Raw genomic sequence first — 72,089 nt, forward strand, 5'->3', positions numbered from 1 at the left:
AAAAATTATAGCTTCTGCATTTACTCAACCCACGTTTAGGTTGTTGCTTGTTATTATTGGTTTTTCCATAATTTTTTTTAAATAAATGCTAAAAATATTAAAATAATTATTCTAATTTTTATGCACTGTTTACTATTTTAATTTTTTATAATATGTATTATTGCTCCTATTAAAAATGATAAATTAAATAAAAAATTAATTATAAATAATAATAAAAATCTAACTTTTAAAAAATTAGAACCTAAAATAATAATAAAAATAAAATTATTAAGAGTACTTAAAAAGAGTAATAAAATATGTTATTTTATATATTATTTTTAATTTAATAAATAAATATTACTTTTTACTATAAAAAAATACTTAAAAAGTTGTCCATTTTTATATGTTATTTTTAATTTTATCAATAAATATTAATTTTTATTATAACAATAAAAAATTATAATATACTAAAATAGAGTACTATAAAAAAATACTATATAAAAGATACTAAAAATATAAAAAAATTTAATATATTTAAAAAAATAATATTATAATTTAATATTATATTTTTTTAGTAATTAATTAATTATTTATCTAGAAGTGATTTTAACTAATATTATTCAAACAATATTTATTTTATCAAAATCAATTTTAGTAAAATTTGCCAAACATAAATCATGTTGGCATAAACTCACTTTACCCAAAATCAATTCTACAAAATCACTTCCATTCAAACTCCAGTTTCCCCAACGTGAATCCAAACACACACTTAAAAGTTACTGTTGATCGAAAAATATTTTTGATGAAAGTAAATTGATTCGGAGTAAGTCAGAAACAAATTTTAATGCATTTTGAAAATATTTTTAATACAAACGTGGATTGAGTAAATGCAGATGTTAAACGTGGGTTGAGTAAATGCAGAAGCTATAATTATTTTAATTATTTTAATATTCTTAGCATTTATTTAGAAAAAATTATGGAAAAACTAATAATAACAAGCAACAACCTAAACGTGGGTTGAGTAAATGCAGAAACTATAATTTTTTTGCTTCTAATGAACGAGCTTTTGGGATGCAAAATCAAGTTGGCGTTCAAAAAAAAAAGTTGTCAAACATCAAAGAACATCGTTCAAAGTACTGAAACACACTTTTATCCTCTTCAACGTGTTTCACAAAAGTTACTCTTATATTGTGGATTCAGACGTAAATTAATCGTCTTATTAATATAATTAAAAATGTATTTATATTATATTTTAAAAATATATGTAAAATCTTCCATGACTCCACCACTCAAATCTGAGCAAATCTTTCCACCCTCTCTCTCAAACTCTCTCAACTATGAAGGTTTCAAAAATTTTTATTGCTTCCAAATGATTTGTGTTGAACATCAACGGATTATGTATATATATACATATAAACGTAAACCGTGGGAGTCTAGGAGGTTTTACGTTTAACGCAAAATTTCTCATAAACCGTGGTAACCACCCACGGTTTATGCCTAACACTTTTCCTTCCTAATCCGTGGTTGGTGGCCACGGTTAGGGGTGGAAATAGGCCAGGCGGCCTGTCAGGGCCTACAGCCTGGCCTGTGTTCCATGGTTGGTGGCCACGGTTAGGGGTGGAAATAGGCCAGGCGGCCTGTCAGGAGCCTACAGCCTGGCCTGTGTTTGGCCTGACCTAGCCTGGCCTGATAAGAAATAGACCCAGGCTCAGGCTATTAAAAAAAGCCTATATTGCTTCCAAATGATTTGTGTTGAACATCAACGGATTATGTATATATATACATATAAACGTAAACCGTGGGAGTCTAGGAGGTTTTACGTTTAACGCAAAATTTCTCATAAACCGTGGTAACCACCCACGGTTTATGCCTAACACTTTTCCTTCCTAATCCGTGGTTGGTGGCCACGGTTAGGGGTGGAAATAGGCCAGGCGGCCTGTCAGGGCCTACAGCCTGGCCTGTGTTCTATGGTTGGTGGCCACGGTTAGGGGTGGAAATAGGCCAGGAGCCTACAGCCTGGCCTGTGTTTGGCCTGACCTAGCCTGGCCTGATAAGAAATAGACCCAGGCTCAGGCTATTAAAAAAGCCTATATTCTTTAAAAGGCCAGGCCTAGACTTTTAAAATAGCCTGTTGGGCCTGTCAGGCCGGCCTGAGCTGCAAATATATATAGAGAATTTTATTATACTAGTAAAAATGCTATTAGAAGGATTTGAACTTGGGTCTTCTATGTTATAATAATATCTTTATCCACTCAGCCATTTGTCTTTTTAATTATATATGTATATTTTGTATCAATATTATTCATAAATTTATTATTTTATATTTTATAATTTTAAAAATTAAATTATATCTTAAATTTAATTATTATTAAAAAAAATAGGCCTATTGACAGACTTCAAGCCAGGCCAGATTTAACAACAGGCCAGGCTCAGTACTCATTAAAAAGCCTATACCAGGCTACAGGCCAGGCTAAGGCCAATATATTCTATTACAGGCCTGGCTTGTTAAGAGTAAAGTCTGGCCTGACCTGGCCTGTTTCCACCCCTAGCCACGGTTTATAGCCAAACTTTTCCTTCTATAAAACTTCTCTGCCAGCCACGGTTTATGTACAAATTAAAAACCGTGATGGCTCCCACGGTTTACATAATAATGCATTTTGCACAAATACGTAACAACTTTCTGATTTGTGTATTTAGGTAAAGGTTTTTCTAGTTTTATTTAAATATGTAAATTGTCCTATTTTTATCTACAATTTTAAAATTGTTGTCTTCTTATTTAATCCGATTACTAATTCTAACTTTAACCCAAACTCATGAGAGTAATTTTGGTCAATCACTTTTCTTTACCACTTACCCCAACTTTCACCATCTTTTTTTTTCCATTCAAACACCTTAAAAAAAGATAAGAATAATTAAAAAATTGAAAAAAAATTGATTATTGGCTTTAAAAAATATTAATATTAATGATAAAATTAAAATGTATTTTAAATATTGAGTATAAAATCAAATCAAACTAAATATTAGATTAATGTAAAAAAATTAAAAATATTAAAAAACCCATATTTTATCATTATTTTTTTGTTTTGTTTAAGAGCAACACTTGAATTTGAATAATCATCAGATTGGATGATTAAAGTGAGTGAGTGGAAATGTGGAATACAATCAATATACATAAACCTTATCATTTTGAAAATAAATTTGGGATTAATAACAAGTTGGTGTGATGATAAGAGTAATTTCCAAAACAAAAGTAGAAATTAAAGAATTTGGAAGAGCTGTCCATTCATGTTGTCTCTCTCCAAAAATAGCAACACAAACACCCACTCTTACTATTTGGGACCCTTTCAAAACAAGTACACTCTTCTCTCTCTCTCTCTCTCTCTCTCATCATTCAGGTAAGTAGCTGTTTCCCCTTTCCCTCACTTACTCAAATGCTTTTTTCCTCTTTCTGTATAATTCCATGGACTCACTCTGTTTTTGCCTCCTTCAGACTCCTCTATCTTCTGCTTAACCTTGCATACTTCTTGCTACCCTTTACCTTGTTCCTCTATTTGACTTTTCTTGACTTGGTTTTTCACTTCTTTGTGGTTTTTTTTTTTATTTCTAAAAGTTTTTATTTTTGTTTTCAATGAATCAAAGAGCTCAAAGAAAGGTTTTTTAGCTTCAGGTAGAGTAATTTTGTGAACTTTTTCTGTCTTTCTTTAGTGGGCACTTGTTACTTTTTTGCAAGACTCTTCAGTGGTTCCTCCCTCAAAGCTGCTTTTTCAGCTTCTAAGGGTTATTATTGCAGCAACGAAAATCAAGCTGAGTTTTCCATTTTCTTTTTTCTCTACACGACACACTGTAGCAGTAGCAGTAGCACACTGTTTCTGTTTCCATTGAAGGTGGATTGTTTGCTGTGGTGTGGTGTTTGTTCTCTTTTATACTCTTGATTGATTCTGTCGCATGCAATGGAATCTTCTTGGGATTATGTTACTGAAGAAGAAAAGGGGTATGTCTCCAACGATGCACTTTCTGCTGCACCTCCTCCTCCTCCTCCTAGTACCCTTTTGAGAAGCAAAAGTTCCTTCCTTGGATGGGAACTGAAAACCCCATGTTCTAGCTTTGACAATCAATGTTTTGAAGAACTTGGTTTCCCTGAACTGTTGGGAAAACCATTGTTTAATGATCTAATTGGAGGTAGTGGACATGGTGGAAGAATCACAAGTAGTAGTAATAGTACTATTACAACTACTACTACTGTTGTGGACTCCAGTAGTGGCCGTGATTCCCTCATTGATTTGAAGCTTGGAAGATTTGCTGATCATGCTGATGTTAATGTTGCATCACTTTCCAAAGGAGCACCTGTTTTGTGTTCTTCTGTGTCGTCCACGGCCCCGAAGAGACCGCGAGGCTCTTTGGGTTTGCACTCGCAGACTTCTTACTGCCAAGTCTATGGCTGTAACAAGGATCTCAGCTCCTCTAAAGATTACCACAAGAGACACAAAGTTTGTGAGGTTCATTCCAAGACTGCCGTAGTTATAGTCAATGGCATTGAGCAAAGGTTTTGTCAGCAATGTAGTAGGTTGGTCAATTTTTCGAGCTTTAATCTTTCGAAATATAGCTCTTTAATTCTTTATTTGTATGTCTGATGGGTTTGAACAGCTTGATCTGCTTTTGCTTTCATGACTATGCTTATTAACTTAGATAAGAAGCTTAGTTGTGTTGTATATGCCTATGTTTAATGTTTAGCTTGTTAACCAGGTTTCATTTGCTGGCTGAATTCGATGATGGTAAGCGCAGCTGTCGCAAACGCCTTGCAGGACATAACGAACGGCGAAGAAAACCACAAGCAGGTATTCACTCTGGAAAGGCTGCGACGTTGCTTCATCCATGTGGTAGTGGTAACAGTATATATTCGGAAACTAGATAGTGATATAGCTTTGTTGGATTCTTCATGTGATTGAGTGCTGAACTCTAACACTATTTTGCGCTTAAAGATATAGAATCTTTTGTTTGAAAATCCGGTTCCCTTTCTTTGTTGGCGTCCGCCTTTTCAAAAGCTTCCTTTAATAAGCTTATACAGCCTCATTAAAAATGAGTGAAATGTTTGTTGTCCTTTTTAGTCAAAAGGTGTCCTGCTTCTAAACCACAAAAAGAAGATGCTGATTTTTTAATGCCAATTCTCTCAATTGGAACTTGGAAGTACATCCACAGCACATGAACTTGTCTTTTTAATTAGGATTATGTGGTGTTTTTGTGATGGATGTGAACCATATCTGAATTTTTCAACAAAAATATTGGTGCTGAGGGGAATGTTTTTCTGTCTCCACACACCTTTGAATGGTATTTCATCTTAAAAACTATTTATTTTTTCCCTGTTTAATCACAAAATGAATCCTAATTATTAGTAAACAATTTCTAGATTTTACGTCGTTTGATTGTATCACTAATGATGATACTCACACACTTGCATGTGCACACATACACATAATATACTTTTTGCAATCCATTTTCTCAATTCTATTATAAAGGAGGTAAAAGAAAATAAACTGAAGCTATTTGAGTTTCCACACATAGATGTGTTACTAGCTCTTAAAGTTTCAAGTTGTTTTAATATTCATAAACTTATGGATTATTGAGCAGATTGATTTACTTATAGATTCTGAAATGTGAGCAATTTTGTCTACTTCTGTTGTCAAGTGATATTACTGGAAAATTGTTTGATTTGAAGTTTTATGAGGTTCTTGTGGTTCTTGTAGATAGCAGATTCCAGGGAACCATGCTATCGTCGGCATCTTTTATCTCCTCGGATTCAGATAAATACGGAATGAGTAGCTTCTGGAAACCCGGTAAAGCAGAACACGGGGCCGATTTTTGGCATCCTGAGTCAAGATCTCTTTTCCCTTCATACAATGGAAAACAATTTCCCTTTCTTCATGAGAGTGGTGCTACATCCACTACTACTGAAAGCATCTTCTATGAAAACAATAACCAATATAAGCATGTCATTGCGGCCCAACATCCAGGGTCAAGACCACTATTTCAGAACAGCTCCTTAGGAAGTGACGACTTCAATCTTTTCGATACATCATCAACTGTTCAAGGATTGTCGGGAATTTCGGACTCGTGTTGTGCTCTCTCTCTTCTGTCATCTCAATCCCAGAACTCTTCAAGCCAATCGTCCGGAATTCCCTTTGTTCCCCCCATGGTTAGTCCAAGCAGCCACAGCCATCCTTGCAGCATAAGTCAAGTCTCTGAAAAGATAGGAATGAGCTCGCAAACTTCTTCGTGCCGAGTGTACGATAGGTTTCCATCGGCGCTGAATCCTGCAAGTGGAAGCCAGCTTAGTCCTATACTTATATCAGACAATAACAATATTGTCAACTTCGAAATGGCAGACCGGATTTTCCAAGGTTCAGACTTTGCTAATGCTAGAGATCGTCTTTCATGTGAAGATGTTGCAACAATGGACTTGCTACAGCTGTCGTCGCAGCTTCAACGAGTCGAGCATCAAAGGCAGTCCTTGCAGGTTAAGCAAGAAAATGATTCTTCCTGCACTCTCCGGATTACTTAAGAGGTACGTTACGCTATTTCATGGAAACTATATTATCTTTTGCTTTGCCACGACACACGGCAATATTTCGTTTTATTCGGAGGAAAATGGAAAAATAAAATCTTTGTCGCATTCTTGATCAGTGGCAAATCAATATATCCAAACTGCAGGGGCTAGTGATAGATTAAATCTTTTAATCAATTCATATCTTTCTTAAACATACCATGTTCTATATTGTTGACTGTTGAGTATATATGTAGACATAACATGTCACAGTTCAGAGGATTAAATGATTTCATTTTCCGATTGATGCAGGAATTCAATTCAACAGACAACTCTGCCGTTAACCTCATTCTCATCTGGTGCTAGCTACTTGTAACAATTTGGTTCCGTTGATTTGGGTCAAGAAGCTGTTTATCATTGCATTTGTAACCTGACCAAACAAAACACGTTATTTGTCTTTATAAATGTTACTATTAAAATCCTTCAGCTTCAATACATAAAACGTTCTCATCTCTTTATAAATACTTCAACCATCAAGTACAACTATTTATTACTAACAAGTAACAACTACATATCACATTAAGCAAAATTCAGTTTTTATAAATAATGATTGTTTATTATTTTTTTTGCATGTTTAGTTAAAGGATTAATATAGTTTATGAGATTACTTAATCAACAAAGTCGTTGTAGTATAGTGGTGAGTATTTCCGCCTGTCACGCGGACGACGCGGGTTCGATCCCCAGCAACGGCGTTTTATTTTTCCGAACGTTATTTTATAGTTAACGTTGAAGTCAAAACAATGTCTGGGTCACGAAATTTGAATGAAAACTGTCTCATGGAATCTGGTAGTTCACCAAACCCTGCCAGCTTAGAGGGCCCAAAAGTTATGGCTTTTCTTTCCCTTAGGTTCCGACAAATTTACTTATCATTGGTTGGCCCAAAACCTTTTTGTTAATGACAATAACAGTTTTATTTCTCCAACAATTCGGATTTTACAGTTAAAAAATAAACATAAACATATTGCTTTAAAATAAATTGTCTTCTTGGCGTTTTGTTTTTCATTTATAAATATATTAAGGAGAGAACACTGTACATTATTATGGTTTGGAAAAATAATAAAGAAATAAACCGTCGGTGCACATTGTTTCCGTTCCAATTATTGATGAGCTATCCCAATAAAAGAAAAAGTTATTGGTCACCGATTTTACATATATGTCCGTAATTAAAGGTGAATTTCCGATCAGCATTTTATTCTCCCAAAAGTTTAGAGAATAATTCTACCTACAAGATTTGTCAATGAAAAAATAACAATTTGTACTTATGAATTTTGTAAATATTGATAAAAATATTCATTAAAAAAAATTAATATTGTATCCATCAAAAATAGATTCTATACGATAAAAATATTTAAATCTAAAATTTATGTTGATTCTTTAATAAAATTCCAGAATTACCCTATCATTATCTTTAACCTCTTCTCTCTTATTTTTCAAACCTCAAACACCTCTATTGCTACTATCTTAACCACCTTCTATTCTCTACTATTCCACTAACCACCACTACCGTCATCTTTTCACGCTGATGATGACAAAGATGACAATAAGGCAACCGGACAATCCATCTGTTTCCACCCAACGCTGCCACCTTCAATTGCAGCCACCCAAACTCCACAGTGGCTAGCGCCGCCTTAAGTCCATGCACAGATTACCTATACCTCCGGCCAAGACCCCGTCTAATGCTGCCACAAGATGGAGAAGCTCCGAAAGCGAGACTGAACTGAGATCCAGCGCGCAAGTCCCTTCTTGTGATGCGATTCAACTCCTCCTAGGTTCACTTCAAGCTCATGGACTCTATGAAAAAAGGTTCTATATTTACAACAGTTTAAATTGCAAATTTATTATATAATTAACGAAGTTGAACAAATCTCCTATAACTAATAATTTATTTGTTTTTATCTATATCCAAATTGAACCAATTGAATGTATTCATTGTTCAAATTCTCTCAGAAATCTTCAATCATATCTATGTTAGGATACTTGTCAAGTAAGAGAATGACTACGATAACCACAACAGCAATGGAGGTGCGTGACATTGACCGTGATGAAGATGACACGGGATTTGGAGAAGAAGGAGAGAAAAAGGGGGAGAGGGATTCGGTTAGAAAAATTGTGTCGATGATCAAGTTTTTTGGAGATGGGTTCATAAAAATGGAAATACCGTCATGATAGCGGTGGTGGAGTAGCAGAGAAAAAAAGTGGTGATTAAGATGGTGATAACGGAAGGATATGAACATGTGAGTAGAAAAGAAGACATGGTTAGAAATTAATGTTAAAGATAATGGTGGGATAATTTTAAAATTTGATTAAAAAATTAACATAAATTTAGAATTTGGATACTTTTGTCGTATTTGATAGATACAAAATTAATTTCCTTCTTTAATAAATATTTTTATCGATATTTATAAAATTTATGGGTACAAATAATTATTTTTCCTTAATTATTTTTCCTTTGTCAATTTATACGCTTGCCTCTTATCTTGTGATTAAATTTAAAATTAGATGAATGGTCTATGTTTTGTACGTCTTGTTTCACTATTTATATTTTATAGAGTTCGTTTGAATGGACTTCTCAGAATAATTTGTTTTTTTTTTTTTACTTTTTTAAGTGATTTTATTTTATTTTTTTACTAAAAACTTGTTAATAATTTAATAAATTCCAAACGATTCAGAAAAAACATCATTAAAAAAAAACAATTATAAATAACCATAATTCATTTGGCATAAATAAATCAACTGTGACAAGAAATTCCAAGGACCAGAATCTCACTATCAATTAAAAGAGCTAACATACTCTAATAATAAGACAAAACCCAACCGGTAGAATCTCTATATGTAATAAATTAAAAGGGCATGAAAATTGAAATCGCTTATTGTTCTAGACTCTGGTCCCCTCAGAAAATAGTAAAATGAAAATACCTATGGCCATATCATTATCCTCTGCCCTGCCTAAAAACTTAAACTAAGCCGCAGAAATCCTAGGCAAAAAGGCTTCAGAACTATAACACTGAACAAATCTGAGTGATACATTTTACTTTGCAGGACCATTGGGCAAAGCAGCAGCAGATGGGTTAAGTTCATCCCAAGCCTCAATCCATGTGACCATTGCATCTCCAAGCTTGTTGAAGTAATCATCAACCTTTCCAAACTTCTCCTTAAATTGTTTGGAGAGTTCAATGTAGCACTTCTGAACAGTGGTGCAATCCTTTGAAAGAGAGACAGCTTGGAAGAATGGGATAAGATCTTCTTGCCAGAAGATCCCTTTGTACTCCTTCTTGAGGTTCACAAATGGGTTGCTGGCTTTGCTGTGCCAAATGTAGGGTAACCCTGTCTTCACCCCCAATCCCAAATGGTCACATATAACCTGCATCATCAACATAGACACTCTAATTACCCCAAAATTTGACATCACAATGCTAACATTCATGAATTTCAAAGCTACACACAGAATCGGCCAATAAATAAATCATAAGGGTATACCTTTGTGCACCAACCAGCCCACATATCATCGTAGCGTCCAATGGGTTGTCCATCACCCATAAGACCAAAGTACATTGCCGGACCAATCAGCTCGCGATCGAATGCCAAATTCATACCACACATGGGAAACAGGGTTCCCTTTGGAATTGTCAAAACTGCATCCACATACCTAGTGTTCCTTTCCATAGGCTTCACAAGCTGAGTTGGAGCGTCGTAATCAGGAATGTTGAGCCAGAGCCCATGAGACACCGCCGTGGGGGCACCCTCCCGGAGGCTAAAGGGATATCCGCGAACGAAATCAGCGCCTTCTGCATACGGATCATACAGAGTGTTGAAGAAGTATGGTGTTGAAGGACTCAGAAGATTCTTAATGTGCTGCTGCAGAGCATTGATTTCCTTCCCAGATGGATCCTTCGCAACCTGAATCAACAACACACGTTAGTAAAAAACAGATCTCAACGAAAGTCAAAGTATCTTGACAGATCGTTGACCAAATATTCCAGATCTAGAGAATTGAGAAGAGAAGAGAGAAGTTACGAAGCAATCATCGTCGATGGTGTAGATGTACTTCTTCTTGGAAACCATGAAACCGAAGCAGCGACAAGCGGAGTCCTTGAAGGAGATGCAGGAGGCCTTAGGGCCTAAGATGCGGTTGATGTCGTTGCGGTTGTAAAGCTCGTAATCGAAACCTTCAGGGACGTTGATCTTCTTGGAAGGATCACCGTCTTGGATGATGATGAGGTGGTAGGGCTGGAAGAAGGGGCGCCACATCTCAAGGAAGTCCAGGTTCCTGATGGTTGGGATCACGATGTCAAGTTCGTCCTTCAGGAGTGGTGTCGGTAACACTGACGACGCCATTCTCAAATTTCTGAGAGATCAGATCGGAGACACAGAGGGAGAGAGAAGAGAAGAGGGGGTGTGTGTGTGAGGAACACAGGGAGGGGTTTGAGGGGTTTTTGTATTTGAAAAACCAGCTGCGCTTGTGGACACGTGCCTCTACGCGGATTCATGTGTCACTGTGTTACAGATCTCGTTCACTTTTTCTTTCTTTTTTTTTTTAAATTATTTAATGAATGCATTTAATTTATATTTATATAAAATAATTTTAGAATAATTATCTAAATCAGTTCTCAAATATTTTAAAAGCAGACATCTTAGTCTCCAAAAAAATTTAACGGATCAATTCCTACGACTTTATTCCATACACAAATCAGTTCCCAGTTCATTTTCTGGCAGAATAATTATCCAGATTAGTCCCCAAAGATTTTAAAAACTGACATTTTAGTCCCAAAAAAATTAATGTACAAATCAATCTCCAACGTTTCTCTTTGTTAGACATAACAGTCCTCCGTTCAAAAATAAAATAAAATAAAATAAAATAATAATATTATTATTAATTGCATAATAATATTGTATTATAATTTTTTATATTTTTTGAACAAAATAATAATAAATTTATTTATTAAATTTTTATGTATGTATTTATATGAAATTTAAAATTAAAACCATTTAATATTTTTGTATTTAATATAATTAAGAGATGTTCTATTTTAAAAAATATGTTTGTATTAAAAAATATGTATTTAATATAAATATGGTTTTAATATTAATTTTTTTTAGAATAATTTCTAATAATTTTATTGATTATTATTATTATTATTATTGAGTGACTATATATATATATATATATATATATATATATATATATATAAAGAATCTAATGAATAAATTTATTATTATTTTTGTCTAAAAAATATAAAAAAAAATTATAATACAATATTATTATGCAATTAATAATTTTATTAATTATTATTATTATTATTATTATTATTATTATTATTATTGAGTATATATATATATATAAAAGAATTTAGTGAATAAATTTATTATTATTTTTGTCTAAAAAATACAACAAAATTATAGTACAATATTATTGTGCAATTAATAATAATAATAATAATAATAATAATAATAATAATAATAATAATAATAATAATAATAATAAATTTATTTTATTTTATTTTTGGATGGAGGATTATTATGTCTAACAGAGAGAAACGTTAGGAATTGATTTATACATTAATTTTTTTGGGGACTAAAATGTTTGTTTTTAAAATTCTTGGGGACTGATTCAGGTAATTACTCTGCCAGAAAATATACCAGGGACTGATTTGTCTGTCGGAGTACAATTTTGGGGATTGATCTGTGTGTTAATTTTTTTGGGGATTAAAATGTCCGCTTTTAAAATTCTTGGGAACTAATTTGGTAATTACTCATAATTTTATATTTATTATTTATATAAATATCAAACAATAGTGTAAAATTAGTGTTTTCCGGAATATAAATCTTTTAAATGTACTGATATTATAGATTATAGCAAAAAAAAATCATAGGACATAAAAGTTTTTGTCGACCAAAAAGATCATGGTCATTTTATATTAAAAAAAATTAGATAATCGACTTTTTAATTATATATAAAGTGAAAAATTTAGAGAGAAATAAAGAAGGGAAGAGAGGTAGACAAAAAAAGAGAAAAAAATTATTAATTTTATAAGAAATATTTTATCTCAATTTTAATAAAACAGTGTCATGTGACATATTTTAGTTGTTAAATAGTAATATAATATAGTTATATTTTAATTTTAATTTTAATATTTTAATTTTAATTTTAATTGTAATTAAAAAATATCATATTGCATATTTTATTAAATTGGTAATTAGTCATTGATAATAATATATAAGAGAGATAGAGTAGGTTGAGAAATAACAAAGATAGAGAGAGAAATTAAAGAGAGAAAGAGGAGAAAAAACTCATTAATTTTGGAGAAAAGGATTTGATTTCAATCGTAATAAGAGAGTGATATGTGACACATTTTGGTTATAAAATTAGTATTATATAATAAATAAATAAATAATAATACATTAATTACACCTTTAATAAATCAGTATCATGTGACATATTTTAGTTGTTAAATAGTAATATAATATAGTTATATTTTAATTTTAATTTCAATATTTAAATTTTAATTTTAATTATAATTTAAAAATGTCATATTGCATATTTTGATTGTTAAATTTATAATTAGCCATTGATAATGATATATAAGATAGATAGAGTAGGTAGAGAAATAATAAAAATAGAGAGAGAAATTAAAGAGAGAAATATCAATATATAAGAGAGATAGAGTAGGTATGTAGAGAAATAATAAAGATAGAGAGAGAAATTAAAGAGAGAAAGAGGAGAAAAGAACTCATTAATTTTGGAAAAAAAGATTTGATTTCAATTGTAATAAGAGAGTAACATGTGATATATTTTGGTTATAAAATTAGTAATATATACTAAATAAATAAATAACAATACATTAATGACACCTTTAATAAAACAGTGTCACGTGACATATTTTAGTTATTAAATAGTAATATAATATAGTTATGTTTTAATTTTAATTTCAATATTTTAATTTCAATTTTAATTGTAATTAAAAAATGTTATATTGTATATTTTGATTGTTAAATTTGTAATTAGCCATTGGTAATAATATATAAGAGAGATAGAGTAGGTGGAGAAATAATAAAAATAGAGAGAGAAATTAAAGAGAGAAAGAGGAGAAAAGAACTCATTAATTTTGAAAAAAAAAATGATTTCAATTGCAATAAAAAAGTGATATATAATACATTTTGGTTATAAAATTAGTAATATATAATAATAATAATAATTAAATAAATAATAATACTTTAATTACACCTTTAATGTCTTATATGAGTTACAAAAATTTATCCTATTTATAGCAATTCAACTAATATTTGTTTTATTCTTTATTCTATTTTCTTTCGTTATTTATAGCCATAATGTGAAAGTATTTTATTTGCGATTTTATATAAAATAAAATTTAAAAATATTTAATATTATTAAAAATAATTTTTATAATAGTTGTACCCTTTTAAAATATTATGTGTAGGTGAAAAAAAATAAAGAGGATCAAAATAAAATCACACTCAATAAGTTAATAAACAAAATTACAAATAATTATCTAAAAATAAACTAATCATGAGATTAATATATTTATCTTTTAAGGTGAGTTTATGTATTTAATTATAATACTTTTAATATTAAAAAAATTATTAATTAATAATATAATAATCTAATTTTTTAATTTAATAACAAATAATTACTTTTGATTGTAGTATAATTTATATTTAGTGAAATTAGTAATAAATTAGGATAATATGTTTCTCCTAATAATATAATCAAACACATTTTTATTATTAATTAATTTAAAACATTATTATACGCATTCTAGCTTTAATAATATATAAATATTTTTATAAGTGTAATGCTTTTAAGATTAGGAAAGAAAGTATTAATTAATGGTATAATAAATAGCATCAAAATAAAAGCATACACAATATATGAAAAAATAAAATCTCAAAATAACTACATTAAATAATTACAAAATTTTTAACAATAAAAAATTTAAATTATTTTATTCTCAGCAAAAACCATTTTTAATAGACTAATATATTTACCTTTTAATCAGAGTCAATTCATTTAATTATAATACTTTTAAAATTAAAAAATAAATTATTAATTAATAATATGCTAATTTAATTCTCTAATTTAAAAACAAATAATTTTGTATAATTAGTATAATTTGTATAATTTACGTTTAGTATAATTAGTAATAAATTAGAATATTTTCTTTCTTCTAATAATATAATTATATAGATTACTACCATTAATTGATTTAAAATATTAATACACGAATTTTAAATTTAATAATATATAAATATTATTTTTATTATGATCATATATTAATATTTACGTTTTTTCCATAAGTATATATAGTACTTTAAAGATTGGGAAAGAAATTATTAATTTATAATATAATAAATAACATCAAAATCATACCCAATACATTAAAAAATAAAATCTCAAAATAACTACATAAATCATAAAATAAACTAATTACAGGATTTTTAATAATAAAAATAAATTTAAATATTATTTTATTATCAAAATTAATTTAAAAATTATATTTAATAGACTAATCTCCTTAGTTAGAGTATATGCATTTAACTATAATGCTTTTAAGGTTAAAAAATAAAATTTTAATTAATAATATAATCATTTGATTCTCTAGTTTAAGAACAAATAATTATGTATAATTATAGTATAATTAATATTAATTAAAATATTATTCTTCCCCTAATAATATATATAATCATATATATTCCTACTATTAATTGATTAAAAAATTCATACATATATTTTGATTTTAATAATATATAAATATTGTGTTTTTATAACAATATATTAATATATTAATATCTACATTCATTAAATAATATTAGTTATTAATATTATATAATATATTAATATACATAAAGTATTATGTAAAACACATATTTAAAAATATTATTTTTCTTATATACGTTTATTACTATTGATAAAGAAATGCTATTATTATTTTAAATAATTTAATTTTCAATTATTGATAGATTAAAAGTATATTAAAATTATATGATATATTATCATATTAATAGTATTTTTTTATTAAATTATTTGGATATTACTAATAAAATAAATTTATAAATAATAAAAAATAAAATTAAAAATTAATAAGTTAAATATTACATATTTAAATTAAATAGACTTAACTAATAACGTGGGATCAATTTTTAAATTTTTTGAAACTAAACTAATCAAATCCTAATATTAGAATTAAGTTATTTAAATAGTATTTATAGTATTCAATTCTAAATTTTAAATGCATATACATTAGAATTATTTTTGTAACAACAACTAATAAAAATAGTTTGACCAAATTAAATATGTAGACTTCATGCAATTTTAGACCATTCTCTTTTTAAATAAGCGTCATCATTTATTATCCATATAATGCGGTAAGGCATGAATAACCATATTTAACTCAATAATAAATTCAACTTTCCTATGAAAGATAACTTCATCCACATTCTAATAGCTTTTGGTTATAATATATAAGAATATCAACCATCCTTTAGTAAAATGAAATTTACTGCCTCTAATGTGTTGAATTTTTATATTTATATAATTAACACTTGAATCAACGAAACAATTCGAGATGAAACATGATGGATGTGATTCATAGTAAATAATTGTGGTAAAAGACAATTCTATTGCAAGGATAAAAGAAAACAAATTAAGTGAAAACATTCATTATATAATTAAAAGAAGAAAATTAAGGTTGAATTTATAAAAGAATGAAAAAATTTTAATTTATACCTTAAGAAAGATCAATTTCGATAAAAAAATGCATTATTATTGTATGAAATAGTTAAGAAAAGAAGATTAAAAAATAAAACAAAAAAATTTGGCTCTAGAACTTACCCAATATAAACGGTAAATAAAACACTTTACATATAGTACTCGTGGGGATATATGAAAGAATCATTATAAATATTAAAAAAATATAATATAAAATATTATGATTATTGAAAAATCTTATCATAATTAATTATTAAACGCTAATAAATATAATTATTTAAAATTGATACTTTCTATAAATAAGAAATAGAAGAAAAAGACAAACATACTCACATCAGAATGCACTATCTTAACATGTTTGATGCCAACGTAAAAATCATTAATCATATAAAGACTAATTATGTATGATTGACAATTAGTATAATTAGAATGATTGATAATTAGTATAATTATTCATTAATTGTTGATTTTATATAATTATAAAGAAAATACTTTCTTAAAATAAGTTGAGAAAAGAGAAGTATATATACTGGTATTAGAATACGCCACATCAGGCGTCAGCATTCTTAGCGCTAGAATACAACTCATTGTAGAATAATATAATGATAATGATGATAATGATATTACTAAATTGCTTCATATATAAATAGAAAGGTTAAGTATAATTTTTGTCCCTAAGGTATAGGCCAAAAATTTTATTCGTCCCAACCTTTTTTTTGAATATAAAATTGTTCCTAAAGTTCTGTTTGGTTTTAAAATCGTCCTTTTGGACAAAAATACCCTTCTTCCCCAATTTATCCTAATCCCTCATCTTCCACATTTGCTGCAACGAAAGGAGAGTAGAAAGGTAGAGACACTTGCGATAGCGACATGGGCAAGCAGACCTGCAGGCGGCAGCGATGCGGGCGGACAGAGACGCAGGCGGTACCAACGCGGGTGGATAGGTGCGGGCTGGTAGAGACGTTGGCGGCAGTGACTTAGACAGGCAGAGACGCGCGCGTCAGCGATTCGGGCAGATATAGACGCCTGCGGTAGTCTGAGTCGTGCTCTTCTCATCGCGGTGGTTGCCCCCCATTCGTGCTCCCTCAAACTTTGTTCTTCAGCCTCTCGTCACATAATATTTTGAGTATCTGGTGATGATTTTTGTTGTTATGTATGCTAATTCTTCTTCTTCAACTTCTGTTAGTTTTTTGTTCTTGTTGTTGTTGATTCATTTCGTTCATCCCTCTTTCTTTCTAGTTCGGTCTCTGAAAAATTGTAAAATTTATGTGAGAAATTAATTTTACTAATTCTTGAATTCTTAGAGTATATGTGAAAAATTGTGAAAATTGGTGTTGCTGTGTGTGAGAACTTGGTGATTCTTAAACAATGGTGGATATGAGAGAGTGAGAGTCAGTGTGTAAATTAGGAAAGGATAATTTTGTTCGAAAATTAGAGAAAGGACGATATAAAAATCAAGTTGGACCTTAGAAACGATTTTGTATGTGAAAAAATGTTGGAGACGAATAAAATTTTCAGCCTAAACCTTAGGGACCAAAATCATACTTAATTGTAAATAGAACATTACATGTATATTTTTATCAATCAAATATAAATTTTAGGGAGAGTTGTAAAAATCAAGTTGTATATTTTTATCAATCAAATATAAATTCTAGGGAGAGTTGTAAAAATTAAGTTGGGTTGGTCTAGTGGTTAGCTCACTAGTCTGCTTAAACAAATGTCGAGGGACCTTGTGCATACAACAATCCATCGGCCAGCGACAAACCCTTAAATGGAAGCATGGAGCTCAGTACTGCAGCAGATTAGTCCTTGACCTGCTGGGTTGAGAAATACTGTGAGAAACAAAAAAAATATAAATTCTAAGTTCAATTGAAAATAATTTCGTTCTGCACAATTTTATTTTTTTTAGTTTGGCAGAGACGTAGGCGGCAGCGACTCGGGCGGGCAAAGACGCGTGCGGTAGTTTGAGTTGTCCTCTTCTCATCGCAGTGGTTGCCCCCGGTTCTTGCTCCCTCAAACTTTGTTCTTCAGCCTCTCGTCGCATAATTTTTTGAGTATCTGGTGATGATTTTTGTTGTTATTTGTGCTAATTCTTCTTTTTCAACTTCGGTTAGTTTTTTTGTTTTTGTTGTTGATTCACTTCGTTCTCCCTCTTTCTTTCTAGTTCGGTCTTTGAGAAATTGTAAAATTTGTGTGAAAAATTAGTATTGCTGATTCTTGAATTATTCTTGGAGTATATGTGAGAAATTGTGAAAATTGGTGTTGCTGTGTGTGAGAACTTGGTGATCCTTCAACATTCAACAATAATGGATATGATAGAGTGAGAGTCACCGTGTAAATTGGGGAGAATAATTTTGTCCGAAAATTAGAGAAGGGACAATTTAAAAATGAGTTGGACTTTAGGGACGATTTTGTATGTAAAAAAAGATTGGAGACGAATAAAATTTTCAATCTAAACTTTAGGGATCAAAATCATACTTAACTGTAAATAGAACATTACATGTATAATTTTATCGGTCAAATATAAATTCTGGGGAGAATCATAAAAACCAAGTTGGGTTGGTTCAGTGGTTAGCTCACTAGTCTGCTTAAACAAGTGTCGGGAGTTCGAATCCCGTCTTGTGCATGCAGCAACCTGTACTGCAGCGGATTAGTCATTAACCTGCCGGGGTGAGAAAGAAATAAAAAAATAAATCTAAGTTCAATTGAAAATAATTTTGTTCTGCATAATTTTATTTTTTCAGTTTTATATTTGTTTTATTTTATTAATTTTAAAAATTTGAACTAAAAATAATAATGAACATATAATATTAATTTAAAAGACAATTAATTAAACTAAAATTTTGTTTATTAAAAACTTTATTAGTTTTTAATGAAAACAGATTTTTTTATTTTAATGTGTTCGACATTGTAATAATAAACGTAAAAATACTAAAAAAGTAAAAATCTGTTTTAGTAGCTATAATTTATATTTCTAAAATATTTTAAAAAAATATTTTACCATAATAAATAAATAAAAAAATATATTATTATATTCAAATATAATTAATAAATAAAAAAATATTTTTATATAAATATCTAAACATCAAATTATTTTTATTTTTTAAATAATTTTACAAAAATCACTTAAGAAAATATGTTTCACCCAAACATGCTCTGAATACTGAATCAAATTAAAAAAAAAAATAGTTTGTTAGCCAATGAGTCAACGACTCTGCCTAACCGATACGTTACGTCCATTGGGAACTTTTCATAACCAAAACTAAAAAACAAAACAATCCAAGAGGAGGAGTTGGCAGAAACACAGTATTCAATTAGCAATACAGAATAGAAGCAACGGAAAAGATCTATTCTTTAGTTAAAATTCCACTAATATTTTTCGACAGTGTTGGTTGGTTCAAATCTCGTTAATTGATATAAGATTTTGTCAGCAATATAATATCATAATCATAATATGGAATTTCGCCAAAAAAAAATTCTTTCCTTTTAAGTTATAATTCCTTAATAGGTATATTTAAAAAGAGGATTTTGTCATGGCACCTATTCTTGTAATAAAAGTATATATAAAAAATATTTTTTAATAAATATCTCTAAAATATTCGTTAATAAAATTCTTAAATAAATTGAATAAAAAAAATAAAAAAGCAATGTAATAAAAGAACGAGATGGACGTGTTTGGCAGTTAGGAGGTGCCTTAGATCTAATTATTGTGAGTGCGTAATGAACGGTATGAACTCATGAAGAGAGTTAGGCGACCCTTTCAAAACCGTAGAATTTTAGTAACAAACAATTCAATATTCAAAGTCTCCGGTGGATCTTTCTCTCTCTCTCTCTAAGCAAACAAAACTATAAGTGTTTGCGGTCTCCAAGAAATTCCACAAAAATAAAAACAATGATGATTATGATTAGGTTACTAACGTGAGTCCTACATTTGTCTAGGGTGTGGCACTTCTTAATTGCCCCCGTTGATGGTGCTTATTGTTTTAATTTGTGATTTGTCCTTTCCTCATTGGATCCACAATCTCCTTTTAACAATTGAAAGCTTGCATATTTTTTTTTATGATTATTAAAATCGAATCGGTACTCAACTTAGTCATATGATTAAATTATTGGGTTATTAGTTTAATTGATAAGTTAGTAATTTATTCGGTTAATCTGATCGTAACTAAAAAAATAAAATTATATAAATAAAATTAAAATAATATCTTAAAATTTAAAATATAAGTCTTTATAAATATTAATAATTTAATATTAATTTTTAAACATAACTAATAATCTAAAAAATATAATAAATTAGTCTTTAGTATAAAATATTTTTTCAATTTAAATTAACAAAGGCCAGTAAAAAATAACACAATCAGTAAATCAAGTCCAATGAGTGATCTCAAAGTCGACATCAATATCTTGGTAGGATAAATTTGAAATTTGATCAACATTTCTTTTATTTTGATTTGCATCCATATCTCCCATAATATTATTACTCAATCCATCATTATTTTGATCATCTTCCAAATTTAATTGATTTACATAGTGTATTTTTCACAAATCAATATCAAGAATAATTCATAATAGCAACTCACAATTAAAATATTCAAGCAACTGAAAAAATATACCAAAATCTTCTAAAGTTGGTTAAATATTTTAATGATGATAAAATTTTCTAATATCCAATTCAAATGGTCATCAAATACATCAAGACAAATTGGATCATAGTTCTACTTTCTCATTTGATTTTTATGTTATCAATTTATATAGTTACTAAACTAAAGATTAAATTTTAATGAACAATAATTTTTAAAAGTAGGTAAATATTTAAAGAAAATACCTTTGTTGTAGTCTCAAGTTATAATGAACGAAAACAAGATCATTAAACTTTTGATATTCTAACCACTTTCTTTTCTTTGTATGGATGTGTTCAAAAATACTCTAATTTCGCTCATAACCCGAAGAACTACAAGTTCAAAAATATTTTTGCTGATAATGCTTGTTCTTGAGATGGTGGCGTGTTTGATGATGTTTGAGATGAAGACATTTTTAAAATTCTAGCAAAAAGAAAGAAAAAAAAGATTTTCAACCACAAAAGATTTATCTAAATGAGTTTTTAAGCAACACAGCAATAACCACCAAAGTTCACTAATGATAATCAACAACAAATTTAACTATTCAACTAAAGTTTACTAAAATTTTGTCATGTTCAACAACAACTTTAAAAAACCAAATACAACAGCAGTAACTACCAGATTCAACAACAATTATAACTAAAATTTGCTCAGATTCACCAACAACAACTCTAAAAAGACGACATTCAACAAATAAAAAGAACAGCAATAACTCTAAAATTTGCTCAGGTTCACCGAAATTAAGATTGAACCAGAAAAAGAACAGCAACAACAACTCTAAAAACTAAATGAAACAGCAACAACCACCAAATTCATCGAAATCAATATTGAACTAGAAAGAATAGGGTCGAGAACTGTAGTTCACCTGGTTGAAAAGACGATGACCACCACCACTCGAGAGAACAGATGCTGTTTCACTGGTTCTGACGAAGCAAACGCCGAGACACAGTGAAAGACCGAGAGAATGACGAGGTGAGAAATCCAAAAACTGAAAGTGACAAATTGATAATTGACAAAGTGAGGGGAGAGATGAGAGAGTGACGAGGTGAAGGTGAGGAACTGCCGATGCTAAACTTAAAAGAGCAGAGAGACGAGACTGGCTGGGATTGCTGGGATTACGCAGGGGGAGGGGGTTTTCACACTTTCACTCATATTAGTGGCTTAGAATTCATTCAAAAAGGGAAATAAAGAATGGCTTGACACGACATCGTTTCAAAAAAAATTTTAAAAATTAATAAATACGACTCGAATCGAATTGGATTAACCGGTCATATTATCGAATTCATATAAAATCCATCAAATTAAACCAAATTTCATCAGATTTATTGCATAGACAATTTAATGAAAAATTCAATCTAACTAAATAATTAAGTGACCAAATTTTTAATCGAACCCACCAAATCAAATCAAATTTAATAACTATGCTTTAATAACTTCACGTTTACATTATGGTGCTAATATTTATTGTTTATGTGTGTCAATTCACTCAATTGTCGGTTTCCAAATATAAGTTCTCACGTAAAATAAACGTACCCTTGTATGTAGGTCACACTTTACTATATGAGAACGAGGGAGAATACTATACACCCGAAACTCTCTATGTAGTATAGCATGCTATAAACTTTAATCCTACAAACTAATTTGGATTCACTTATTTATCTACTTAAACAAATAAATATAAAAAATTTAAATTTTTGTGTTTTGATTATTTATAAATAATATATATATTAATTATAATCATAAATTAAATTATTTTATATTAAATAATTTATATAATAGTAACCTTATTTATTATCATAAATATAGATTTAAATAAGTTATTATTATTTTTAATTTAAAATTAAATAAAAATAAATCAAACATATTATTTTATTTAAATTTTAAGATTTAACTAGTGTATGTACCTGACACAAAAATATTTATTTTTTTGTATTTATCTTTTAAAATGGATAAATGTATAATTTTTTAAAAGATTAGAAATAATTTTTTTTATTTTTTAAATCACGTTAACGGTGGCTTTAATCCTAAATTCTTCTTTTTCTTGTTCTCTCACAATATCACTCAACAACTCTTCCTCACCCGTCAGCCTCTCCTAAAATCTTGAACGGCCGAACTCCAAAGTCCAGAAGTCATGATCGCCAACTCCTCTGATTCGTCTCGTGTAGCTCCGGTGCGTCTCTCCACAACTAGAAAATGGATTAAAACAGACAGATTTACAGACAGATTTAGTCTTTATTACAGACGAATTTTTTGTTACTAACGGATTTTGTCCTTCTGTAAAAGCCCCGTCAGAAATTATTTACCGACGGATTTTTTTCCGTCGGAAAATTACCGACGGATTTTTACCAATTACCGACGAATTTTTCCTCTTTAAATTCTCCATCCATTTTCCGAAGGCGACGAACTTTCCGACGGATTTTCCGTCTGTAATTATAGACGGATTTTCTGACGAATTTTCCGTCTGTAATTACAGACAAATTTTCAGATGGATTTTTCGTCTGTAATTATAGACGAATTTTTTATCTGTAATTACAGACGGATTTTCTGACAGATTTTCTGTCTGTAATTTAAACTTTGAAAAATCATGTCACACTCTGATTACAGATAGAAAATTCATCTGTAAATCCGTCAGTAAGGTAAAATAGAATTTTTTAAAATTTTTTCATTGCAAAATAAATCTGTTTTTATACAAAATAAATATAAATTTAATAAATACAAAATTTTATCTAATTTGTATTCGAATATTTATGATATTTCAAAAAATAAACAAATTCATCGTATTATCAAACTAAAAAAAGTACTTTAAACAATTATATAATTCAAAATAAACAAAGTATATTGATACATCAACTATAATAACAAGTAACAACCATACATCAACAAAGTGTATTGATACATCAACTATAATTCAAAATAAATACCACTGAAAGAAAAAAAACTGTAAAATCTGTATTGTAGCATACCCTAAAGGTGTATAAAACAATCTGCTCTTGTACCTAACCACTATCAAAATTAGCCTAAATATAAACATAAACCTAATCTAGAATTAAACTAAATATAGAGTATAATCCCCAAGCAACATTGGTGAACGAATCAGCATACCAACTGCCAAAATGTCCATTAAGATTCAATTGCTGGAGTAACATACTTGAACTCCGGCACATCATTAGTTCGAAGTCTATGTTCAAATTCGACCGGCATTCCTATAATTTTTATTTTCTTGAGAGAAGTGAGAGTCTTGAGTCCTTCTGGAATCGTTCTCAGCTTCTCTTCTTGTCTTGGGAAATACTTTCCTGCAGGAAGTCATTCAAATCTCATTCGTACATAAAAAAAAGAATATCTTACAGTGAATTTTGGATCATTAAGTCATGAAAAAATTTATACCATTTCAGAAAGCATTGCTACTTCAGCTTGAACTTGTTGGTTCATCTTAGATGAGTTATACGAATTTACAAGAATCTGGATTACTGCACTTGAGCACCTTCATTTCCCCACACACCAAGCCTGAAAAAAGTACATTACTGCATATAAAAATCATGTAAATATTTTAAAGCTCATACCTTCCAAAAAGAACATCTGAATTTACAGCACCCAGAACAAGCTGAAACAAAGAACACAGTTTATTAACATCAACTAATATTTGTCAAAGTAATCCAAAAGCCACGATTGAGTAAAGCAAATAGTAATCTTTCTATATTCTGCTTCAAATTGGCGTAGCTCATTCCTCTTTCTTAAAATCTGAGCCTCGATGTCCTTAAGTTTTTGGGTGGTATCTTCGTATGATTTTGCACATACTGCCTTAATTGTATAGCTAGCAGTCTTAAAAAAGTTATCTCCTAAATGATACCAAGTTAAATTAGTGTTAATATATTTATGAGTAACAAAAATAGTCCTAGAAAGCAAAGAATGATAAAGCAAAAATAAATTATTTAGACCATAAACAGCAAATATATGAGTGTCAGGCTTTAGTTCCGAGACTTCACAAGGTTGAAGACCTTCCAACCTTTTAAAGAAAGCCCGTTCATGATCTTTGGCCATCGCTAACTGTACTATAGCACTAAAAGTAACCGTCACTTTCAAAATATTTTGTTTCAAATATTTTGAATTCAACTATAGTTTATTTACAGTTCAGCCCATTCAATTTCATAAACAAATTTGGATCACAAGGGTATACAATTAAATTCCCTAACTTCACCTATTTACCGTCCTTGTTTAAGAAGGTATATGAACATCGGTAACAAAAATTTTTAGGCTATAAGAAAGAAATATTTATATATAAAAAACAGCAATTATAAACCATGACCATTTATTTCTACAGTTTCCTTTTACAAATAACAGAGCAAAATGACTAACTTGTCAGTTACAATAACCTTTCTTCTCATTCTACAATGTGTTCTCTTAAAATTATAAAAGTCAAAATAAAGTCAAGATATTGATAACCTACACCCGAATTCACTTAAGAGAATCCACTTAAGACTATGTAACTTTATTAATAACCTCAAAATGCCTATATGTGAACACCTTTACACTTTTTTGCTATTGAGCAAGATGAAGACCATTATAATATGTTCCTTATTATCACAATGTGCATATATAATATACAAGTAACTTTCCTAGTATTAACGTGTAGGAAATAATGGTTAGATTCAAACATGACTATTGATAGTATATTCGTAGTTAATCAAGTATTAAATCACTACAATGACAATACCTGTTGAGTTGCTCTTTCCTGCAGATAATAAAATCATGTTAAGGGCTGACTATGATGCTCAACACTAACCTGAGTATGGTTGGCCTCCCAAGTCATGTCATCTATGTTTAGGTTTTTCAACACCCGAATCCTCGTTGATTGACAACCAAACTGATTCAAATTATAGGTAAAGTGGTTAATATCTTGCTTGTTCACTTCTTCGTGTTCCATCCACATCCGATATCCATCCTTGAATCTGTTACGGTAGAGGTGAAGCATTATGTCCGCCGGTCTTAACCACTTAATCGGTCGACACTTTTGACACAGACACCTAGAAACTCCTTTAGACATAAATGGTTCCATGCTGAAAACATGCGCAACATACGTGTCAACCCTTTCAAAGAATTTAGGTTTTAAACCCCCTGACCATTGTTATCCCTCTCATACATCCATAAATGATGACTCGGAATCATATCGAAACACATCCTATAATTCAATGAACAACATAAATTATTTAAGTTTTTAGAAAATTTGGCAGAGTATCCCCTATAATTAGAATCTCTCGTTGAATACAATTGTCAGCTTATGACATACCAAACACGTACTGAACAATTTAAACAATAATTCATAGAATTCTCCTTAATTAAGCAACATCCATCAAATAAAAACAATAGTTTTTACATAGAAAACAGTTGCAGCCATAAATCATTAAAATACAGACAGTCAGTAAAACATCAAATCCTAACTGTTTTAGCGCGCAACCCCCTTATAACTCCACAATTTTCTAGCAAACAAAGATTTCGAGAAGGTACCACTACGTGACCTTCTCCCAAGGTTCTGAAAACTGAACCGGTCATTGAACCGCTCTAAGCACTGGTTCACTGGTTTATTGGTTCAACCGGTCCAACCGTGGTTTGACCGAAAAACTGTTTTAAAATAAAATAATAAATAAATTATAAATAAACATCCTACAATATAATTATAGTCTAATATAAATCTTTAAATATCTTTCAAATTTAAAACACTACATAAAATGTCATCAACTAAAACCATATGATCTTTATCAAAATACAAACTCAAAAGTTAAATGATAAAAAAATATCTAAATATTAAAATTGAACATTATGCTTCTAATCCTAAATTGTTTCACCCATTTATATAATAATTTAATCCTAATATTGAAGCATTTGAGAACAAAACCGGCATTTGACATCTGAAGGAAGGCCAATCATACTTGACATACCACCTGAGAGAACAAAACCAGCATTTGAGAATGACAAGAAAAGTTCATAAAACCAAAAGGTAACAACAAAAAAAGATTGAACATATTTGGTCTATCCGAAAAATTGAGCACACAATCAAATCAGTTACAGATGTTCATGTCATTCATAGCTTGTTGCCAAAAAAAAATGATGCCAAAGAAACTGAAAATTTGTTTCTAACATTAAGATCCGTGCACAAATCATCAAAATAAGCTAGTTATTGAATCTTGAAGGCATGTTATGCCTTCAACTCCTTCATTTTCATTAAACAAATAATTGACTCAGAGAACAATCTTTTAACTTAGTTATGAGCTTACCTGAATTTGCCGAAGGCTTCTCTAAAAGAATCTTATCATATGAATTGTCAAAAGAATTTGGACTTCCAAAACTAGTGAATTTGCCCCCTCCGAAATGGGTGCGGAACTTGAACACGAACTTAATGTTGAGGTCCTTAACATCATAGATTCTAGCAAGCTTCTGTTAAGCTCATCCTTCATATTCCAAACAGAATAAATTAAAAATCCTAAACACTATAATTGTCCAACCAATAATTACCAGATAAAAATTAATTAAATCTAAAGTTTTCAGCTCACAAGCAGTAATAATGTTCTCATAATTGTCCAACCAATAATACTTAGAATTGAATTTAACTGATAATCCCTGCTTCTTTTCTATTTCTTTGATTTTTTATTTTTGATTCCTAAGAAGCAAGAAATTAGGGTTAGTTTCAAAATCCAACATTAAAACTAAAGGAAATAACATTAACTTGCAATCCATTTACCAGGACATGGACAGCAACTCGCACAGACTTGAAAGCTCTGCTTTTATATCTGCTTCCTATTGAATTACCTAGATTAACAATGAAAGAAAATATTATTAAACAGCAATTTTATTTTTAATTTGTTGAATTACCCAAAAAAAATTACAAACACAGTATAGAAATAGTACACAAACAAAGCAGAGCATCCAATGCTAATCAACAATCAAATAATCATTCAACAAAAACACAAAACATTCAATAATCATTCAATAATTTCTGAACAGAGCATAAAAAAACCGAATTTAAGGGAGAAAAATAAAAAAATTGCAATTCACAGTTCACAGTTCACAGTTCACACTTCACACTTCACAAAACTTCAAAGTAACCTTCGAACAGGCTTGAACAGAACTGAACTAACAATAATTATAAAAAAACTATTCAATTAATTATCCTTCAACAATTAATCAATGCTTCAACAGTTATTATTACAAAAATCAAAATTCATACCTAGGGTTAGAAGCTGGAAGTCTGGAAAAAAGCAAAGCTGGCGGGGACAGGGACAGTGGCTGGCAAGAGGAGGCCGAAGGGGTGGAATGGTTGAACAGAGCTAGCACCGGCGGTCCCTAACTGCGCGACGAAAAGTGGCGTTGGCGATGGCTGTGATTTTCGAGGGCTGACTTGGCGATGGAGCGTGGTTGCGCGAACAGTGGTAGTGGCTCCACGGACGTTGCGACGGCGGGGCTGGATGGAAGTTGCACCGGAAGCTCGAGGTGGAGACCGGAGATGTGCGAACTGAGAGTGAGAGGTGAGGGTGGACTGTGGAGGCTCGAGAGGAGAGGTGTGAGTGGGTCTGTGGGTGAGACTAGGGTTCATCCCCTTTGGCCAGGTCACGGTTTGGTTCGACCGACCGGTTTGACGGTTTAATTTCGGTTTCTGAATTTGTCGGTTTTGTTGTCTATCCGAACCGTATTTGTCAACGGTTCACGGTTCGACCGGTTTGACCGGCCGGTTCGAACCGTTTTTCAGAACATTGCCTTCTCCCACTTCCGTCCTAAAATTCTATCCTAGGAAAAGTAAGTCCAATATAAAATTTAAACAATTCATCATATTCATACACAGAAAACCAACATGGAATGTTATTGCACAGACAACAAAAGAAGAAAACTCCTTTTGAGCTCAGAGGCAATTGCACCGTCCTAACAAAAAGATTACTTATAAAATTCACAAGGTAAAACTAATTCAATAAGTAATTTAAAAAATACATAAAACTCATTCTTCTAATTAATTAAAACCTAATTCTTAATTCAACCAAACTAACAAGAGGCATGACAAATTTAATTTTTACATACCTAAAATTAACACAATAACTCCTAATAACATACTTCATTAAGCAAATTTAACCATTGATTTAACAACTAACCCTAACAAAACGTTAAACTAACAAAATAGTATAAAAACTATAATAACCATAACAACAAACCAAACTGATGATAGCGGCTACAGTCTCTCCTTGATATCGTGGTGACAGAGGCGGTGGAAACGGCAACATGAACCTCAATCGCAGCGGAAGATGAGACGGAGACAATAGCAGCAGCAGCAAATTCACCGAGCACGTGTAGCGGCAGGGATAGCGGGTGCTTCTTCCTCAGTGGCGACGTCGACGGCAAGCTCTGGCAGTGACCACATTGACGGCTGCCTACGGAGGTGCTGTAAGCAAATGAGGAGAGAGAAAGAGAAGACAGAGAATGGATTCATAAAGTGAAGGGAAAGGGCTTCGCGTTTTGAATTTAGCCCAAAATTTACCATTAGAATAATCCTACAATAACGTTATTCGCGTGCCCAAAACGCAACGTTTTACTATATAACGTTATCGTCGGATCTAACCTCCGGTAAATCGACGATAGTATCGCGCCGAAACTTATTTCCTTTCTGCCAAATATTACCGTCGACGTTACCGTAGAAAATAATGTTCCGATGGTGATAATTTCAACTGACGAATTTATTACAAAATCCAACAGAAAACTCGCCGTTAACGTCCGACACTAAATTCGACAGTACTTAGCATTTTTCTTATAGTGGGTTGAATTATATGTACTTAAGAATCTCTTAAGAACCTAGTTTGACCCTCTAACTTATTATGAATAATGCTAATTATTATTTTATAAACGTATAATCAATGAAGTGTAAATTTATGCCAACTCCCAACCATGTGTCTTTTGGAATACCAAATAAAGACCTATGCATATGCATTTTCAGCCATTCTAGATCCTTCATAAATTGAGTTAATACTATCATCATTGTTGATTAATGATCGCGCATCTAATATTTTTATTTTGTTTGACACAGCGAAGAGCTTGTGGTAATAGGAACAACCAAAGCTAGTAGAAAAGACTTTGATAATTTTGTACCGCATTATGAAAAGGGAAATATGGAGTTAAGCCCCACTTTGATTCTTGAGATTAGCGAGTTGTACTGATTTAGTCCTTGACTTTCCAATTGTTACAATTTGGTCCCCCAGATTAAAAAAAGTGAGTCCATCAATGTAGTCATTCGTGTATTTTCTGTAACCAGAATTCAACGTTGTTAGTGACGTAACTCAAGTCTTGCCACACCAAACATATTAAAACGACGTCATACACGTTTTGATGCTCAAGAAGGCATTAAACGACGTCGCTTGAAGGTTATGACAAGGAACTTGGTTATGACAAGATTGTTCAAACTCTCAAACGACATAGTTTAACGCCTTCTTTAGCGTCATAACACGTACGACATCGTTTTAATATGTCTAGCTTGGCAAGGCTTGAGTTACGCCACTAACAACATTGAGTTTTGGCGACGAAAAGTGCACAAGAGACTACATTGATTTGATTATAGGGGATCAAATTGTAGCAATTAAAAAATTAAGGACTAAATTAGTACAATTCACCAGACTAAAGTGGAGCTTAATTCTTCTTATTAAGAGATTCTATCATTAAATATAAATGATCATATTATTATTTTGACTCATGATTGTATTAGGATTAAGATTATCAATGGAGGTTCTATATTATTTTTAATTGTTCATGATGTTGATGAAAATATAAATGATGAATAATAAAATAAAGAGTAGATTTTAAAATAAAATAATATTTGAAAGGTTAATTAATAAATAATATTTTAAAAAATTATTTAATAATTATTAAAAAATTTTAAAAAATATTTTATTATTAAGACTATTTAATAGTCCAAACATTGTTACACTATCTAATCTTTTGCCTACTTTCATATGGTTAGGTAACAAATTTGCTATTTTTGATATTGAAACGGATCCTAACTCCAAAAAATAACAAACGGCTAGATATAAATTAAGATGAATACTCACATATAATTGTCTAAAATAATTAAAAATAATTAAATATTTTGACATATTTAATTAAATTACCATTTAAAAATTTTTCAACTATCAACTTTGTGAAAAGATACTTGTAAGTTTCCACATAAATTAGATACCATATATCAGTTTCTATGGCCCAAGTATCCGAAAACAAAGATATCAAGCCCAATCCCTATAGCAGAACCCGTCTGAGGTAAATAGGTTTACTGATTAGCTTACATAGATACATGTTAACATAAATAATAAGCATTCTTCAAAAACAATAATAATAATAAGCAGCGCAGAAGCTATAATAATAAATAAGCAAACATAGGTGCAGCTAGCACAAAACTCTACCCCCCAAGTAAAAATAACTGCACAAAATTCTTGTGGCAATCACTATGGCTATGCACCTATCTCACCATCACCATTAACATGTAAATGATAAGACAAGAAAAGAAGCCAGAATCCGAGTGAGAGAACTTAGCAAAGAGAGAACTAGTGTTGAACTTGCATTTGGTAGCCAAGGATATGCATCTGGAGGTGGCATGACACAGTTGTCTCCATTGAAATAGATCCTTCTTGGGAATGCCCATCCTTTATCAAATGTGAAGCTTGATTTGTCTTTCCTAAATAACAGTTCTGATTGCACATTCCCAACTGCTCCAGCTGAAACCAACAAATCATTGTAGAACTTCACACCCCACAGCATACCTGTATCATCTGCAAAACCCATATATAATCCTAAAATAATTATCATATAATATATATACATTTTCTTCATAAGATCATGTAGGAACTATGTTGCATAGGTACACATATGGTATCAATACTAAGTACAAATACAATTACAGGACAAGTTAGAAGTATTAGTTTGTTTCATTCGGAAGTAACTTAAATAGTTTAGCCACAAGAATTTATGTTTACTAGGAAGTATTGGTATTTAGGTAAGGATTCTTTATTATTGTTAGAATATCTTTAGGATATTATATATTAATATAATATCTAAGTATATCTCGTATTGATTTTATATTTATTTAGTTTGACATTCGAACATCGTCTGAATATACCCTAACAAGTACAGGACAAGCACCAAGAAAGAACCCTGATACAAGTTCGAGAAACCATCTAGGAGATTAGGACTATGATCATGTAAGATAGAAAAACTTACTTAAGCCCTCATAAGGTGTCAGTGGCTTGTAATTAAAGCTGAAAACCTGTGTCACATTGTCAAAATTGGGATGCTGAACAACAAGGTTCCATTGTGAATAGTTCATTCTGTAATTGAAATTTGTGACTGTGATCTTGATCCTCCAGTACTCTTTGTATTGGAGCTTGACGTGCCAGTGCACTCGAATCGGACACATATGGCTTGTACACTGAACTAGAGGTGGATTTAAAGCTCTGCTTGGTGGTGAAACGACTGAAGCTAAATGTGGAGACTTTGGACTGCGAAAACAAATTGTAAAGGATACATCAAAAGAAGAAAGTCTAAAGATTTTCATTTCATTTAAACCAATAAAGGTAAGTAAGAACTTACTCTACACAGCTTCCAGGTTCTGTTTTGTTTTGACAGCCACAAGTACAAGTTGGGCAATTGACTATTGTATTATTATAGAATGATGAGAGAGAAACACAGCAAGTTGGAGTCTTTTGAGCCAGGAATTGAGAATATGTGCAGGTAACATTCCAAGTCACTGCAACACAAGAAGTAGGTTAAGCTAAATAGAATGAACCGATCTGATATTCATAAAACAATGCTAGAAAGAAAAAGAGAAGCAATTGCTGCAAGTTGTATCACATCGACAAAGGCGATATGGAAAAGATAGAACTAGAATGATTGCACAAATTGTCAAAATAGAAACTTTCTTCAATTTTCTAAGACACATAACTAAGTATAATCTAACATGTACAAGTCTTATATCTAGGTGTTGGTTTTGTCAACTTAGTTTAGAACAAAACATGTACTCCTTTCGTTCTCTTTTATCTATCACTGTCATTTTCTGATACACTCTTGGATCAACCAATGTAGACAAAAATTGTATCCAAAAAACTGCAGTGACAGATAATTTGGAATAAAAGGAGTATGTGGCCCTATGCAGAATTCCCAAGTCAATGCATATTTTTTAAGTAACTTACTCATGGCTTGAGTGGTTCTCCTCTTGTCATTGGTGCTAAATTTTGTTGGCCTCACAATCTTTGCAGGGCCACAAGTATAACCTGGACCGGGCACTCTCAAGGTGAAATTTTTTGGCACTCTAACAGTTTTGTTAGTTGTTCCAGCCGAACCGACAATGAGTTGGAACGAAGCAACTGCAGTTTCAGGGTCCTGAGCCCACGCATTCAAGACGCCGCCTTTGCAGCAATTTGCTACCTGCTGATTGTAAGGTGCTCCTGGCAGTAAATCCACTACAGTTGGATCTTTCTTGCAGCAATGTGGGATGCTCCCTTTGAACCTTGAACAATCCCCTTGTTCTGTGGTTTGGCCTCCAAGCATGTTCCAAATTACTTCCCTTTTCGCCCATGTCCACCCTAAGGTCCATCCCGGCGCCTGGATATGGCGATATTGTTGAAAGTTGTACATTGTAACAACAGCCTGTATTAACATTAGTTTTTAACCAATCAGCATCACCTTTTAGGTCTTTCATCAAACATGGCATGTGCAAAATTGTAGATTCATCATGCCAGATAGAACTGTAGCGATTTCTGATTAAGAAACAAGTGATGACTTACAATATAGCCATCTCCAGTCCAGGTTATGACATCCCATTTGATTGTTATATTGGCAGTTGGATCAAGTGCATCATAAGCTTCTACACATTAAACAAGCAACAACATGTTAGGAATTAAGGTAGTAAGAGCAATGTGGAAGCTGAAACATAATGAACAAAATGACACAAAAGAGTTTATATGGTTCGGCTTAACGCCCACGTCCACGGACAAAGGCAACAAACAAATATGTTACTATGAAATATGAAGAAAATACAAAATAGGTGATAACTCCACTTAAACCAAAATCTCTAATGAGATACCAAACTAGTAGGCTTAACGCCTATGTCGACGGACAAAGACAACAAACAAATAAGAAAATACAAAATAGGTGATAACTTCACCTAAACCAAAATCTCTAATAAGATATTAAAGTGACAAACAACCCACTTGTGTCATTTTCTTCGTTACATTTTCGCTTCCGCGTCACTCTTACTACCTTAATTCCTAACACAACAGACTTATAGTCACAGAATGATTGAAGCAAATAATTTTACTAAAATTTGTGTCCATCCATGCCCTTAATCCCTTCGTTTTTCCCTCTTCATTCAAAAGGTGGTAAGCTCAACTAGTGAACATATTTAAAAAGTGCATTGGGTTTGTGAAAAGGTGGAAAATGGAAGTAAAAACAGTAACACTGAAGTGTGAGAACACCAGCATTTCAAAGGTGAAGTAAGAGGATTGAAAGCAGTACCTGTGGAAGTGAATGTGGTGCAAGAGAACAGTAACAGGAGTAAGGTTGCTACAACAGATCCACTGGTACTGGTAGGTAACCAAAGAGGCTTCATTTCTTGGTTCAAACACTTTTCTTTTCTTGCTCTCAAGATCTGAAGAAGCTTAAAAAAATCTGTACTTTGAGCTTTTTGATGTTGGAGTTCAACAAAGGTGATGGAACGCACTGCATTCCATTATTGCACTCTTCTAAGTTCTAATATTTATATAAAAAACAGGCTTTTCAGACGATTTCTTTTTTAAAATATTGGCTGTGATTATGACAATGACATAGTTGTGGATTTTATTATGATATTGGAATAATTTATGAGGGAGATTTAAAAAATTTGAGCTTCAGCTGCAATAAGTCTCAAATTTTGTTATCTCCCTTACAAATTGCTATCACCATACTTCTAAATTACCCCTATATTTTCTTTTTTTTTTGATTTTTTTTTTGTTGTTTTGCTATTGTCTACAAATAGCAGAGAGCAATTTCTACTCCAATATTATAGTAAAACACACAACTGTATTATAGTCGCATATTACACCAAATATTATTTAATATTTAAAAAGTTAATCCTTTTCAGTTGTCAAATATCAATAATACCCTTATCAGTCATATTATCAGATTTTCTCACTTTTTTTAAGGGAAAAAATGGTCAGAAAACTTTCTCATGGACAGGTCATTTTAGATGGTGAAATTAACTCATTATTTAGAACATTAATTTGCTTGTTCATATGTTTCAAACTTTTTGTAAGTTTGTTGTTAGCATTTTTTTTTCCTGTCTTCTGATTGGGAGATAACATTGGACGAATAAAACATAATGAGACAGAGAAGGATCATGTGATATGGACGAAGAGACACTAAAGTGCCCGTGTACCTCAATCAACAGGATAGATAGGTTCGAATGTCACCCATATCTTAGTCACTTCTAAGAGCATGTTTGTTCTTTGTTGTAACCCACGTTTTGTCGTAAGTCGTAACGCTACTAAATACTAACACACAACATTTCTGTTAATTTTATATATTAAGCAACTTTTATATATTTACGATGACTATGAGGGATTTTTTTATATTTAAATTAAATAAATATAATATGTCAGGGTCAAAATTGGTATCTTGCCCAAAATTTTAAAAAACTGAAAAAGCAGCGCCTTTCTCTCAATGAGTGAAGCCCCAATTTTTTCTTTGTACACCACATTATTATCACCGCGTATAGCGTAATTAACTTCTTGAGAAGAAAAATATTGCAAAAGTTAATCTTTTTCATTATAGATTTAAAACTTGAAGCTTAAGATTATGAGCTGAGGAGGACCAAGTTTTATATTTTAAATATGGATAAAGTCAGTCCTTAATTAACAAGTGATCCTGATATATGGACTTGTGACACCACTTGTATCAATCACAAATTTACATTATTATTTCTGCATTCATTGAAAGTATCTACCACTTGAGAGTTGAGAGTTGAAACTAACTTTGCTGCAGAATTAAGTAATATCATATATATGAATTACTACTTTAATTACTGACTTTCTCTCCCTGGCAAGCAAAAATAATGATATACCCAGCACAAAAAGAACAATTATGTGGATAAAGAAAACACAAGTTTGGTTCCCGTATAAATTTAACAATGATTAATCATCATTGTGGTTATTGGTCTAAAGTTTAAATACGAAAAATTGCAAAAGGAACTTGAATCTATAGCAATATTTAGAGTAAAGCCTGAATCTAGAACAGGGCACTAGTAGTCTAGCACCCACTTAGTCCTAAATTGAAGAACATGGTCAGTAGGAAGTGCTGGCATGAGGCACTTCCATCAAAACAAGGCACAAACAAAAGCAAAATTTTCAAGAAAGCAACCAATTCAGAAACAAGATTTTATTTTCATAACATGTTAACAGAGTATAAAAACTAACCATGAGACAATGAAAAACAATGGTTACAATTGGGAAAATCTATTCCAAAATATTTGGAGAACCCAAAATGTTGCACTAAGAATACAAAAGGACCAAAAAGCAAAGAGATGTTTTAAGCTCTACCCATCCTTCGTTTAGGCTTCTTCACAAAACTCAACCTTATCTGTTTCAGCTTTCTCCTCTTCCTAGCCATCTTCTCAGGCAAAGTCTCCCTCTTCTTCTCCTTATTCTTGTTCTTATTCCTCTGGTCCTTCAATGCCTTCGCCTTCTTCGCATACCATGGATCAACAGCATACTCCTTAGCCACCACAGCCACACCCCTCTTCTTGGCCTCGTTGAACAGAGTATTCGCCTTATCCACAGGGTTCATGGAACCCAATTTCCCCATCAACAAGTCATAAGTCTTAACCCCTGGTTCACACCCATCAGCCTTCATCATCCCAAACACACTCAAAGCATGATCAACCCTTTCAATCCCACACAAAATCTTCAAGAACCCATAGTATGCCTTCTTATCGAGAGCGGCACCAAACCCCGAAGATTTCATCCTATCAATCATCTCATCACCCTCTTGCAACCTTGCAGCCTGGTACAGACTCCGGATCAGCACAAGAAACGTCGTCTCGTTCGGGGAACACCAGTACGACCCCATGTTATTGAACAATTGAACAGCTTCCTCTGTTTTCCTCATCTTACAAAGGCTACTGATCAACACATTGAATGTTTCCACATTCCTTGGAACACCACGGGACTCCATCTCCACCAAAATCCTCTCTGCTTCCGAGTGAAAGCGAAAGGGATCTTTCTCGCGGCACAGCTTGCATGCGCAGTCCAGCATTGCGTTGAAGGCATCCACGCCAAGCTCAAACCCTCCTCTGTACATCTCTCCGGCGAGCCTCTCAGCTTCATCGAGCTTCCCCTTCACGCACCAACCTCGAATCAGCATATCACAGGTGCTTTCGTCGGGGAAGAACTCCTTAGCCAGATTCTTCACCATCTTCTCTGCGTAGCTCGCGAAACCATTTTGGCACAGCTTCGAAACGACGACGTTTAGGGACTCGCGGTCGCGCTTTAATCCGTAGTCCTTTTCCATCCGGTCGAAGAATTGGATCGCATGGGTGGCCCTGCCCGCGCGAACGAGCCGATCGATCGCAGAAGTTAGGGTTTTAGGCCCCAAAAGGGTGCCGCCTTCGACGGCGGCAGAGAGAACGTCGTGCGTGGCCTTAAAATCCTTCTTGCGGCCGAGAAAGTCGACGAAGTAGGAGACAGTTTCGTCGGTGTGGTCGAATTTAGGGTTTGAGATGAGCCATCGATGGAACCCTAGCACGGTGGCGCGTGAGGCTTCGGGGGAGATGTTTAGGATTTGGAGGACGAGATTTCCAGTTGGCGTGATGTGAGAGAAGCTGAGCTGGAGGCGCTGCGAGAAGGACAGAGCGTCCGAGTCCGGGTCCTTGGTGAGCTCCGACGAGAGGGATTGAGCTATCGGATCCGGGTATTCGGGTTGTGTTTGGGTCGCATTTGAGGAGAAGTTTCTGGCTGCGAAGAATGAGGGTCGATCGAAGGGGTTTCCGGGTGGGTTTGGATTGGAAGAGGGTTGTTGTAGAAGGAAATGAGGAAGGGATTTGAGTGAAGAAGATGAAAGGAATGATAGTGAAGAAGAGCGGAAGGATCGAAGGAAGAGCCTCCGAAGTTGCAGAGACTGTAATGGCGGCATTTTTCTTAGGGTTTTGGAAGCTGCTCAGTTCAGTCCTGGGTGTGAGATGAAGGATGGAGAAGAAACATGCACCGGAAACGGCCTTGTTGGATTGGGCTCAGCCCAATTATGTTTTACTGTCATTGGTGGACTGACAGTGGGCCCAATGGCCTGAACTCGATTAAGCAATAACCCACATACACATAGACTAAAAATTTGTTTGGACGAGTTTCTAATAAAATATTTTTTTTGAGTTATTTTTTAAAAAAATTTTATAAAAAAGTAAAAATAATTTTATGTTTGAATATCTCATACAAAAATATTTTTTTATCTATTAATTATGTTTGGGTGTAACGATATAAAAGTATTTTTTATTTATTTATTACATGAAAAAATCTGTTTTTTAAGAAAAAAAATCTTTTAAAAGGATATAATTACAAATTCTCAAAAAAGATATTTTTTATTTTTTTAGTGCTTTTACTTTTACTAATAGAAATTTGCCAAACACACTAAAAAATAAAAAAAAAATTTAATGAAAAAAGATTTTTTTTATCAAAATAATGGCGCCCAAACAAGAACTAATTGAGGATAAAAAAATTAAGTTAAATTGGCCAAGTAGTTAGTTTATCAATCTGCTTAAACAAGTGGGAGGTTTAAATTTTGTCTTGTGCATGCAGCAGTTTATTGGTCAGCGACAAACTCTTAAATGAAGTTCAGCTATGCAACGAATCAGTTCTTAACATGTCGGACTGAAAAAAATACTGTGAAAAACAAAAAAAATTGAGGATAAAAAGGTCTAAAGAATTTATCTTTCTTGTTTTCACTCTTTGACCTAAAACCGAAAAGAAAATAAAAACCTAACATGCTTGCAACTTTTGTAAAATTTAACTAAAAATGACAATGGATATGATAGCATAGAATACGTTTAGAATTTATGTTAATTTAACTTGTACAAAAAAACCAAAGATAAAATCTTTTGTGTAGACGAAGAAAAGAAAATGGATTCTCTCCAGTTTTTTAACGAGAAAATGCAGTGTGATTTTTTATCATTAATTTTATAAGTGTGACAAAAACTAAATATGAGAGAAAAAATAATGAAAGGTGAAATATCACAATTAACACTATCCAATTTTTTTTACTAAAAAGAATCTATTCCCTGAAGAAAAGACATCTACATATGTAGATTTATGTTAGAAAAATGTTAGATGGAGAAGTATCCCATAAAAAAGACAATCTATGTGGTGAGTGCAGTTTTTACAGCAGCTGTCTCGCTGAACCGGTCACATTTTTTTGTATGTTAATTAATTAAGGTGAAGGTTAATTAGCCATTTTTTTGGGGGCTTTTTGTGAATTGTGAGTTTTTGGAGGAAGTTATGTAAACAGGCTTCTTGTTAAAGCATACGTTTTAGTTAGGCCAAAAACTTATGCAATATAAGAAAACTGAAAGACCCAAGCATGTTAATTAGTTCATTTGTTTGTATTGCCCGTGAAACTGAAAGACCTCAACCTAGAGAGAGTTAGTTGCCTCATTATCGTGATGAATTCTTGTTGTGTCTCATTCAGTACGGAGAAAGGTTGAGATCTTATTCTTCACTATTTTCATCTTCTACGTCAATGTAATCGGAGTTATGCCGACATGGTTGCGAAGGCAGAAGTTTGTGGAAATTCGTCAGATCTGGTTTGAAAATTTTAGCACTATCGTCTGCTGCCTTCTAGGGGTGAAAGTATTAAAGCTTTTCTCTCTGCCACTATTTCAATCTGTTTGTGTGTGAATATTTCTGTCGTATAGAAGATGTCCATGGCCATGCTTTATTGAATAGATTTGCAGATCAACCAACTGGTCCACCATGAATTGAGCCTGAAATTAAATCAAGATAGTGACAAAAAGAATAAAAAAGATAGAAAATAAATAAATAATAAATAGGTAAAAGATCAAGTAACTGTTAGTGATATTATTCTACATTGGTCATTATTCTACTATTGGTTTGTTATTTGCATTCAATGCTTAATAAAATTTCTTTTTTATTTTCTTTTTTAGTTCCTAATCAGTCATTGTTATCTGATTGCTATGATTTTCAAAAAGAACTGCTTGAATTTTGAATTCCCGTATCTATTAAACATGGTAGAAAACTCTTAAACTCTTTCATATGAGAAGCAACAGCTTTTATTTGTGATTCTAATTAACCTACCGACATTTATCTATTATTACAAGAAATTTAAGGAACTTAATCCCACTTGGCTAAGATCCTAAAAACAGAAAGACTAGTATCTTTTAGGGTATGTATGGTCAGGTAAAATTCGGTTTGATGTGATTTAAATTCGATCCAAAATATATAACGGGTCTATTTGTTAGATTCGAATCCGATCGTAGACTCGATGAAACCTATATACTTTCTGGCTACGATTATACTGGATAAAAACCAGGTAAAAACAAGGTCGTTAATATTACATTATCTTGATACTTTCTTGTAAGTTAGTATGTGAAAATATCCAAATTTTCAAAATTTCAACTATTATTTGACATAATAAAATTCACTTAACAAAATATAACAAAAACCAACTCTTCTCTAAAATTAAGGTGTAACCATAATCAATACTAATATTGTCTAATAACACCAAATATTTAAATCAATACAAATAACACAATATTATGCATTAGTCTAAAGTCTTGTGTATTTTAAACATAAAATATTAACTTATAGTCATATAATGACTAATAGCACAAAATATTAAGGTTTACAATATTTAAATTCCACATAAAAATAATTATCACCCATTACTAATAACGCAAAATATTAATTGTGTATGATGACCGGACCACCGGGACAAGTTCGGATGACCTGAACTATGTCACGAACCCGACCCAAAATAATGACCGGGTCTATTTTTGATACCCTTACCCGACCCTAAACCCGGTGAAATCACAACAAATTAGTCTCTAAAGTGTTTGGGACCGGACTGGATCTTCGGGCCGGGCCGGGCCATGCACACCCCTAGTATCTTCATTTGAATTTGGACTAACTCTGGTTTGGTTTGGTAAAACTTTTCGAAGAGATGTTTGTGCTTTTTAAAATTTCAAGCTCTTCATTTTATGTTTGGTAAATCAAAAAGACCATGTATTTATACTTACAGCTTTTAAAAGATCGGAGTGCTTTTGAAAGTACCTAAAATAAGAAAATGGATCCTCTCAATTTTTTTAACAATTGAGGGAATAAAGTGTGATATCTCACCGTTAATTGTTATAAGTAGGATCAAGAAAAAATATGAGAGAGTGCATTGAAGGGTTATAGATCACACTTTACTTCCTCAATTTTTTTTTCAACAATTGAGAGGATCCATTTCCCCTAAAATAAAACTTTTTAAAGTTGATTTGTGTTTTTCAAAATTTAAAAATCTAATATAACTTCATATGTTAACTAATTTTCAAATTTAATACTTACATTTATGTCTATTATAATATTTTTAAATTTTAAAAGATATTTTACCAAACGTAATTGATGTTGCTTATATTTATTGAAAGTTATTTTTAATTTGATTGACCAAACATAAATGTTATAATTTTTAAAAAATTATCTTTTAAAAATTAACTTTTATAAGTTATTTTTAAAAAATAAAAATTTTACTAAACTAAAATTTTACCCGTCTAAAAATTACCTATGATTAGACAATATAGATTTGAATTTAAGTTTTTCTTTGTGTAAAACAAATATTTAGTACCATGAAGTTAGTAAATCAATTTACTAATAATAGAAAAATAACATTTGAAGTGTATAAAATGTTAAAAAATAAAATCTTTTGTTTGAACTAAAATATATTTATTTTTACAAATAAGATATGAGATTTAGAATATAAGTATAATTAAAACAGAGTTAAAATAGTAGCTTTTATCATCCGTTTTTGCATTCTTATAATTCATATCCATTATTATTAGGATAAAAAACTTATATAAATTAAACCAATGCTAATATTACATAAATCATTCGAATTAAATAACGTTATATAAATATCTCAAATCATACTTCTATATAAATCAAATTATAATATAGTAGTAAATCAAAATACTTGATTTCGAATTACATAAAACATTATTTAAAATATAAATTAAATTGGTTAAATTTAAATTATACATTATAGTACTAAATTGAATCAATGTGATTCGAATTAGTATAGAACAATGTAAATCGAATAAACTTGATTCAATTTACTACTTATATTAGATTATTATTTATTTATTCTATATTAATTTTAAAATATAAATAAATAATAAATAATGTTAACGGGGCTAATTCGAAAGATTGATGAGTTAAGAAAATTCGAGAAGAAAAAAGACAACGTCGATGAACCACAAAAGAGAACATATAATAAGCAAGGGGTGCAAAAATTAGACCTCGGATTAAGGAGCGAACAAGAAAAAAATCGAAAAAAATTATTGCCGAGTTAGATGAAAATTTTTTATACCGAGATTGACAGTAGCGATAAAGAATTGTGTCATTCAGAGAACCTAGGCTCAACATCTTCAGAAAAAATGAATGTTCCTTTGTCTTGATATTGAGTGTTGAATGGCACCAAAAACCGTCAGAAAAGGCAAATTTGAATGATATTTTATTTTAGATATTTTTATATTCTTTCCTTTTGTGGCTAGATTTGTATGAGTGCAATTATTCATTATATTATATAATAATTGAATGACTTGGTGTATATAGTCGTGATCTCTAAGAAGAAGTTGTCGATGCTAGTATTGAAACGTAAGTGTATTTACTAATTATTGATGTTACACCTTACCTATACGATATATACACTAGTATTGGAATGAATAAGTTTTATTTGTATCATTTTGGATGTGTTTCAGCAACTACATGTGTAATATTATGTAATTTTAGATGTGTTTCTGTTATATTATATTGAGTTAAAGGACTTAGTGTGTGTAGTCATGAACTCCAAGAAGAAATTATTACTGATTGTAGAGTACCTAGTCCTATGAGCAACGAAGAACACCATGTTGTCAATGCTAGTATTAAAAAGTAAGTAATTATTGCTCTTAATTAATCTATACGATATGTACACTAGTATTATAATGAATAAATATTATTCTGTAATTTGGATGTATTTCAATAATTACTTGTGGGCCAGTGTAATTTTAGATGTATTTACATAAGTCTATTTCTATTATACTATATTGAGATAAAGTACTTAGTATGTGTAGTCATGAGCTCCAAGAAGAAGTTGTTGCTGATTGTGGAGCACCTAGTCTCGTGAGCAACGAAAAGCACCATGTTGTCAATGAATCGGGTGTAAAATAAGTATATGTACTAATTATTGTTGTTACAATTTAGGTATACAATATGTACACTAGTATTGAAGCTGTTGTAATGTGAATTTCTTTGGATTGACTATTTATTTTTTATTTGGAGTGTGCAGGACATCAAAGCGTTTAGATATAGTTGTGTATTTCGAACCCCACGAAAGTGTGAATAATATAGAAAGCGGCGAGGTTAATCATGGAATACCCCAAGATGATGCTGAAGAGTGCAATAGGCTTTCTTCGAAATCCACATCTGTCAATAACACTCCACCAACGCCTACTCCAGTTATAATCCTACCCGATTTTGATGAAGATGCAAAAGAGAAGGTGTACAGATGGGTAATAGATGACAGCAATCCATTGGATAAAGTTATCATGTGATACCGCACACACTATAGGTTGGACCTAATACGAAAAGATTTGAAGACATTAAAAAGGAGGGAATAGGTCGACAGTCAGGTAAAAAATCTAACAAATAATAGTTATGTATATAGGATTTTAACCTACTTTTGTTATTATTTTTTATTTTGCCCTTTATGCTTTTATGCATGTGCAGGTGATAGAGTGTATATGTGCCATCTTTAATGAGCTCCCAGTTAAGAAGTTTCAAGAAGAATTCTACTGTATTAACCCAATGATACTAGTACGATGAACACATATCAATGTTATTTTTTACTTGTGTTTACACCGATACACTTAGTAATAAACTAATACGGACTAAATGTGTACAGGGACGTGTTATGACACCTATAAATATTGAAAATTTTGAGGACAAACACAACTCAGAGTATGTGGAATTAGCTGAAAGGTGGGGGAACGAGATCTGTTTGTTCAACAAGGTAGAGGCAGCCAAGAGACATACTGTATATGTTCAAAAATATTACATCCGACAACTATAAAGTTTTTTGTGCATCCCTTTATATCTTTATAAGAGTATTGAAAAATATAACCTAACCATGATGCGATTTTTTGTACCCATTTGCCTAGATAATCATTGGTGGTTGTATGCTTTTCATCCAAAAAATTCAATATTTTTTGTTCTTGACTCCCTATTTAGACCCCTTTTAGTGATCATAGGATGAAAGTGGATAAATATTCGGTAAGTATAAACACAGTCAATACAAATTTCAATTAGGGGTGTTCAGATCCAAACCGGTCAAAAAAAACCGCGAAACCGGATCGATCCAAACCGAAAACCGAATTAAACCGCTCTATTTTGGATATTTTTTGGATTTTGGATCGGTTTTATTGCGGTTCGGTTCGGTTTGCGGTTCTCCTCTACATAACCGAACCGAACCGAACCGAACCGCATATATTACAAATAATAATAATAATAATAATAATAATAATAATAATAATAATAATAATAATAATAATAATAATACCTACCGTAGCACTAGCACACTAGTGCAGTAGCACCGATTCCTAAATTTTGAAAACCCTAAACTAAAGAAGGAAAGTAAGAAACCCTTTCTGCTCAGTGCTCTCTCTCGCTCCTTAGTCCTTAGTCTTCGTTCTTCATCCTTACACAACATCACTCACTCTCACTATCACAGATTCACAGCATCATTCACTCTCAGTCACTCCCACTGACACACGCCGACGTCGTCCGCCGCTCTTCTTCTGAGTATTGCCCTTCGCCGCCTCCTCTTCTCAGTGACGCCGCTGGCGGCTCCTCTCCGCGGTGACGCCGCTGCCGCCTTCTCCCCTCGGTGGCGCCACTGCTGCTCTTCTTCAAGGTATATTTTTACTTAGTTTTGTTTATTTTGTTTTGTTCTGTTGTTTTAAGATTTTGTTTAAATTTAATTTTTACTTGTTAATCTGTGTTAAACTATATTAAACTGTTCATTGTTGAAGGTAGATTTTTACTTGCTTTTGTTTATTTTGTTTTATTCTGTTATTTTAAGATTTTGTTTAATTTTAAATTTTACTTGTTAATCTGTGTTAAACTGTTCAAGCCTCAAGGTATATTTTTACTTGGTTTTGTTTATTTTGTTTTGTTCTGTTGTGTTAAGATTTTGTTTAATTTTATTTTTTACTTGTTAATCTGTGTTGAACTGTTCATTGTTGAAGGTAGATTTTTACTTGCTTTTGTTTATTTTGTTTTGTTCTATTGTTTTAAGATTTTGTTTAATTTTAATTTTTACTTGTTAATCTGTGTTAAACTGTTCAAGGTATATTTTTACTTGCTTTAATTTTTACTTGTTAAACTGTGCTTTAATTTTTATTTGTTAAACTTTGTATTAAATTAAGTATTTTGTTCTTGTTGATTGAAATTAAATTCTATTTTTTTTATCTTTTGCAGATTTTATATTTGTTCCAGTAATTTTAGCTTTCAATTCGAAGGTCAACAATGTCACCTTTATATCCTGAGGTAATTTTTTATTGTGTAATGTGTATGTTGGTAACAACTCAATATGTTAATTAATTGAGGAAAATATTAAAATAACATAAACTGATTAATTATCTTTGTTATCACAGGATGTTCAAAGTAGCGAGCCAGGATTTACCAGTGCTACTCCATCCACTTTTGAATCAGTCAGATCTTCAGGACAGTTAGAGTCAATGCCGCCTCCACAACAGCAATCGCAGCCACAAACTCAGACGCAGACGCAACCACCATCGCTGCCGCCACTGCCGCCGCACAGTGATCAGAACAATGAAGGAACTAGATCTAAGAGGAGGAGAGGCAAAGCAAATGTTGCTAATGAGTCACCTAATCCTGGCCAGTCTGAGGAACAAGGTACAGGTAACACTAAAAAACCTGTTAGACCTAGATCTTGGACTTGGGAGCATTTTAAAAAAGATGATAGTGGTCCCAAACCTAGGGCTATATGTAAGTGGTGTGGAGCATCTTATGCGGCTGATTCACATAAAAATGGTACTAGCAATCTTAAAAGTCACTCGTTGAGTCAATGTAGAAAATTTCCAAAAGATTCACTTGATCCCACTCAAAAAACACTTGTTATGCAGCAACTTAAAAAAGAAGAAGGAAATGGGCTGGGTAATTGTTTGACTTCTGTATCATTTGATCCTGATTTATGTAGACAAGCTCTTGCTAGAATGATAATCATAGATGAGTTGCCTTTTAGATTTGTTGAAGGGGAGGGATTTCGTTATTTCATGAGTGTTTTACAGCCAAAACTCCATATTCCGGGCAGAATTTCAGTTGCTAGGGATTGTTGGAACTTGTTCATGAATGAAAAATATAAATTGAAGAGTGTCTTTGTAAACTCAAATCAAAGTGTGTGTTTGACCACTGATTGTTGGACTTCTGTACAAAATCTAAACTATCTTTGCCTCACTGCACATTTTATTGATCAAGATTGGAAGTTGCAAAAGAGAATTCTTAACTTTTGTCTCATCAAGAATCATAAAGGTGAAACAATTGGTAGGAAGATAGAAAAATGTCTTTTGAATTGGGGAATAAGTAGAGTCTTTAGTATCACGGTTGATAATGCTACTTCAAATGATGTTGCCATTTGTTACTTGAAAGGTAGAATGGAAGATTGGAATTCACATCCTTTAAAAGGTGAACATTTACATGTTAGGTGTTGTGCTCATATCTTGAACTTGGTGGTGAATGATGGTTTGAAGGATATGCATTCTTCAATTAGTAAAATTAGAAATGCTGTTAGATATGTCCGTGCTTCTCCTAGTCGTATGGATAGGTTTAAAAGTTGCATTAAAGAGGCTAGGATCCAAGACTGCTCTTGTGTGCAATTAGATGTCCCCACTAGATGGAATTTCACTTACATAATGCTTGATAGTGCTTTAAAATTCCAAAAGGCCTTCAAGAGATTAAGTGAGAGGGATGCTGAGTTTGTAATGATGCAAGGGGGCATTCCAAAGAATGAAGATTGGGATAATGCAAGATGTTTTGTGAGGTTTTTGAAGATTTTTTCTGATGTAACCAAAAAAGTCTCGGGTTCTACATTTGTGACTTCTTCTTCATATTTTCATCACTTTTGTTCAATTCTTAGTTCTTTGAAGACTTGGGCTGATAGTAATGACATACTACTTAAGGGTATGGCTACAAAAATGAAGGCTAAGCATGATAAATATTGGGATAACTTAAGGAACATGAATATGATGATTTTTGTTGCTGTGGTACTTGACCCTAGATACAAGATTAAGTTTGTTGAGTGGAGTTTTCAAAGGTTGTTTGAGAAGGAAGATGCTGATTTCTTATGTGGTAAGGTGAAGGAAGTATTCAATGACTTGTTTAACAGCTATAGGGTTGCTCTCAATAGTGATCAAGCACACCAATCTGCACAACACAGCCAAGATGTGGATATGGATGATAGTGCCTTTGATGATGTTCGCTTTGCGGCAGCATTTGAAAATGATGTACAAGCAAGTGAGAGTGTCAACACAAATGAAGTGGATTTATATCTCATGGAGTCCTTGGAGAAACTAGTTGATCCAAGTAGTTTTGATATTTTAACTTGGTGGAAAGTGAGCTCTAACAATTACAAATATCCTGTTTTAAGTCAAATTGCGAGGGATATTCTAGCTATGCCGGTGTCAACGGTTGCTTCTGAATCCGCCTTTAGCACGGGAGGTAGAGTGCTTAATCAATATAGGAGCTCTCTTACTCCAAAAACTGTTGAAGCTTTGATTTGTGCACAAAATTGGTTTCGAGCCAATTCATTGCCAATTGACCTTGAGGAGTCTTTTGAAGAATTTGAAAAACTTGAGAAAGGTAATGTTCTTTAATATTATGTTTTATTTTATCTTCACATAGTGATTAACTTTACTATTTGATAATATGTTTAACTTACTAATATTTATTTTATTACATTTTATTGTAGAACTTGAGCCAATTCCTCAACTAATAGATGAAGAAGGCTCTGGTGATGAATCTGATTAGTGATCAGTGCTTTAGCTTTCAGTTTGGAGTTCTTTATGTTATGTTTTTATTAAGACTTTTCTATGTTATTTAATTTTGTGTTGTTGAGACTTGTTTAGTTATTTTGATGCTGAAGAATTATTATTTTATCAAGACTTGTTGAATATGTTAGATTGTTGGGCAATTGGACATGTTAGTTTATAATGTTTTATGGAATTTTTGTTTTATTATTACGTTGAATTGTGTTTTATTATTATAATGGATTATTGGACAAGTTATATAACTTTATAAATTAAGTTATTATTTTGTATTTAAAAAACCGCGGATCCAAACCGATCCAAACCGCTTGTAATCGGATCGGATCGGATCGGATTTCCAAAAAATATTCATCCAATCCAAACCGCACCGCACATAAATTAAGTGTTCGGATCGGATGACTTTTTCCTTCAAAACCGAACCAAACTGCACCGCGAACACCCCTAATTTCAATCATGTCCAATTAAGACCAATAACCAATTGCATCTAAATAATTTTGGTGTGTCCTCTTATATACAGGCCAAGCTTATTAACAAGTTGGCCCAACTCACTTTTTCATGAAACAAAGTTGAGGACGAGGGCATAGGAAAGCGCCTTTATGTGGAGGTTCTGATTCAACCAAACAAATATGTTTCAATGTGATGTATTATTTTATTGACTATCAATACGAAATTATATTGAAACATATTTGATTTTCTCTTGATTGATAGTTATGACTGCGGAGTTTTTGTCGTTAAATTCATAGACTCATTGGATCCAAAAACTCTTGACATGGATATTATGTTGTGCCAGTTTGGACAACGGTAGGTCATATATCCATTTAAAATAATATTTTGAATATTTTTTATGATATTATTGTTTGGTGACATTGAAAATTAATGCATGCAGGAAGACATGACTAGAATGAAAAAAAAGTACTTACTAGACATCGTGATTGATCCGTGGAATAGTTATCTGAATACCGTGGAGGCTGTTGCCCATGCCCCTTTACGTCGTGCGCCTCAAAGAAATAAAAGAAAAGAGTTGAGAGATCCTTGGACTGCGCCAAACACTACTGAGCTAACAAGAAGAACAGAAGAGGTAGCATGCAGGAGGGCCAATAGGAGTAACAGAAAAACATAACAATGTTCAAATATAATTAGCTTTTAAAATGGACATATTTTGCTCTTTAATTTAGAATATCATCTCTTTATTTTTCATGTAGTGAGAAGACTCAATTAGCCTTAGTTATTTTGCTATATTTATCTTTTTTGTTAATCGTGCATTCATTGTGCATAAATTACACTTGGTTATAGCAGGTAAAATTTATTACAAACGCCAATTAAATTGACTTGCAACACATCCAAAACAATTTTCCTTCTTCATCTCTTGCATAATATAAGAAATTGTGTACAGAATTTGAGTATTATGTATGTACTTCATTTTTATAAAAAGTTGTGTTCATAATATAGTAGATGTTTAAAAACTAAAATGAATAGAATTCAATTTACGAGATTTGAGATGAGTATAAAAGTAAACTGGATTCAATTTAATACTGGTACGATTCAATTTACTTATTTTTTTTACTCATATTTGATTCTTGGAATTTATATATAAAAAACCTTGAGACCTGCTGTCCTCTAAATGAATTTTCATGTGATTTTTTTAGTTTCACAATTTATTAATCATTTAATTGAGGAAGAAAGGATTTTTGCAGTTCCATTCAAATATAATTAGTTATCAAAATGAACATATTTTGCTCTTTCATCTAGGATGTCATCTCTTTATTTTTGATGTTGTTAGGATACACAATTAACCTTAAATATTTTGCTATGTTTATCTTTTTGTTAATTGTTCATTCGTTGTGCATAAATTACACTTGGTTATAGCAGGTAAAATTTTTTCCAAACGCTAACTAGATTGACTTGCAACACATCCAAAATAATATCTGATCTTTTAAATTAGTTTCTGTGCACATCTAAAACTCATTCATTTGAACCAATGAACCTAGTCTTTACAACTATTAAGTAATATAACATAATTAAAGTCCTCTATATTAATTAAACAAATTGCAATTTAAAAAATGAGTAACATACTCTACCCTTTTACTACACATCAAAAATAATATTCTAGTTCTACAAAAAAAAAAATAAAACACATCCAAATTTTATAAATACAAATGAAATTATCAACGAATAAAAAATAAAATCAGGATGCACACGTTCACTTGATAAATTAAAAAACTAATTTATATTCTACCAATTTTACCATTCAATCTCATTTACAATAAAAAATACCAAAAAAATCTTTAAAATTTTTGAATTTTTTTCGTGGCTATATTTTACAAACAAATATTTTCTCAATATTATTATTGGTACTCTTTGTTAAGTTTTAATTTTTATCAATTTTTTATTTATTTTTCTTGTTAATAGTATAAATATTTTTTGTTTAGAGTTTTTTATGTTCACTTATGTATATTATTGTATTTTTTTAATAGAATTTTCAGTATTCATTATTCATATAAATTTTTTAATCATTTTTATTAATACGTATTTTTTATAAAACTTTATTTTTTTATTTTACTTTACATATTTTTTACTATATATTCTTAAATTAGTATATATTTTATTTATTATTGTTAATTTTTATAATATAAATTTTATTAGAAAGATATAATTAAATACAAAAAGAGTATTAAAGAAGAGAGCACAAACAAATTATAACTAAGAGTATTAAATTTCAACACATAAATTTAAATTCTTTTCAAAAGAAATTATAGTTAAAGAGTATTAAAATAATATAATTTTGAATGATATAAATTTATGTCTTTTCTAGTAATTTTTATATAAACATAATTTTGAATGATATAATCCAAACAATATTCATTTTATTATAATCCATTTTGATACAAAATTCTTAAACATAAATCACGTTAACACTAACTTACTTTTTATCAAAATCAAGTTTGTAAAATCAATTTTATACAAACTCTAGTTTGCAAACTCTAATCCAAACACACACTTAATTTTTTTGTATTTTAGACCAAAACCAAATTAAACTTCTCTAATTTTATTTGTATAAAGTATGGATTATGATTATGATTATGACGCTGCAATGCATATTATTTGTATAGAAGTTAGATGAAGATTGCGGCTTCGTTAAGTAGGCAACGAAGAATCTAAACAACGTGAACAATGGGCTGAAAATTTGGCCTAATAAAACTTAAAAAAAATACTCCATCCAAATTGTCTAACCAAAAAACTCCATTCAGTAATTTAAAAATTTTAACATCCACAAGGACCCTCATCGGCGTCGCTCTCCTCTAAACCGGAAACGAATGGCCGTTGGGATCCTCCTCACCATTGTTACTTGGGTTGCTACACACTGCCACCGGTGTCGCTCACCCCTAATAAAAAAACCATCCACTTAAGAATAAAAATAATCATCTGCATACCTAATGTATTGAACATCCAGCATACTAAACTCAATCCAATTAAAATAATCACCCACATAAGAATTAAAATAACCATATGCATACCTACTAAAATAACCATCCTGAACTAGCCATTGAAATGACTTCACTGAAAGGCCGTGTTGAAAACGACGCAATGACTAATAAATGATGAATTATAATGAGTTATGGACAACATCTCCAGCAACGACAGCAGGACCAGGAACAAACTCCGATTACACACTCTACAATCCCAACAACAATTACCTTCAACTTCGGATCTGGATCACCGCCGCACAGCTCTAGAGAAGCACAAACTACAAGACGAAAGGATGATAGAGGCTAGGAGTGGGAGGTCGGATGGAGCCACGTCCCTCTGTCAAAAATGCTCCTCGCTGGCAATCTTATCGTGGCTGCCATGACCAGAAGAGGATGATAGGCACTAACTCCATATGCATATGAGGAGAAGTTCGCACTAATAGGGGTGATGGGTTAGGGAAAAGATTTTGGCAGTGCGGCGAGAGGCTATGGCGGCGTTGATACGGCTAGCGGGGGTGCAGCGGCGCGAGATGAGGATTAGAGATTGATGATGGCGAGGACATGTATTGGAGGTTATGGTGAGATTAGGAATAATCGTATATAATGTAAATGCGTTTAAATATTAATCCTAATTTTTCAAATTTTAAAATTTAATATTAGAGAATCATTAGAATCAATTTAGATAATCATTAGAATCAATTAGTATCGTCTATATTTATATAGTATATCTGTACATTAATTGTAGGATTCTATGTCTTTATTACTTTGATTTATTTAGCACCTATAAATACCCCTTGTATATTGTACCTTTGATCACAACTCAATAATACACTTTTCAGATTACTCTCTGAGTCTCTTGTTTCTAACATGGTATCAGAGCTTATGCCTTTTTTTTTCCAATGAATTTTGGTTCATAGCCCCATTGTTTTTTTCTTTCCGACAGTGTTCTTTGAACTCTTCTTCCATTCCCTTTTCGACACTTTGGTTCGTCACCTCCATAACCATCTTGTTCATCTTGTCGCCGTGCTTCCATCTCAACCAGAACCGCCCCCATCCGCCTCCAAACGCGCCTCCACGCGCCGCCGAAAGACGCTGCCACGACCAGGTTGCTCTCCTTTCCAAACTCCACCCGTGCCTCTTTGCCCTCATTTTTCTCTGTGTTTCCGACGCTTTGATTCGTCACCTCCGGCATCATTGTGATCTTCTCTTCGTCAGCTTTCCAACACTGCCAACATCGCCACTAGACTCCACCGGACGTGCCGTCACGCGCCGCTGGAAGTAAGCTGTCCACCTCTGTTGTTTTGCCTTCCAAGAGTTTCAGCAGCCGTTGATCTCGGTGCCGATCCAACGCTCCTGGTGCTGCCACGTGTTGTGATGAAGCTTTCCTTGGTAGACCCGCGCCGCCCAACCCGAACCACGCCTGACCCGCGCCTCCAGCTAGCTGCCAGCGTGTCTCTCTCCCTCCTCTCAGGTGCTGCCACGTGTTATTATTTGCTGACGTGTCTGCTGACGTGGCGCTGACGTGGCACTGATGTGTCGGACAAGTGGGACCCTCCAAAGGTTTTTTTGTGAGCTCTTTCTGATTTCGCGCTCCGTTTTCTCATTTTTTGTCCCGAATTTACAGGTTTCTTCTTCCCTTTGCTATTTCTTCTATTACTATGGATAAACCAAATGTTTTTCAGCCTATCCCTGTTATCCTTAATGGCTCCAACTATGCACATTGGGTTGAAGCTATGCGAGGATTTCTTAAAGGGCGCAAATTATGGCGATATGTGACTGGTGATATTGCCTGTCCTGTTAAGCCAACTGTGACTGACAACTCCAAAGATGGTGCCTCCAAATCTAAGGAGGATGCTGAGAAGGAAAAGGACTATGCAGAGAAATTGGAAGATTGGGATAGTAAAAATCATCAGATTATCACTTGATTCCGCAACACTTCTACTCATGGCATTCATTTACAGTTTGGGCGTTTTGAAACTGCTAAAGAGGTATGGGATCATTTGACGAAACGTTACACTATTTCTGATCTCTCTCATCAGTACCAACTGCTTGAGGAACTTCATAGCCTTAAGCAAGAACGTGGCCAAGCAGTTTTTGATTTTCTTGCTCAGATGGAGATTATTTGGGATCAGTTTACCTCTTGTGAGCATGTTCTTAAAGATCCTGCTGATGTTAAGGCATATGAGGATTATCGGAACCGGACACGTCTCATCCAATTTCTGATGGCACTTACTGATGACTATGAGCCGGTCAGGGCTTCTCTTCTTCATTAGAATCCCTTTCCTAGTCTTGAAGATGCTCTTCCTCGTCTCAAGTCTGAAGAAACGCACTTGGGATTGCTTCGTTCTAAAAGTGAAACTGTCTTTGCTGCCACCGACAGAAAGGGCAAAATCTGTCGCAACTGTAACTGGCCTGGGCATTCCTTCTCTGACTGTCCTTCTATTGAATGTCGTAAGTGCAAACAAAAAGGCCACATTGGCTCCAACTGCCCGAAACTGTTCTGCCATTATTGTAAGCTCTCGGGTCACTTGATTGCTACCTGTCCTACTCGATCACCACGTTCAGATCAGAACAAGTATCAACCTCGTCCCAACAACTCTCCGCATGTGCCTGCCTCTACTGCTGCTGCTGCTACTGAGTCCACCTCTTCCACATCTCACAACACACCTTCTATCTCTCCATCAGATATTGAAACCCTTCTTAAGCAACTTCTCTCTTTTTCGGGTAATACCCCCGCTACTCTTTCTACCCCTCCAGGTAATTCTAAATGGTATTTTGACTCTAGTTGTTTCAATCATATGTCTCCTCTGCGTCATCTTTTTTCGTCGTTGTCTCCCACTACAAATGCACCTTCTGTCAACACTGCTAATGGTTCTCTCTTGCATGCAACACATCACGGGATTATTTCACAGTCCAATATTCATCTTTCTGATGCTTATTTTATTCCAAAATTAAATTTTAATCTTATCTCTGTCGGTCAGCTTGTTGAACTCAATTTTAATGTCATTTTTTATATCTTTGGTTGTCGTGTGCAGGATCGTCGGATGGGAAAGATCATCGGGACTGGCTGTAAGGTCGGACGCTTATTTGAGCTCGAGAACCTTCATGTTCCCTCTACAAATCTCTGTGCTATTTCCTATCCATCTACTCTTCACCTGTGGCACCGTCGTCTTGCCCATAGCTCCTTAGGAAAATTGCGTCCTTTTATCTCTACGGGTGTTTTAGGTCAAGTTCAAAATGAGTCTTTAGATTGTATTTCTTGTCACACAGCAAAACAACCTGCCTTATCCTTTAATAATAATTCCTCTATTGCATGCTCTCCTTTAGATCTTTCATTCTGATGTTTGGGGCCCCGCTCCCACCGCTTCTATGGGAGGGGCTCGATATTTTGTCGTCTTTATTGATGATTATTCACGTTTTACTTGGGTTTATTTGATGACTAATCGTTGTGAGTTGCCTCAGATTTACATTAACTTTGCCACTATGGTTCGAACTCAGTTTTCAAAGGTCATTAAAATTTTCAGACGTGATAATGCTATGGAATATCGTGACTCCAAACTTTTAAATTTTCTCGCTGAATAGGGTACTTTGTCCGAGTTTTCTTGTCCTGGTATCTCACAACAAAATGGCAGAGCTGAGCGTAAACACCGTCATATTCTTGATTCTGTCCGTACGATGCTTATTTCCTTTTCCTGTCCTGAGCGTGCTTGGGGTGAAGCTGTTCTCACTGCTGTTCATGCTATCAATAGACTCCCTTCTTCTGTTCTTTGTAACACTACTCCCTTTGAGCATCTTTATCGTACTTCTCCCGATTACAATTCCCTCCGTGTTTTTGGTTGTGTCTGCTTTGTCCTTCTTTAACCTCATGAACACAATAAGCTTGAACCTCGGGCTCGCATGTGTTTTTTTCTTGGTTATGCTTCTGAACATAAGGGTTATCGTTGTTGGGTCCTATCTCTCGTCGTATTTGTATATCTCGTCATGTTGTCTTCTGGGAGCATCACATGTTCTCTAGTTTTTCCTCTTTTGAGTCCATTCCTTCTACTATGTCACCGTTTTTTACTAGCCCAAGTGTTGATCTCTTTCCTAGTGATGATACTACAGGGTCTATCCCAAGTCCACCCCTCGGGGCTCCTGCTCCACCGCCTTCTCCATCTCCTGATGATTCCAGACCGGACGGTGATCCCGCTCCTACCGTCATGCCTCCTCCTCCCACTCGTTCTTCTCGGGTAAGAAATCCACCTCCTTTACTTCTTGATTATCATTTCTTTTCTACTATTCTTCATCAACATGAACCTAAGTCATTCAAAGAAGCCTCCACAAATCCAAATTGGCAAAAAGTAATGCAGAAAGAAATACAAGCACTTGAAAAAGCACATACTTGGGATTTGGTTAATCCTCCTTCTGATCAGGAAGTTGTGGGCAGTAGATGGATATACAAGATCAAGACTCGCTCTGATGGCTCTATTGACCGTTATAAGGCACGCTTGGTTGCTCAAGGTTGCACGCAAGAGTATGGTATTGATTATGAAGAGACTTTTGCTCCTGTTGCTCGCCTTACATCTGTTAGAGCTCTTCTTGCCATTGCCGCAGTTAAAAAATGGTCTCTCAGTCAGATGGATGTGAAGAATGCATTTCTTAATGAGGACTTGAAACAGAAAGTCTATATGAAATCACCTCCGGGATATCCTTGTCCTTCTCGTAAGGTTTGTCTCCTTCGCAAGGCACTTTATGGACTTAAGCAAGCTCCTCGTGAATGGTTTGACAAGTTCAGCACTACCATATGCAATCTTGGTTTCACTTCTAGTCCTTATGAGAATGCTCTCTTCATTCGTAAAAGCGAACGTGGAGTTGTCCTTCTACTTTTATATGTTGATGACATGATCATTACTGGAGATGATGTTGACGGTATCTCTGATCTGAAGACCTCACTTTACCATACCTTTGAGATGAAAGATCTTGGTTCTCTCAGCTATTTTCTTGGTCTCGAGGTCATCTCCACGGATGATGGCATCTATCTCTCTCAGGCTAAGTATGCTTTAGATCTTCTTGCTCGCGTTGGGATTACAGATAGTCGCATTGAGTCTACTCCTATTGAGCCTAATATTCGATTTACCCTATGGATGGCACTGCTTTGGATAATCCGACTCTCTATTGACAGTTAGTTGGCGGTCTCGTCTACTTGACTGTCACCTGACCAGACATTGCCTATCCAGTTCATGTTCTCAGCCAGTTCTTGTCAGCTCCTCGTACTACTCACTATGCGGCAGTTCTGCGCATTCTTCGCTACGTCAAAGGCACTCTATTTCATGGCCTTTATTTTCCTGCCCATTCCTCTTTGACTCTTCAGGCATACTCCGATACTGATTGGGCTGGTGATCCCACTGATCGTCGTTCCACTACTGGTTACTGTTTGTTCCTTGGCGACGCTCTCATTTCTTGGCATGCTAAGAAGCAAACCTTCACCGCTCGCTCAAGCATAGAAGTTGAATACCGTGCCCTCGCTGACACCACTGCTGAGGTTATCTCAGTTCGTTGGCTTCTCGAAGATCTGGGTGCTCCTCAGTCGTCTCCTACTGATGTTTTTTGTGATAACCGCAGTGCTATTCAGATTGCCCATAATGATGTGTTTCATGAACGCACCAAACACATTGAGATTGATTGTCATTTTGTTTGGCAACGTATTCTTATTAATGCTGTTCGTGTCATTGGTGTTGGAACACTGGATCAGACTGCTGATATCTTCACGAAAGTTCATTACCCGACTCGTTTTCGGGCTTTGTTATCCAAACTCAAGTTGGTCTCTTTAGCTCCCACTTGAGTTTGAGGGGGGATATTAGAGAATCATTAGAATCAATTTAGATAATCATTAGAATCAATTAGTATCGTCTATATTTATATAGTATATCTGTACATTAATTGTAGGATTCTATGTCTTTATTACTTTGATTTATTTAGTACCTATAAATATTCCTTGTATATTGTACCTTTGATCACAACTCAATAATACACTTTTCAGATTACTCTCTGAGTCTCTTGTTTCTAACATTTAAAATTAAATAATTAATTAATAATCTAATTTTTAATTTTAATTTCACATTTTTTTAATCTAATGTTCACATTGTTCACAATTATCATTATTTCTCTAGCTATACTTTCTCTTATGATTATGATCATGATTATAATGCTGCAACGCATAGTTAACCACTTGGTATCATATGATATCGTATCACATCACATTATATTATATATCTATATCACACTTTATTTACATTGTGCATATGTTAGACAACTAGGGTCGCCGTAGTGTACAAAAGAAGGTTTCTAAGCATGAACCACGACGCATGCCAAAATCTGGAAGGAAAAAAAAGTACTAATATATATGTAACACACAACTTTTTGTATTAAAGCACGATTCGATTAGCGGCCATTGCTCCTAGCTAGCTAGCTATATGATGAGATCCAAACATACAATCAATAATTGTGATTCTTATTAGTCTAGTTAAATACTCAGATGCGTATCATTATTATACGATCATCATATAATTATACTCGTATTATATATAACTTAAAAAAGCACTACTATAATTGAAGCTAAGAGAGCATATTAGGAAGGAAGTACCTTTAATTTTCTTCTTCAATGTTCAGCTAGCCTGATATGATGGTGAAACAACATGGTTAATAAATCCGCCACATGTATATGCACGCATTTTTCGCTTTTGATTAAGGCGCGTGCAATACAAAAAGAGATTAATCAGAATTAGGTTCTTTTTAATCACTTGATCAATTCATAATTCATTAGTACAATATGAAGATCATGATGATATGATTCGTTCATATGCTCTGGTGCTATTTAGCTAGGGATTTTATGCCCTAGGTTTTCTTAATTGGTAGATTTTAATGCCCCTAGGTTATTCATCATAGTGGACGAGACGGCGCAGGTTTTTTTAAGTCACAAGTTCTTCTACTGTTATTGTTTACAGAAACTTTTGGACCAACATTTTTATCAATTTTGACTAATATTTAATTAGTATAAATATTAAATTATTTTTAATAAATAAATTTTATTAATTTATATGTATAAATTTTGATAAATATAGATATAAATTATGTTGACTTATATGTGTAAATTTAAAGAAGGATGGAATTAGATAAAATATTAGAAGGAGCAAAAAATATTTACACAATAAAATAAAATTTTAAAAAAGACTAAAATAAAATTTACATATAATTCATCCTATTAAAGGAAACATCTGTAAACTTACATCTGTACTTTATAATTCACTAATTTATATATAAAAAATTAAAATTAAGAAGATTATTATTCTTCTTTCTTATTATGAGATTCTACCACTGAATTTAAATAAATATAAATATAAATTTTTGTTGGTCATATACTTATATAAAATAATAATATTTGCTCGTAATTAATATTAATTGTGTATTGATTATTTCAGTTTCTGTTTTAGTATTTTGTTTCATTCACTTCTTAAACTAAACGAATTGCGAGATCGACTTGAAGATTTAGTTTAAACTTTGTTTTTGAATTGAAAGCAGATATATATAACACATCTTGTTATTTAATAGATATGGCTATACTTCAAGTATGCTTTTTGCTGGTGGAATATTGGGCAGGTGGTCATGAAGTTGGTCCATATATATATCCCATAAGGACATTATTGGTTTAACTATTATTCTTGTTTCCTTTTACTTGGTTCACAACACTGCATAAACTCTAAATTAATTGAATTGGAATCTTAGACCAAATTAACCTTTCTCAATAATAATAATAAAAATGATATATATATATATATAAACAAACTACTAAATTAGTAAGATATATTTATATATAAATACATATATTATATATATAACTAATTTTTAATATATATTTTATACTTTAAAACTGATTTAATTGATAGTTAATTTTTAATATATGTGTAGCATGATTATTATAACTAGCGACCTCACAAGTAGCAGCCACTTTTTATTGTTTTTATAAAATTAATTTTGTTTCATTTTTAATATATTATTTATCTTTCAAATTTTTAATTAAGTATTTTTTATTATTTTAATATTATCATGATCTTATTTATATCATTAATTATTTTGAAAATAAAATCACTTAAAAATTAAAGATTTTTAAAATACTAAATTATAAAAGTATACAATAAACATATATCTATCTTATTAAAAAATTAAATATAAAATAAAATATAAGTTAATTATTTATAAAAATAAATTATACTTAAATGTCATGGATATTTATCTTTGTCTTCATCTTTTAAAAGTGTTAGATCAAAATATATATATATATCTGAATATAAAAAAACTTTCATTTTTCTATAAATAGTAAAAAAAATAGAAAGCTAAATTAGCTTTTTTATGATTATTCAAGTAGTAAATATAAATAAATAATAATTATTTTTATTGTTTTAACAATATATAATTGGATATATATATATAATTATTTTTATATTTAGGATTCATCTATCAATTATTAAATTTAAAAATTTATAAAAAAAGATGAGATTTTGACATTTATAAATATTTTAAAAATAAAAAATTTTAAATTGTTCAATACGTATTTTAATTTTAAGACACTTCTAAGTAATATTTATAGAATAATATAACTAATAACTATCTCTTTCTTCAATGCCTCCAAATTGCTCTCTTATTTTCCATTTTTTTAATTCTATTCTCTTTACTATTAGATTTGAGTTAGAATTTTAAAGAAAACATATGTTTTAATGTTCATCGTTGATATTTTATGTTAGATTTTATATTCCTCATTCTAGTCCCAATCTAATTAGGTTGATATATTATTATACAGCCAAATCTAAATAGATATGTTATATGTAGATTAAATTTTGTCAAAAAAAAATAATATTTTTTATTCCATATTATTGTCTATTTAAAAGTTTTTTAATTTATTTTTTCTGACATCGTATGTAATATGAGTGTCTAATTTTATTTAAATGACTATGCTATTGTCATTTACATTGAAATAATAATAAAAAAACATTATCATTTCACCACCTAACTACATATACATGTATAAGTAATCACATCATGATATATAAAATATGATAAATATTTTCGGTCAATTATTTTTTTTACTAGCTATCATTTTTTTTATTCTTTTTATTTTTTATTAATAAAATAATGTAAAATAAACTATAAGAACTTTTTTAGTAATTCTTAATTTTTAAAATGTTTATTGATTTAAAAAATTATTTTTAAAAAATACTTAATTTTTTGAGGGATAAGTATTGTTTTGGTCCCTCACGTTAAGGGTCGGAATCGAACCCATCCCTGGTGTATATTTTGATTTAAAATCGTCCTTAATGTTATATTTGGTATTAAAATCGTTCTTTTTAACCATTTTACCCTTGTATTCTCTCACCTCTCTAACTTCAAACCCTATCTTCTTCACTCCACCCTTACAGCACAAAACACAGCGCAACTCCTTTTCCTTCTTCTTCTTCACACACAATAATCACTCTTCTTTTTCTTCTTCACACACAACCATCACACACCACCACCTCAGTCTTCTTCTTCTTCTTCTCCATCATAGACAACCGCCACACACACTTCCCCTCGACGGCGACCTCCACCCTGATGGCGGCGACCTCCACCCCAACGGCACAGCGCTCCACTCCGACGGCTCGGTGACCTCCACCCGACGGCGTGGCGACCTCCAAGCGCAGCAGCGGCCAACGACGACCTTCACCTCGACGGTGCAGTGATCTCCAAGAGCAGCAACGGCCAACGACGACCTCCACCCCGATGGCGATCTCCAAGAGTAACAACGGCGACCTCCATGCTTTTTATAAGATAAAGTTTCATTCTTTCTGTTTTAAAAAGAAATTGAATATGTTGTTGTTGTTAAATTTGGAGAATTTGATGTTGTTCATCATAATCCCTAATTTCCTAATTTTTGTTGTTGGTTTTGTTTTTATTCTTATTTCTGGATTTTTTGGATTTCTGGATTACTGTTGTATTTTTGTTTTTGAATTTTGTGTTTCTCTCTAATCTTTGTTCTTTTTTCTTGTATTTGATTGTTCTTGGTAATTAAAATGATAGATTTTTTATTTTTGTAATTGGAGATGAATTTGAGTATTTTTAATTCTTGTAATTAGATTTTGTTAACTGTATTAAGATTTGAAGTTTTGAGTTTGTTAATGGAAGAATTTCTTCTATCTTCTGGAAGAAGAAAAACAAGAACAGAATTTATTCTCCTGTAGGAAGAAGAACAAGAAGAATAAAATGGTGAAAAAAAGGGTATTTTTAATTCTTGTAATTGAATTTTGTTAACTGTATTAAGATTTGAAGTTTTTAGTTTGTTAATGGAAGAATTTCTTCTTCTGGAAGAAGAAGAACAAGAACAAAATTTGTTCTCCTGAAGGAAGAAGAACAAGAAGAATGAAATAGTGAAAAAAAGGGATATTTTTTTCATTCAGAAAAAAAATATTTAAAAGGACGATTTTAAAATTAAATATAACATTAAAGATGATTTTAAATCAAAATATACACCAGGAACAGGTTTGATTCCGACCCTCAACGTGAGGGACCAAAACAATATTTATCCCATTTTTTGACATAATTCTTAATTCTTATTTGTATTTATTTTAAAAATATTCATTGTTAAATTCTTTTTTTACAAAAGAAAAATTTTACTTCTCTCTTTGATTTTGTGTTAATACGATTTAATATATATGTAAATGGTCAAATATATCGGGTCACATATAATTTTTTTGTCATCTAAATTTATTAGGTATTAAATAAAAAAAATATTATTATTTACATTATAAATTAAATAAAATATCCAACGCTTTTAAAATAAATAAAAGAAAATTAGAATTTTAAAAATAAATAAATAAATATTTATCTATTTAATATATTAACATCATTATCTGTTTATTTTTTAAGTTACACGTTAGGCGAATTTATTATTTGTACATATACTAAATTTGTGAGATGATAAATTAAAGACTATAAACATTACTTGATGAAGACGAAGCTTGATAAGATACTGCTGATAATTATTATAGAAATTAAAATTGTCAATTACACAATAAAAATATTTCAATTTAACTATGTTGAAAAAATTTTTTGAAAATTATAGTCTAAATTTATTAGGTATTAAATAAAATAAATATTATTTTTTGTCGCATAAATTAAATAAAAAATATAAATAAATAAATATCCAATATTTTTTAAAAAATCTTTACACATATTTATTCACTGTGTAAGACATACGTACCGAATTATAAACAAACAATGGCGCAAGGGAGGAAGCATACATATGATGTTTTTGAGTAATCAAATAGAGGCAAGCTATTTTTGAGAGGAGAAGAAGGACGGTGATTGGAAGAGTACATGTGATACTAAAACTAATTAATATTCGTTGTTCAATAGATGAATGTTTTAAATGTATCACAATATTGAAGAGAAGAAAAAAATTTTGATGAAGGTTATGGACGTAGGATTATTATACAGATTGGGTTTTTATATATAGATAGGATTTGGATTCTCTAAAGTTTGAATTCACTTTAGAGAGTAAAGTGTGATCTCTCACTATTGATTGCATAGATGGGACCAAGAATAAATATGAAAGAGAAACTATTCAAAGGTAGAAGATCATATTTTACTCTCTAAAGTGAAATTCAAACTTTAGAGGATTCAAATCCAGATAGATATATGAAGAAAAGGAGTCATAAAACTACTATAGAAAGTGACTTTTGTTAATTTCATCAAATAACTGCACATCTGTTTTAGATTACAGTGACAGGAGTAAAATGAAAAGAAAGAATTAGGCATCAAATTATTATTTTCCGTTTAATTTATTAGGTATTAAACAAAATAAAATATTATGATAAGTATAAATTAAATAAAAAATGTCCAATCTCAGTATTATAATAAGAAAAAATAATTATTACTATAGAAATTAAAATTATCATTCATATAATGGGATTATGTCAAAATGGTACCTTCCTGTGCCTTCCTCTATAAAATGGGATTAATGCAATGTATGTATTTTTAGATACTATCATTTTTTTTAATTTTGGGCATTGGTAGCGATTTCATTTCAGACGACAAGAAAAAACGATAGATCATTTTTTTGTCAAGAAATATGATAAATGGTCTAATTTTTTTCTTTTATTTATACTCATAAACATATCATTATTTATTAATAGAACTGAAACGTGCTTCAATTTTTTATTTTATTTAGTTGAAAATATCATTTTATGAAGTCCATAGCCACCATAGACACCAAAACTTGTGGCCACCATAGACTACACCATATATATAATCAATCCATGTGGTATGTTAGATTTCTGTCAGAGATATGATGCAATGATCAGAATTATTTTTTATGGGTTTAACTAATATGTATCAATATTATTAGTAGTAAAAGTTTTTTAAATTTTTTTATTTTAATAAATATATAATAAACATATTAAAAAAATTAAACTTTATATTTTGCATAAATTTTTTTAATTAGTTGATAATTTTAATATGTGTCTAAGAAAGTCATACATATGTTTGTTAAATATTTTTATTTTGATTTTTAAAATATTTATTGATGACAATAAAGATTGATTTATAAGATGTTGTCTACTTTTAATGTAAAATTCAAACTCTTAATCTCTTGATTAAGTGAATAAAAAAGGGAGACCCATTATAAATAATGTCGAAAAAAAGTTCTGATAGAGTTTCAAGACAAGTAGAGAATTTGGTTGAACGAAGTACTAAATAAATCAAAACTAGAGGACATGTTGATCTTCATCAACTTAGGGACGACATGGTGGAGATTGCGGATCCAAGTGAAGGTGCTCCTCATGGCTCAAACAAAGTGTCGTACAAGGAATCTCTCCTCACACCAACGGGTCCTAGTTGTCCTGCAGACGCTATGGAGGGTGACTCAATTGATGAAGATACTCATGATTCGGAGGATATGTGGTATAATGATGCTGAGAAGGAAGATCAAGAGGCTAAACCGTTTGATCCATGCTCCAAGATTCCTGTCTCTTAGGATGAATCTGAAGAATGGTGTAAACCATGGAAATTCCCACTCATTGTCAAGGTTCTAGGGAAAAGAGTCGGCCTCATTTTCATGGAGCAATGTCTTGAAAGAGACCATGTGAATAAAGGTAAGATTAACATTGTTGACTATTCTCGTGCTCTTATGGAAGGACCGTGGATGGTGGCGGGGCATTATCTAATTGTTCAACGTTGGAGACCATTCTTTCTAGAGTCAAAAAGGGCTGTCAGAAAGATCATAGCTTGGATTCGTATTCCTAAGCTCCCTATTGAACTGTATAACCATAAGTTCTTGTGGAGAGTGGGTTCTACCTTAGGTCACATGCTCAAGATTGATCGCACTACTTCAATCCACTCTAGGGGATGCTTTGCCTGTATCTGTGTTGAGATCAACTTGGCTAAACAATTAATTCCCAGTATTTTTGTCCTTGGTTCAGTGTTGAATATTTGAATACGAAGAACTCTATCAAATTTTCTTTTCCTGTGGAAAATATGGCCACCGATCGGAATAGTACACCAAATCACCGCAAAATCACAGAATAAACCAGAAAAGTCGGATGGCAGTGGAGGCTAACACTAGTCAGGAAATCCAAAAGCCGGAAGATAATGAGACCCAAAAAAAAAATATCCAAGAATTGAATAATCAGCAACAATTGCGGTATGATCAGGCACCACCTAATTTTGGGTCATGGATGATGGTCAAATGACCAATTAGCAAGAAAAAGGGTCCAACCAATCCCAGATTTAAAAGAAAGAATCAAGTGACAAATTTAAATGCTAATCAAGACATAGTTATTAGTGAAGATCCTCGCCATGTTGAGAAGGGATCTCGGTTCAATGCATTGCAAGAGGAAGGGGTACTCATCACAGACGTAGGTGATATGCATGAGAGGGAGGAATCAAATGCTACTATTAAAGTAAGGCCTGAACCCACTAAAGCCCATAATGATAAGGAGATAGTACAGCCCACAATTAAAAAAAATCTTAAGATTAGGTGTGGACAAAATTCCCAAAACAGAAAAAAAAAGCAATTACTGCCAAATCTAGGTCTCAGCCTAGTGTTAAAGGAGCTAAGCCCAATCCAAAGGTAAGGAATAAGCAAGCCATGGAAACTCCTGGAACATCCAAGATAACATTAGCACATACTCCAAAGAAGAAGAATCCAAAGGCTGAAGCTATAAAAGATGTTGTCTCAGAGTACATGTGGCAATTTGGGCAAGAACAATACGAAGCTTTCTTGGTGACAAAGAGTGAACATTTGTCCATAGAAGACTTTCTTGTCCACAATAATCCGATGAATAGCCCTGGTTTGGTGCCTCCATCCTCCCAACCATGAGATATGGAACGGAACAGAAACGTTAACAGGGAAACTACCTGATGCGGTGATGACAGACTCCGAAGATAGAAGTGTGAGAAACATATATATTCATCTTGCTTCATCGAAGTTGGAAGCCCAAACTTCTATCCTACACTAGTGATCATCCTCGGTGACACTCTAACTGTCTTTGGTTCAATGAATATTATAAGTTAAAATTGCAGGGGTACGGGATGTAGAATGTTTTCGTCCTTAATTTGTGACATTAGAAGAGAATATGATTCAAATTTTATCATTCTTATAGAAACTCACATTAGTGGAACAAGGGGTAAATTTGTAAGAAGCAAATTTGGGTTGGACAGCTCCTTCGTGGTCGAAGTGGTTGGTTACTTGGGTAGAATTTGGTGCTTATGGAACTCCTCTATCTCAAAGGTTGATGTTATTGAACATACCAATCCACCTCAAGATGTTTGGTATTAACTATGATCCCTGGTTATTTTCGGTAGTGTGCAGTAGCCCCCAGCGTTTAACTAGAAGGCATCTTTGGAATAGTATTTGCATCCTATCTGATAATATCAATATCCCTTGGTGTATTCTCAGATATTTTAAGGCTGTTATATGATTATGAAAGGAGTGGAGGTTCTAACAAGGTTGAGAGAGGAGCCTGCTCTGAGTTCCAAAGTTGTGTGTCTGATTGCGAGCTTGTTGAGATTGGCTATACGGGTTGGCCCTTTACGTGAAGAAGAGAAAATCTTGTTGAATGATTGGATAGAAGTTTGACTAATTTGGATTGACAGATTTTTTTTTCCAAAAGCTGTTATTAAACATCTGCCCAAGTTTAAATCAGACCATGCACCCTTCTATCTTCAACTTACTAACTCTGGTATGAATAATAGGCGAAGAAGACCATTTCATTTTACTGCTACTTGGCTCTCTCATCCAGACTTTAAAAATTTGGTAAAGAGTTCATGGGATATGCAAAACTCCTGCTCTGAAGGCATCAACAACTTCAGGGATTCTTTGAAGGAATGGAACACAAATGTTTTTGGGGATATACTTAAAAGAAAAAGGACACTTCTCAGAAGATTTCAGGGCATTGCCTCTAGCCTCTCTCAAGGTAGGAATGATTTTTTGAAGAAACTTCGCACTGATCTTTGGAAAGAACATGAGAATGTGCTTGCTCGGGAAGAATTATTATGGTACCAAAAGTCAAGATGCAAATGGATCAAGTTTGGCAATCGCAACACTAAATACTTCCATTGTTCAACCATGATCAGAAGAAGAAAAAATAAGGTGACCTCGCTCCTTGACTCTAATGGGACTCCTTGAAGAGATTAACGAGACCTTATTAACCCTTATCTCGAAGACTGATCTGGTAACTAGCCTTTGACAATTGTATCCGATAAGTCTGTGCAATGTTACATACAAAGTGGTAATTAAGATCTTAGCCAATCGCATAAAAAGGCTAATGGACAAGCTAATGGTGCCGACACAATGTAGTTTCGTACCTGGGAGGTAAAGCACGGATAACATTGCCATTTTTCAAGAAGTCATACACTCCATGCAGAATAAGAAGGGCCATAGAGGTTGGATGGATATCAAGATCGATCTTGAGAAAGCATATAATAGGATTAAATGGAGTTTCAATAAGGATACTCTTATGGATATCGGCCTTTTGACTCATATTATTAACCTTATTCTATCATGCATTTCTACTGTAAAGATGAGAATTTTATGGAATCGTGAGGAGCTTGACGAGTTCTCTCCTACTAGAGGGATTTGATAGGGTGATCCATATCACCATATATTTTTGTTTTGTGTATTGAACACTTGTCTCAGCTTATTAATGTGGTTGTTCCCCATGGCTTCTGGAAACTCATTTGCATTAAGTAGGAATCCCCCAATATCTCTCACCTCTGCTTTACTGACGATCTTATTCTATTCGTACAGGCTAGCCTTGATCAAGCAGGTATTATTAATAAATGCCTCAATACTTTCTGTGAAAGCTCCGGTCAAAAAGTTAACCATGACAAGACTAGAGTTTTCTTTTCTATGAATGTTGGTCATAATGTGATAAGCGATATAAGCGAGTCCTTAGGATTCTCTAGAACTGAGGATCTTGGTAAATATATGGGCGTTCTTACTCTTGCAGGGAGATGTACTCTGGTGAAATCTGTTCTCTCTACTATTTTTTATTATACATGCAATTTGCTCTTTTACCTTCCTCTACTTGTAATGCTATTGATCGTAAATGTAGGGGCTTCCTTTGGAAAAATATTGAAAGGTCAAAGAAAATCCACCTTCTAAACAGGAACAAAATTTGTGCACCTAAGAACATAAGAGGACTGGGTATATGTCATATGAGTACTATGAACCATGCCTTTTTGACAAACGTGGGTTAGGGCCTTATTGAAAGAAAAGATTGTCTGTGGGACAAAGTTCTCCGATCCAAATATGAGTGAGAAAATGATATTATCCTTAAGGTAGAGAGGAAGAGGAACGAGTCCAACCTTTGGAAAGGAATATGCGAAGCGTGGTCTGACGTCCAAACAAACTACATTATTTGGCGGATAGGAGATGGTCTAAGATTAACTTCTGGAACCATAACTGGGTCCCGGATGTTGGCTGTCTTAGTCAATATACTAACTAGGTTAGTGTTCAAATTAACACGAATAATACTTTAATGAACTTTCTTACGGTTTCAGGAAACTGGGATGAAAGGAAGTTGGCTACCTAGCTACCAGAGAAGTTGATAAAGAAAATTGTTGATGCCCCTCCCCCCTTCATCTTGGAAGAATGCGGACCTTATGGAGTGGAGATTTTTCTTGGACGAGACCTTTGAGATGAAGTCGGCTTACCAGAAATTGATCGGTGAACCAACAAATTCGAACAAACTACCCAATCTTTTTTGGAAGTGGAAGGGTTCGAAACGCATTCGAACCTTCCTTTGGTTGGTCTCGCACCATGCCATCCTCACAAATGTCGAAAGAAGAAGACACCACCTTACAGGAAGAGGATCTTGTCCAAGATGCCCTCTACAAGAGAAAACTGGTCTCCATGTTCTTAGGGATTATAGGTATGCTGCTAGTATCTGGCTCTCCCTCATTATAGATGATAGTCCGAAGAATTTCTTTGATTTTAATATGAATGACTGGCTGATCCATAACCTTACTTCCAAAGGAAATTATCCCTGTCTGTTCGGGGTTACTATCTCTTCCATTTGGTACTTCAGGAACAGACTTATTTTTTAAGGAGACACGACTGCTTTCCACCATAGAGTGGAGCAGGTAAAGGCATGATTTGCAAAGATTCCCAAAGTCATCAAAGCCCTTATTTGTCCTCGACAGAACCAAAGGGATCAAGAGCAAGCTATTAAATGGAGTACTTCAGTGGATGGGCTTATCAAGCTTAACGTGGATGGTTCTTTTCTGTCTCAAGCTAATAGTGCTGCGTACGGAGGGGTGTTCCGAAATCACATTGGCTAATTTGTTAAAAGTTTCACCTCTAACTTGGGCAATTGCTTTATTACGCATTCGAAACTTTGGGAGATAATCCATTGAATTCAAATTGCCAGCACAAACAATTTCACTAATTTAATGGTTAAGTCTGACTCTTTAGCAGCTATCAATTTTGTTAAGAAAGGCTATCTTGCTACACATCTGTGCGCCCCTTGTTGCTGACATTGGCATTCTTGCTGGGTGTATTCATAATGTCCAATAGTTACATACCCTACGTAAAACTAATTCTGTGGAGGACATTCTCGCAAAGAAAAGGCATAACCTTCTCTTTGGACTTCACATTCTTGAAGCTACACCTTTTAATGTAGTTAATTTTCTTATGCTAGATACCGCAGGTATTTTCCTTCCAAAAGGGTTTTTTTTTTTTTTGAGGTCTTTGACCCCCTTCTCACCAAAATAAATAAATAAGGGGTTATATATAGACCACACCTATCTCTAATGAATTAATGACAGAGCTTCATTAGCTCAAAGTGTTTAAAATTTATTAATTATAGATATGATAGCATAAAAGTAGTCTTTATTGTTGATTATTTGATTAACTTATTAAAGTTAAGATTTTTCTTTTATGGATTTGTGAGTTCAAATCACATTTTCAACAATATCCAAATAGCTAGTATATAATCTTATAAAGTCATTCTTTTTAAAATTTTTGTTGTCCTGATTTATTAATGTAAATCTTTTATTTTTTATGATTTCAAGCTATTGAAATAACATAAAATAATACAAAAATATTATTTGTACACTAAAATTAGTTACAAAATATGTATTTGTGTATAAATATATATATGGTTTAATTTATTTTCAATGTGTATTTGTATTCTAACATGTATTTTATACTGGTAGCTAACTGTAATGGCTAATTTTAATATATATGTAGTATAGTCCAAAATAATATTGAGATTTTCTATATACTTTTTATCTTTAAAAATTAATTTATCATATTAATATTACTCTTTAAATTTTATCTTATAATTTGTCGATAACTTGATGAATTTGACTAATAAACGTCTCAAATTTTGGTAAGATTTCTAGAAAAAAATATTCATTAAATAAATAATTTAAAAATTGAAATTTAATGTATTTATTGAATGTAAAAAGTTTGATTTTGTTATCATTTGTGTTAAAAATATGTTTGGCCCCCGAAGAATTTTGTGAAGGTCAGCAACTGCCCTCGGAGTTGATTGGTACTAATGTAAGAACGAGTTGAATTTTTATCTACTGTTTTGTCGATTTTTGGCAAGTCGATAGTAATAGTTGGGGAGTCGAAATCTACTTCTGTTTGCAGGTACTAATTTTTTATAAGTACATCAAAGTGTCTCGAATTAGACAGGCATCGAAATAAAGAGTAAATAAAAATTTGTAAAAAGATAAAAGAAAAAGTTAAAAACAACAAATTCGAAAAGGAAATTGGTTAAAATCGAAAAAGAGTTGCGGTGAAATTTAAAGAAAGCAGTAAAGGTGTCTTCGACTGGGTTAAAGAGCTTTTGGCATGAAATTAAAAGGGCTGGAAAATAAATTGCATTTTTGAAAATTAAATCATTGCTTAAAACATAAATTAGCTGGAAAGGTAAAGTTTAAAGAAAGGTAAATTGAAAAGATAAAGACATGAAAGAAATCCTACAGATAATCAACTCGAAGTAGACTCAAAAAGTCTCTGGAGATGTGAGTGTGCGTGAGTAATTTCTGAAACAAAGTTTCAACTCTTATTTATAGTCTATTTCTGTAACCGATTATTAACTACACGGTGCTGTCTTGTATGCGCACTCCCTGGTAACCGTTCCCGCTCTTTTGCTAATAAAACGTTACCCATCAATTCCTCACGTGGTGAAAGCCCTCAACTTCTCCACTTATGTAACCGTTGGATTCACTATTTCGAGCAATCATTCGATTTCTCATTCGAATACCTATTCGACTAGGCCCACTCGATTTAACAAAGTGTCTGAGATCAAATCTGTATCAAGTAACTCCCGACTAATGCTTGCACGTGCACTTCTTCAACATCTGTCTCCATCCCAATTATCTCTCTTTAATACTTCGAATTAGCTCATCCTAGTCGAAAATATTTTTCGACTAACACCTACATACTTTATTGAAGAGCAACGAAACAAAATATTTTGTTTTTGGCAATACTGGATTAATATTATAAACACTAAGTATTATATTCTAAATCTTAAATTTAAATTCTAACAGTAAAAAAAATAAAACGTGTTAGTTAAATATTGACTAATGTTTAATAAAAAATATTAATTTCTTAATATTTTTTTATGGAAAAATCTAGAGAGCCAGTAACTTTATTAAATTCTGTTCAGCATATAACTAGCAAAGAAAAGTAAGTTATTGGATGAAATTTCACACCAATCTTACACTATTAAAATTATCATTAATAACTATTTGATAGCTACAAATCACAAAAATGATTAGTTCTAGCACTCCTCTTTGTCTATATTGAATATGGTGTATGTTTGACAAATAATAA

The 72,089-nt window shown here is 32.3% G+C and overlaps 4 protein-coding genes across 9 annotated transcripts; 1 reads left to right on the forward strand and 3 right to left on the reverse strand.

The window, feature by feature from the left end:
* The first annotated feature begins 3,303 nt into the window (after positions 1–3,303).
* LOC130950097 (squamosa promoter-binding-like protein 6) lies at positions 3,304–7,033 on the forward strand. Of its 4 annotated transcripts, none has more exons than XM_057878675.1 (4): positions 3,304–4,543; positions 4,723–4,862; positions 5,721–6,538; positions 6,830–7,033. In XM_057878675.1, the coding sequence occupies exons 1-3, from the start codon at positions 3,930–3,932 to the stop codon at positions 6,533–6,535; spliced, it is 1,569 nt and encodes a 522-aa protein (XP_057734658.1). In that variant the 5' UTR covers positions 3,304–3,929; the 3' UTR covers positions 6,536–6,538; positions 6,830–7,033. The 4 variants fall into 4 exon arrangements, with proteins under 4 accessions (XP_057734658.1, XP_057734704.1, XP_057734752.1 ...); XM_057878721.1 differs by having other exon boundaries at positions 4,723–4,859; XM_057878769.1 differs by having other exon boundaries at positions 3,305–4,543; positions 4,723–4,856.
* Positions 7,034–9,257: 2,224 nt separating this feature from the next.
* LOC130936236 (probable UDP-arabinopyranose mutase 2) lies at positions 9,258–10,987 on the reverse strand. The gene is made up of 3 exons (XM_057866278.1): positions 10,592–10,987; positions 10,055–10,474; positions 9,258–9,938 (listed from the first exon to the last, which is right to left on the reverse strand). Exons 1-3 carry the CDS (start codon positions 10,910–10,912, stop codon positions 9,606–9,608), a joined length of 1,074 nt encoding a protein of 357 aa, XP_057722261.1. The 5' UTR covers positions 10,913–10,987; the 3' UTR covers positions 9,258–9,605.
* A 20,166-nt stretch (positions 10,988–31,153) lies between these two features.
* On the reverse strand, positions 31,154–34,724 carry LOC130936588 (protein COBRA-like). 3 transcript variants are annotated; one of them, XM_057866690.1, is made up of 6 exons: positions 34,448–34,724; positions 33,718–33,794; positions 33,124–33,580; positions 32,525–32,681; positions 32,156–32,433; positions 31,154–31,728 (listed from the first exon to the last, which is right to left on the reverse strand). In XM_057866690.1, exons 1-6 carry the CDS (start codon positions 34,539–34,541, stop codon positions 31,415–31,417), a joined length of 1,377 nt encoding a protein of 458 aa, XP_057722673.1. In that variant the 5' UTR covers positions 34,542–34,724; the 3' UTR covers positions 31,154–31,414. The 3 variants fall into 3 exon arrangements, with proteins under 3 accessions (XP_057722673.1, XP_057722666.1, XP_057722677.1); XM_057866683.1 differs by having other exon boundaries at positions 33,718–33,797; positions 34,448–34,722; XM_057866694.1 differs by having other exon boundaries at positions 31,154–31,707; positions 33,718–33,797; positions 34,448–34,717.
* Positions 34,725–36,204: 1,480 nt separating this feature from the next.
* On the reverse strand, positions 36,205–38,117 carry LOC130945275 (pentatricopeptide repeat-containing protein PNM1, mitochondrial). Its single transcript, XM_057874009.1, has one exon. It carries the CDS (start codon positions 38,093–38,095, stop codon positions 36,494–36,496), a length of 1,602 nt encoding a protein of 533 aa, XP_057729992.1. The 5' UTR covers positions 38,096–38,117; the 3' UTR covers positions 36,205–36,493.
* Positions 38,118–72,089: the final 33,972 nt, after the last annotated feature.

Source organism: Arachis stenosperma, chromosome 1 (assembly GCF_014773155.1).
Source record: "Arachis stenosperma cultivar V10309 chromosome 1, arast.V10309.gnm1.PFL2, whole genome shotgun sequence".
Lineage (NCBI taxonomy): Eukaryota > Viridiplantae > Streptophyta > Magnoliopsida > Fabales > Fabaceae > Arachis > Arachis stenosperma.

Bases quoted from the DNA above. Each gene is read 5' to 3' on its own strand.
- LOC130945275 (XM_057874009.1), bottom strand. From the start codon at position 38,095: ATGCCGCCATTACAGTCTCTGCAACTTCGGAGGCTCTTCCTTCGATCC.
- LOC130936588 (XM_057866683.1), bottom strand. From the start codon at position 34,541: ATGAAGCCTCTTTGGTTACCTACCAGTACCAGTGGATCTGTTGTAGCA. The intron at 32,682-33,123 runs GTAAGTTACTTA...CTTGTGTTGCAG, and splicing joins GAGAACCACTCAAGCCATGA to TGACTTGGAATGTTACCTGC. The intron at 31,729-32,155 runs GTAAGTTTTTCT...TAATTATTTTAG, and splicing joins GACACCTTATGAGGGCTTAA to GATTATATATGGGTTTTGCA.
- LOC130950097 (XM_057878675.1), top strand. From the start codon at position 3,930: ATGGAATCTTCTTGGGATTATGTTACTGAAGAAGAAAAGGGGTATGTC. The intron at 4,544-4,722 runs GTTGGTCAATTT...CTTGTTAACCAG, and splicing joins TTTTGTCAGCAATGTAGTAG to GTTTCATTTGCTGGCTGAAT. The intron at 4,863-5,720 runs GTAACAGTATAT...TGGTTCTTGTAG, and splicing joins GCTTCATCCATGTGGTAGTG to ATAGCAGATTCCAGGGAACC.
- LOC130936236 (XM_057866278.1), bottom strand. From the start codon at position 10,912: ATGGCGTCGTCAGTGTTACCGACACCACTCCTGAAGGACGAACTTGAC. The intron at 10,475-10,591 runs GTAACTTCTCTC...TTGTTGATTCAG, and splicing joins CCATCGACGATGATTGCTTC to GTTGCGAAGGATCCATCTGG. The intron at 9,939-10,054 runs GTATACCCTTAT...TTGATGATGCAG, and splicing joins GGGCTGGTTGGTGCACAAAG to GTTATATGTGACCATTTGGG.